Source organism: Erinaceus europaeus, chromosome 10 (genome assembly GCF_950295315.1).
Source record: "Erinaceus europaeus chromosome 10, mEriEur2.1, whole genome shotgun sequence".
NCBI lineage: Eukaryota > Metazoa > Chordata > Mammalia > Eulipotyphla > Erinaceidae > Erinaceus > Erinaceus europaeus.
Genome location: NC_080171.1, coordinates 105,800,778 through 105,872,866, shown reverse-complemented (window position 1 = coordinate 105,872,866; position 72,089 = coordinate 105,800,778). Strand labels below are relative to the sequence as shown.

General features: G+C 40.7%; 1 long non-coding RNA gene and 1 pseudogene across 1 annotated transcript; one reads left to right on the top strand and one right to left on the bottom strand.

Annotated features, from left to right (window-relative positions):
- The first annotated feature begins 1,896 nt into the window (after positions 1 to 1,896).
- LOC132540966 (TSC22 domain family protein 1-like) lies at positions 1,897 to 2,187 on the top strand (annotated as a pseudogene).
- Positions 2,188 to 50,923: 48,736 nt separating this feature from the next.
- On the bottom strand, positions 50,924 to 55,850 carry LOC132540776 (uncharacterized). Its single transcript, XR_009551918.1, has 3 exons — positions 55,787 to 55,850; positions 51,808 to 51,899; positions 50,924 to 51,553 (listed from the first exon to the last, which is right to left on the bottom strand). It is a non-coding gene; the product is annotated as an uncharacterized LOC132540776 (long non-coding RNA).
- Between the last annotated feature and the right edge of the window lie 16,239 nt (positions 55,851 to 72,089).

The following is a 72,089-nucleotide window of genomic DNA, read 5'->3' as shown; positions in this document are numbered from 1 at the left end:
TTTCTCTTTTTCTTTTTCTTTCTTTTTTTTTATTTAAGAATGGAGACATTAACAAAACCATAGAATAAGAGGGGTACAATTCCGCATAATTCCCATAACCCGATCTCCACATCCCACCCCCTCCCCTGATAGCCTTCCCATTCTTTATCCCTCTGGGAGTATGGACCCAGGGTCATTGTGGGTTGCAGAAGGTAGAAGGTCTGGCTTCTGTAATTGCTTCCCCGCTGAACATGGGCGTTGACTGGTTTATCCATACTCCCAGTCTGTCTCTCTCTTTCCCTAGTAGGGTGGGGCTCTGAGGAAGTGGAGCTCCAGTACACATTGACGGGGTTGTCTGTCCAGGGAAGTCTGGTCAGCATCTCGCTGGCATCCGGAACCTGGTGGCTGAAAAGAGACTTAACATACAAAGCCAAACAAACTGTTGAACAATCATGGACCTAAAGACTGGAATAGTGCAGATGAAGTGTTGGGGGTATTCCCTGCATGCTTTTCTGTACTTCTGCTTTCAGGTATATATTTTTCCCCTAGTTTATGGGCATGGGTGAACCTATGCTCTATCTCAGGGGATCTGGACTATATCTAGGTTTGGGGACTTTATTAGGGTGTGGACCACCTGGAATGGAATTAGAGAATAATATGAAAGGAAAGGTCTCACCCGAGTGATGAAGCTGAAGGGTTGTCATTCCACACCTGAAGTCTCTGGTCGCAGTCTGAAGTGAAGCATGCTGGGTGGCACTCATTGTGTTGATTCCTTTCTCTTTTCCTTATTTACTAACTAATGTCAGTAGCTAAGTAAGTGCATGCTGTAGGGGGGAGAAGAAGGCATAACATTGCAAACAGATCGTGTTGTGACATCACATCATTTTAAATCCTTTTTTTTTTCAACTCAAAGACTCTGGTTTGACAGAGATTGGAAAGGAAAGACCTTTTAAGTAATAATAATACCCTTCAAGTCTATGGGTTGTGTGTTTTATCACCTGTAATTAGATAGTTGGACTTCATCTTCCTCCAGGATATATATATATTAAGTACATATGAAAACAGAAAGTATTCTGATTTGAAGATGTACTTCAAAGAACACTCAGAATTGCATACATCCATACAACAACAAATAGAAAGAGATGCAACTAGAAAAGAAGATAGTCAAACAGGGGCTGGGTAGTGGCATGCTCAGAAGAGAACACGCATCACCATGTGCAAGGACTGGGGTTCAAGTCCCCAGACCCCACCTGGGAAGGAGGGTGGGAAGCTTTGCTAATTGCACAGCAATGCTGTAGGTGTCTCTCTTCCTGTCTCTCTATCCCTCTATGTCTCACCCTCTATCAAAAGAAAAAAAAATGAGCCAAGGGTATGCTGGAGTCCACTTGAAGGCACCAAACCCCATCAATAACCCTAATAGAATTAGAAAAGAGGCATGGGGAAGGGCTGGTCAGTACTGAATTATAAAAGCTGGAATTGCAGAACAGAAAACAATTTTGTGGGGCCAGGTGCTGATATACCTGGTTAAGCACACAGACTACAGTGCACAGGGACCCAGGTTCAATCCCCCAGGCCCCACCTGCAGGTAGAAAGCTTCACGAGTGGTAAAGCAGTGCTTCAGATGTCTCTCTGTCTTTCTCCCTCTCTATTTCTCTCTCCTCTCAATTTCTCTCTCCAATAACAAATCAATTAATTGATTGGTTAAAAATCTTTCTTTGCAATTTGAGGCAGATTCTTCCAATACCAAGAGCCCTGTCAGTACACAACAAACTATTCCTCTCAGGTTTGAATGTTGGTTCACTCAAGTGGATCTGGGACAGTTCTGGAGCGTTCTGTACCAGCTGAGAGTAATGCATAAGGGTGACAAGCAGCCTTAGCTCTAGTGCTTCATAAACACCAGAATAAAGTGAAGTAGCTATTGACAACAAAATCGAGCAAGCTATGGCTCTAGTGAAGAGCCATTTGATGTCTGCAGTTAGAGAAAGTGGAGGTCCTTACAGAGCAAATCAAAGGACTCATAGAGAAAAATTCCCAGCTGGAGAGGAAAACAAACTGCTGAAGACACTGGCCAGTCCTAAACAGCTCACTCAATTTCAGGCCCCGCTGCAGACTGGCTCCCCCACCACCACCACCACTGCCACACAGCCACAGGGACCACACAGTCCCCGGGGCCAGCCATCATCCCAGGGCTCAGGACCAACTGTATAGCCTCCCATGCCACTGCAGAACTGGCTGCTGCTGTCTGAACTGAACACACCTATGAAGATGTTCTAGGGGGAATCCGCCTCCACCATCACCCATTCATTGCTCTCTGTGAAAAAGATGTGGGACTGACATATGCTATTCTCTCTCTCTCTCTCTCTCTCTCTTTCCCTCTTTCAGCATTAAACATTTATATGCTTTTGGCTTGAAGAAATTTCCTAGCTGGATGAATTAAATGTTAATTAGAGAATTAGCATGGATGTACTGGGACCTCATACGGTTTGGCAGATGACTTGAGAAGTGGTTTAATTCATGCTGAGGAGCTGTGTGCCTTTCTACCCAATCTCTTCTCCCTGCCCTCACTTCCAAGCTTTCTCTCCTGCTTGCATGTATTACGCCCCATGGAGCCATGAAAAAGTGGCCTGCCACTGAACTTTCCTCTCTTCCCATGAGGAACTTGAAAGGGAGGTGAAAGTAAAAACTGATACGTAGTTTCACCCAAAGTGAGGGGAAAACGTAGTTCATTGTATAAATTGACAACTGTTCCTAAAATCCATAAAACAAACAATAGTCCCGTGCCTCTTTCTGAAACAGTGGATGATACAAAACTATTAAGAGTCACTGAAAGGTGACAGCTGGGACCTAGGCTATCTTACTATGAAGGTTGTTTTGCTTATTGTATATTTGTGTATGTAGTGTAACTATTTTGCACCATAGAGGACTGTAACTACTATTTAGGTTGTATAGCTGAATTTTAGTTGTTTCATTTGACTGTCTGAAAAGGTGTTGGCATGTCTTTTAAAGAGAGATCTACTACAAAAAAAGTTTCAAGAAGAAACCACACCTAAAGACATTTTAAGAATCTGGCACAGTCACTTTGTGTAATAGAAATCTCGCTGCTGAATATCTTGAAGTAAATCCCTGTTTACTGATGTCTTTCAATTGATCTAGTCCAATACTCATCAGTTCTAGCTGATGAAGTGAGTTTCCCAGTAGGAATCTCTGCATATCCCCTGTACAGCAGTTTATGCACTATGTTTCTGTGCATGTCCACCTCTCCACAGCTGTAAGGTGTCACTGTATTTAACCATTGCACTTGTCAACTTTCAATAAAGCATATAAAATATTGATTAAAGAAAAAGAAATTTAAAAGAAAAAAGTTCCGTTTTTCACAAATGAGTATCGTATTAAGTAAGAACTTATCATCTATTTATCATATTGGGGAACATTCTTCCTGTACCTAATGTGCTGAGAATCTTTTTTTTTAATCATAGGAGGGTATTACATTTTTTAAAGTGCTTCTTCTGCATATATTAAGATGATCTTAATATTTGTTTCATTCTGTCAATGTAATACAACACATGGATGATTTGCATATGTTGAACCAAACTATCCTTGTATCCTAAACCACGGCATACAATATATATATATATTTTATTTGTCATTAATAGTGCGCTTCAAGATGGTAAAATTATGGTGTACGGTTTAACACCACACCCACCCCCTAAATTCTGTGTCCCTACCCTTCCACCTCCCAAAGATAACCACTATAGTTCTCATAAAGTCTTAGAAACACTTTATTCACTTCCACTTTTTTGTTTCCTTGTTTTTCCTTTGTTTTTTGCATTATCATGTATTTCAGGGTTTTTTTTTATATTTTTTTCATATGTTTAAATTACAGAATTACATGTCAACAAGAATTTGAATCCACACCATTCCCACCACCAGAGTTCTGAATCTTCACTGCAATCTACCACAGTTCCCCTAAAGTTGTAAAGGTGGGATGACCATATTCTCTACAACTATCTGTCCACATTTATACAAAATTACCCCTTCTTTTCCTGATTCAATCCTCTCTTTCCCTCCAAGCCACTCCTGACATCAAAGCTACCTCCATATGTCCCTCTCCTTTTCCTTCTCTCTCTCTGGGTGCTGATGGAGCTGGAGTGCAGAGTCCCCTTATCTTCATCCTATCACCTCCTGGACCACAGAAAAGTCTTTTTAATGTTTAAGTTGATCTTGATTAACAAACATTTAATAAGTCTTCTTTGTCTTTTAATTCCCTCCCCTATTTGCTTGTTGTTCTTTCCTATTTTATTGTGTTTTTGTTTCTAGTCTACTGCTGTTCACCTCACTGAGTTAAATATTTTCTTTAAGTATTTTATTTATTTTATTTTTGAGAGTGATGCAGAGAGAGAAAGACACAGAGAGAAACACCAGAACACTGCTCAGCTCTGGCTTATGGTGGTGTAGGGGATTGAAACTAGGACTTTGGAGCCTCAGGTATGAGAGTCTCTGCATAACCATTATTCTATCTACCCCCACCTGTCTTTCAGTTTTTTTAGGTACCATGCATGATTGGCACCGTCTGGTAGTTGTCTTTAATCTCTTTACTTAATTTCTCTAAGCATAATCATCTCCAATTCAAGTCATTTTGTCCCAAAGGACTCATATTGTCTTTGTGACTGCTGAGTAGTATTCCATGAAATATACATCACATAACTTTTTTCTTTTTTGATTTTTAAAGTATTTTATCTTAATAAGACAGAGAGATACTGAGACCAAAGTACTGCTCAGCTCTGGCTTATGGTAGGGCTAGAGATTGAACCTGGGACCTCAGAGCCTCAGGCATGAGAGTCTTTTTGTATAAGCATTATGCTGTGTCCCCAGTCCCTTACCCCATAATTTCTTTATCCAGTCATCAGGCAATGGGCATTTGGGCTGCCTCCACTCTTTGGCTATTGTGATTAATGCAACTCTGCACACAGGGGTGCATATGTCCCTTCAAATTAGTATTTGTGTGCCCTTTGGATAAATGTCTAAGAGTGATATTGGTGGATCAAAAAGTATTGTATTTTTGTTTAAGTATTCTCATATACTCTTCCAAAAAGGCTGAACCTGTTTGCATTCTCAACACAATGTAACAGAGTCCTTTTTTCTCCACAGCTCACCAATACGTGTCATTTCCTGCTTTGTTGATGTAGGCCATTCTCATAGGTATGAGATGGAATCTCAATGTAGTTTTAATTAAAATTTCTCTAATGATATGTGAAGTGATGTATTTCTTCATATGTCTGTGAGCCATGTCTATCCCTACATTAGAAAACTTTATATTTAGTCCTTTGATCTGGTTTTCTATTGGACTATATATTTTTTAATTTTGTAAAGCTATACCAGTTCTTTATAAATGTTTGATATCAATCACTTGTGTGATGTGCATATATTGTATCCCATTTACTGGATCTTCTCTTTATCTCCTAGTGAAACTTGATAAGGTTTTTAAAATATTATTCATCTTTTCAAAGAACCAGTTTTTGTTTCATTGGTTTTTATTGGGATTGTTTGTTTTGCCATCACCACACTTTGCCACTTTTTGATTTATTTGATAACCCAACAGTTAAAAGCAGCATGTAGTTTAGTGTCAGAATTTTTTAGATTTTTTTTTTTAGTCTTCCTTTTGTAACTGACATAAAATTATTGGGTTGTTGGAAGAGACATGACATATATTTTTATGTTTTACTATGCAACATTGTATAATGACTTTTCTGGCAACCCAGTAGTTTAATACTGTTGTGATCAGAAAATATACTTGATAGGATTTATACCTTCATAAATTTATGGTATTAGTTTTGTGTTATAACATGTGATCTGTCCTTGAGAAAGTTCCATGTGTACTTTAAGAGAATATGTACACAACTTGGGAGATGGGAGTAGAATGTCCTGTAATTATCAGTTCCATCTGTCCTAATTCATCATATAAAGCTGCTTTTTACTTTGCTGATTTTCTGTCTGGCTGATCTGTCCATTGACATAAATGAGTAATTGAAATTCTATGCTTCTGTTGTGTTTCTGTCAAAGTCTCTTGTGAGATATGTTGATAATTATTTTATTTTTATATATTTTGAAGTTCTTCCATTTGCTGCATGTACATTAATAAATTTTATGTCTTCTTGATAAAATGACAACCTACATGAGTATGTTAAAAGTCTAGTTTGGTTGGAAGTCTTTTCCTTTTATCACTTTGATATATCACACCATTACTTTCTGAGTTGTAGGGTATCACCTGCGAAATTCAATGGTCATTTTATGGGACTTTCCTACATGTACATCGTTGTTTTTTCTCAAGTTGCTTTTAAGATTCTCTCTTTATCTTTAACTTTTGCTATTTTTACTATAAAGAATCTTGACTTGCACCAATTTGGTTTTATTTTCTTTGGAACTCTTTGAGCTTCCTGGATCTTGATGTCAGTTTCCTTCTTTGGGTTAGGGGAACTTCTTGACTCATTTCTTCAAATAAGTGTTTTTATATCTTTCTCTTCCCATTCTGTAACTACTATGATATGACTGCTCTTTCCCATGATATTGTCCTGTAACAATCTTATCTTCTTTTATATATATGAAACATTGACAAAACCATAGGATAAGAGGGGTACAACTCCATAAAATTCCCATTACCAAAACTCCATATACCACTCCCCCCCCCCCCCCCCGATAGCTTTCCTATTCTTTAACTCTCTAGGAGTATGGACCCAAGGTCATTGTGGGATGCAGAAGGTGGAAGGTCTGGCTTCTCTAATTGCTTCCCTGCTGAACATGGGCATTGACATGTTGATCCATACTCCTAGCCTACCTCCCTCTTTCCCCAGTAGTTTAGGGCTCTAAGGAAGCGAGCCTCCAAGACATATTGGTGGGGTTGTCTGTCAAGGGAAGTCTGGTCAGCATCATGCTAGCATCTGGAACCTGTTGGCTGAGAAGAGAGTTAACATACAAAGCCAAACAAATTGTTGAAAAATTATAAACCTAAAGGCTGGAATAGTGCAGATGAAGAGTTGGGGTGTACTTCATTTTGTAGATTAGCTAGTAGACATATTTTAGTTATATTCCAAAGGGCCTATGGCTATACTAGTTTTTTTTTTTTTTTTCCCTGAGCCTGAACTTTGATATGCAGGTAGATCCAAGTTATTGTCTGGGGAGATGATGTCATGGCTGGAAAAGGAACAGAAAGCTGAATAAGGGAAGACTGTAGCTCCCTAATATGGGAAAAGATATAAATATTGTTGACTGTAAACCTTATCAATTTGATTTGGTCTAGGGTCCATATTCAGCTTAGGAACCTATGTGACCTCTGCATTCCTGTAGATCTGAGCTCACATTCTGTGGTCATGAGAAAGAACATTCCAAGTTGCCCCAATATCAATCCATCTTCCTCAGGTGTAGCATAGAGTATGTTGTTCATCTTCCCTTTGGAGGATGGAACATTCTCTACCATTGTTGATCCACATTGAGGGCAAGGTCCTATGTAGGCCCACAAAAGGGTCTGTTTTGGGAGTCGGGCTGTAGCGCAGCGGGTTAAGCGCAGGTAGCGCAAAGCACAAGGACCGGCATAAGGATCCCGGTTCGAACCCCGGCTCCCCACCTGCAGGGGAGTCGCTTCACAGGCGGTGAAGCAGGTCTGCAGGTGTCTATCTTTCTCTCCCCCTCTCTGTCTTCCCCTCCTCTCTCCGTTTCTCTCTGTCCTATCCAAACAACGACGACAACAACAATAATAACTACAACAATAAAACAACAAGGGCAACAAAAGGGAATAAATAAATTAAATAAAATACAAAAAAAAAATTTAAAAAAAAGAGCTAATTTAAAAAAAAAAAAAAAAAGGGTCTGTTTTGTTGTTCCTGATAAAGATGACCGGTAACAATGGAGAGAGGAATTTATTTGAGGTCTAGGCCCATCATGTCTGTTTGTGAATCTCAGGACTCCTTGAATAGGGCCCCAGCTGATGGGGTGGATCTCCATTTTTTATTTCAGATCACTATTATTCCTTTCCACTACCCTATATTCTCTTTTTTTATTTTTCTTTTCTTTTGTTTTATTTTTTATTGGTGATTTAATACTGATTTTAAAAATTACAGGATAACAGTGGTACAACTCCACAGTGTTCCCACCACCAGAGTTCTGGGTAACCAATCCTGCCATTGTAAGCTATAGCAGTTCTCTTAAGATTACAGATATAGGTTAACTATTATTTCTACAACTATCTGTCTATATTTGTATATATTTGCCATTTTTTAAAGGTCCCATCTTCTCTTACTTTCTAAGTAATATATACACCTATTACTACACCCAAATGTTCCTCCCTTTTTTCTTCTCTCCAGGTCCTGATGGAGTTGGAATTCAGAACTCTCTTGTTTTCTCAGAACTGGACATGGTCTCAGTTGACAATCAAATTTGGTGTCTGCCATCTTTGATCACTGGTTTTTAGTCCTGGGAATTGCTTACTCACCTATAAATTCTCCCCCACTAAGAGTATGTGTCAAAATCTTGGTATTTTGTCCTGAGTCAACAGGCAAGTTCTGTGAATTTGATGTCAATATAGGGTCACCCTGCTGCTGTTCCAGTTTCTGTGGGGCAACAGCAATAGAGATTCGAGAAGTCACAGTTGTAAATTGGTGAGTTTTTAGTTAATTTTATTATCTTTATTTATTGGATAGAGACAGCCAGAAATCTAGAGGGGAGGGAGAGGTAGGGAGAGAGAAACAGAAAGACACCTGCAGCACTGCCTCATCTCCCTGTGGGTGGGGACTGGGGGCTCAAACCCAAGTCCTTGCACACTGTAACATGTGTGCTCAACCAGGTGAATCACCACCTGGCCCCATTTTTTTTTAACAGTCATTTTGTTGCTAAAATTCAGAATTGGAAGTGGTCTCAGTTGCCAATCAAATTTGGTGTCTGCCATCTTTGATCACTGGTTTTTAGTCCTGGGAATCACTTACTCACCCCCTTTCTACCCACAAGCCATGTGTCTGTACTCAACAAAGGCTTAGGTGATTTTCTTTTCTACCTTTTTTTTTCTTTTTTCCTTTACTTTTAAACCACTTTTTCTTTAATTCAGATCTGGAAGTGGTAAGCCTCAGATGCCAAACTCCCAGCCTGGCACCAGCTGTCCCTGAGTAAGGACTTTCAATCCTGGTAATTGCTCCTTTACCCTTTTTCTGTCCATGAGTCACATGAGTCAGTGGCTTGGTGAGGTTTTTTAAGAGATCTGAGTGATAGTTTCTTGAGTTTTCAGGTGATTTTCATTATTTTCCCTACTCCCTGGGGAGAGCAAAATGCAGCTGCTACTACTCTGTAGCCACACCTCCAGAAGTCCCCTCCTTTTAACTTTATGTATATCTGTACTGCTTAGATTTGTTGTAATCCCTGTATGCTGTTTGTTGAAATGTGAAGAAAGATTCTTTTCGAAAAAAATTCTGTCGTATATTTTGTATATTTTCTCAGCTCCTTTGCTATTCCTTGGAGAACTAGACAAAATGTAAAGAACGGAAGCTGGAGAGAAGCTCTGGTTTATGAATGATGAAGCTCGTGAATTCTATCAAAATATCCTCTTCTCTTCATTATGCCTAACACAGGGAAAAGGCCCTTTGTTAATTGCTTGATCATCTATTTTATTGAAAACAATGTTTACCTGGCAAAGTTAAATGGCGTAGTCTCTTCCTTTGAGGAGCTTACAAAGGAGACTGATGGTTAACATATAAAATTATACAGCTCATTTATAGGGGTAGTATATGGTGTATATGGCCATTTGGGAAGATGAGCAAATGAGTCAGAAAGCCAAAGAGAACCTCATTGGTTATTTTATAAAACAGAGAGAAGTATCATATTAGAAATGGGATTTTAGCATAAGTGGTGGGGAAATGAAATGGGGGAGTGGAGGGAGGAAAGCCAGCTCTTGTTAAATTTATGGCCAATTAACATTTGCCATACTTCAGACTCCAGTGTTTAGCAAGGGCTTCTCAATATTAAAGGCGGCTCTTTGAACAATAGAGTCCTTTTTCAGCAGTTCACAGCTGTCAGAGATCATTTAACTCCCTATATATTTCCAAAAAGTGATGCCTTTACTGAGCAGCATAAACACTGGGCTGAGGCACACTGAAGCTTAACTCAGATGTGTGGTGTTAGGGCATCCCTCACATCTGTCAGGGTTGGGAAGCAAGGCCTAAGTAAATAATGTCATAAATTGCATTCAGAGAAAGAACTAAAGAGGAGAAATGGAGGAGAGAGGTAGAGAAGGAAAGATGAGGAAGTGCACCAGGGAAAAAGACAAGGAAATAAGGAAAAGAATACAAAGATGAGTGAAAGAAAAAAAATATTAAACTTTTACCACAGAGGTGAAAAAAAATTATTTTAAACTTCAGTTCTCTTCAGATGGTTTGTTTTCCTTCAAATGTAAACGTAGTCATAAAGTAATATGCTAAATCTCATGTGTTAGACCTTGGGAATTCAACCAGAACTCTTGTTATCTCAACATAGTTTATGTTTAATCTCCAATTTGTTTTTCTTCTTTTATAACAGATCCAGGTACCCTATATACCATGCAGTTTTTTTCTGTTTCTGAGAGTACTTTCAATAGACTTACTGTTCCCCAAAACCAATAAAGCCAGTGGTGTGATGTTCCTCCCTTTGGGCTGGAATTCTGTCTTGGAAACATAAATTTAACAGTTATTCAACAGAGATTATGAAACCTAAGATAAAAAGCTCACACTTCTAATTAGACAAGTGTAACACAAATGATTCAATGTTTTCAGTAGATGAAGTAAAATTCCATGTGCATCAGAAATTTTAAATGGAGTCTTTTTTTAAAAGTAACTCTTAGAAATTAAATTTATAAGAGGGTGTTATCTAATTTTATCTTAAGTAAAAAAACGTATCTGTAGTAAAAGCATTAAAAAATTAGCAATCATGTAGTAAAAGCATTAAAAAATTAACAATCATGGGTGGGGGAGATAGCATAATGGTTATGCAAACAGACTCTCATGCCTGAGTCTCCTAAGTCCCAGGTTCAATCCCCACATCACCATAAGCCAGAGCTGAGCAGTGCTCTGCTGTTTCTCTATGTGTGTGTGTCTCTCTCTGAATCTCTCTCAAAAAGAAAAGAAAATTAACCTTAAAAAAAAAGGTTTTTTTTTTTTGTTTTTTTTCCTCCAGGGTTATTGCTGGGCTCGGTGCCTGCACCATGAATCCACCGCTCCTGGAAGCCATTTTTCCCCCTTTTTGTTGCCCGAGTTGTTGCAGCCTCGTTGCGGTTATTATTGCCATTGTTGATGTTGCTTTGTTGTTGGATAGGACAGAGAGAAATGGAGAGAGGAGGGGAAGACAGAGAGAGAGGGGAGAGAAAGATAGACACCTGCAGACCTGCTTCACCGCCCGTGAAGCGACTCCCCTGCAGGTGGGGAGCCAGGGGCTCGAACCGGGATCCTTACGCCGGTCCCTGCACTTTGCGCCACCTGCGCTTAACCCACTGCGCCACCGCCCGACTCCCAAAAGTTTTTTTTTAAATTAGCAATCAAAAAGGTCCAGAAGGAAGTAAAGAGTCTACAAATATTATTACAGAACCTCTTTTCAAAGCCTTAACATAGGATGGAGAAAAATGAATGCTTAATATCAATCATATTTCAATAAATTTAGGAAAATAAACAAGATGTGAATACAAATATAAACAAATATAATTCCATTATAATGTAATCATAAAATTTATGCCATTTAAAATTTTTTATTGGGGAGATGTGGAACTTATTGTTATGATAACAATCCTATAAATCAACATTTGATCAATAAAGTTATAATTATTTTTTGCCACCAAGACTATTTTTATACCTTTGATTTTTTAAAATTTTTTATTTATAAAAAGGAAACATTGACAAAACCATAGGATAAGAGGGGTACAGCTTCACACAGTTCCCACCACCAGAACTCCATATACCAACCCCTCCCCTGATAGCTTTCCTATTCTTTAACCCTCTGGGAGTATGGACCCAAGATCATTGTGGGATGCAGAAGGTTGAAGGTCTGGCTTCTATAATTGCTTCCCCGCTGAACATGGGCATTGACTGGTCTATCCATACTCCCATCCTCTCTCTCTCTCTCTTTCCCAAGTGGAGAAGGGCTCTGGGGAAGCGGAGCTCTAAGGCACATTGGTGGGGTTGTTTGTCCAGGGAAGTCTGGTCGAATCCTGCTAGCATCTGGAACCTGGTGGCTGAAAAGAGAGTTAATATACAAAGCCAAACAACCCGTTGGACAATTATGGACCTAAAGGCTGGAATAGTGCAGGTGAAGCATTGGGGGGTCCTCCATTTTGTAGATAGCTAGTAGGCATATTTTAGTTATATTTCAAAGGGCCTGTAGCTATACTAGTGTTTTTTTGTTGTTTTGTTTTGTTTTTTGCCTGAGCCTGAAATCTGATATGCAGGTGAATCCTAATTATTGTCTGGGGAGATGATGTCATGGCTGGGAAAAGGACCAGAAAGCTGGATCAGGAAAGAGAGTAGCTCTCTAATAAGGGATAGGGGTGTAAATATTACTGTAAACCCCATCAATTTGATGTGATCTGGGGTCGCCACCAAGACTATTGATATAACTTGGTGCCGACACAATAAATCCATCCTCCTGGTGACAGGTTTTTTCTTTATGATAAAGACAGAAAAAATAGGATCGGGGGGTGGGGAAAGAGGGACAGAGAATCAGAGACACCTACAGCCAGCTCCCCACTTTGTGAAGCTTCCTCCCTTGCAGGTGAGGACCATGGCTCAAACTGGGGTCCTTTATCCACTGTCTGCGCCCAATAAATTGATCTTAATATAAAAGTGATTATCAAAAAGTAATACATAGGAATCAGGCAGTGGCACACCTAGTAGAGCATACACATTACCGTGTGTGAGGACCTGAGTTCAAGATTTTAGCCCTCACCTGGGGGTGGGGGAGCTTCTGAAGCAGTGAAGTAGTGCTACAGATGTCTCTCTTTCTCTCTTCCTCTCTGTATCTTTCTCCCTCTCTTTCTCCCTACTCCTGTCTGTCTGTATCAAAAAATAAAAAATAAATAAAGGCCACCAAGACTGGCAGAGTCAAGTACAGACACTGAACCTAACAATAACCTTATGGCAAATAATATGAATAATATTTATTCCTATTGTATATACACCTAAAAAGGGAAAAAAGAAACTTAAGATCAAAGGAAATGAAGAATCTTACATGTTTTTACTATATACTAGGGAAATAATGCTTTTTACAGACCATTTATCACATGGGTACAATTTCTTACCTTGCTGTGATAGATGTCAGCAAACCACACCACCACCAACCTAGACCATCATGCACTGGGTCCCCAAGACACCCCCCCCCAGTGCTCTCCTCCCACCCCATCATGTCTTTACTTTGCTGCAACATATCACATCCAGTCCATGTTTATCTGTGTTCTGCTTTTCTTTTGTTCTTTCTTTCTTTCTCAAGTTCCACTTCTAAGTGAGTTCATGTAGTATTCATCCTTCTCCTTAGAAGTGATCTCATGTAATATGATTCCTGCCTTCAAGTTTCATCAAAGATTAGGCAAAAGAGATTATTTCATTTTAACAGCTGAGTAATATTTTATTGTGCATTACAACCACAACTTTCTTAATCATTCATCTATCATTGGATATCTGGGTTTCTACTGTGTTTGGTTATTGCAAATAATACTGCTATGAACACAGATCTCTTTGGGTGGGTTTTGTCTATATATTTGTTTGTTTTGTTTTGTTCTCTTCAGTTTTATTGATGATTAAATAGTGATTTACAAGATTATATGATAACAGGGATATAGCTCCACACCATTCCCACCACCAAAGTTCTGTGCCCCACCCCCACCCCAAGGATAACGGCCATAGTCCTTCTAAGATCTGACAGATAAGTTCATATGTTTTAATTCTCTATATTCCAGATATGAGTGAAACTATCCAGTAGTAATCTTTAACTTCTTTGCTTACTTCACTAACCGTAATAACTTCCAGTTCCATTCATTTATGTTGCTGAGGACTTATTCTGATGCAGTCTCCGCCCCCAGGTTTTTCTATGCCCCGCTAAATCCTAGAGTGCCCCCTTTCAACCAATCCTGGCCCTACACGTCACCCCTGGTTGTCGCCAACAAAAAGCCCCCTCACCCCTCCCCTCTCTCTCTCTGGGCTCTCGCTCTCCCTCTCTGAGGTCTCGCTCCTGCTCTCCCCCCGTGGTCGGCCATTGCTGGCTGGCTCCACGTGGTCTGAACCAAACCTCCCCCCCCATCCTATAATAAAGATCTGTGTACCCCTTTGCTCTGGACGTCCGCTCTCTTCTCCACGGTGCAGCCCGACACCAGACCGCCTCAACAACACATTTAATTACCAAATAGCACTCCACTGAGTAATGTTCCATAACTTCTTTATCCAGTCATATTTAGATGGACATTTAGGTTACTTCAATATTTTGGCTATTGTGAATAATGTTCTTATGAATATGGGGGTGCATATGTCCTTTCAAATTATTAATTTATGTCTTCTGGATAAGTGCCCAAAAGTGGTATTGCTAGGTTATATAGTGTTTATTTCCATTTTTATTTGTGTAAGCATTCTCCATACTATTTTCCGCTTCTGTTAGTCTGCTTTCCCTTGCCTCAGCTTCTTCATTACAGCTATTTCAGCTTTCAGTTCTCTAATTGCCTCAAGATAATCAGTATTTTCCTTGGGGGTCTCAACTGTTGTTTCCCTAATACTGCCATTCCTTTCCTCCAATGTTGTTTTCATTTCTGTGGTTAATAATTTTATTATTATTTGCATACTTTTCTTATCTATGGTTACTTCTGGCTGATTTGTAGTTTCTTCTGGGCTCTTGTCTTCATTCATTGGAGTAGCAGTTTTATTTGTTTTTGATCTACCCATTTTTTTATTTATGTGTTTCTTTTTTTTTTTTTTTATGCTCTGTTGTTCCTCAGTTGTTGTGTCTTGAGTACAAGTAACACTGTACTAAATACCTTTATGACAATTGCACTCACCAACCTCCGGAATTACAGTAGCAACTGAAGTAAGAATTGAAGTAGTTTAATCGTTATCAGTTAGCCAAACAATTTCTCCAGTCCGTGAAAAAATAGTAACCAAATCCCAGTGAAGAAAGAGAAAAGAAAGAGAGGATAGCAAGAATAGACAGTTATGCAAATCTACTATCCAGTGTATATTCTAGGGGTAACAAGAGGGGAAAGGGAAGTAGAGCAGAGATACACACATAGAGAGTCCACTCTGAGTCAGATGTCTTCCCCAAAATAATTCACAAATTCAGAAAGGCAAAGAAGAAGGAAGGAAGAAGTGTATGACAAGATAAAAAAATTAAAAAAAAAAAAAAGAGACAAGAGAGAGAAAAGAGAAAAGATAAGAAAAAGAGCTGTAATTAAAAAGCAGTGAAAGGAACTTTTTTTTTTATTACCTTATTTTTAATTTAATTTAATTTAATTTTTTTAATTAGCTAGGAGGAGGAGGGAGGGGAGAGTCTGTAGAGGAGGTAGGAGTAATGAGACAAGCTCCTCCCACAATAGATAAGATGCCCATTACCCTAGCAATGAAAGATACCCTAAGAGTTAATTCTGGTCAACCTAAACCTAAAGGGGGGGGGGAGATATATGCCTTTATATAATATTAATAATAAAATAGAGCAGGGTAAAAAAAAAAAAAAAAACCTGTCCCAGATTACTTCAAATCTCATGATCAGAGGCAGCTGATTGTTAAGAAAGAGAAAAAAAAAAAACCTCAGGACTAGACAAGGATAGCTAAAATAGACAGTTATGTAGATCTACTATCCACTGTATATTCTAGGGGTAGCTAAAGGAGGAAGGGATGTTGAGTAGAGATACTCGCAGTGAGAGTCCAACTCTGAGTCAGAATTCTTCCCCAAAATAATTCCCAAATGTGTATCAGTGAATTCAAAAAAGCACACTGTTTGGTGGTGTGGGGGATGGGGCCTGTGGCTTTGGAAGCTGTAGGATTAAGGAAGAAAGGATGGCAACAATGAGAAAAAGAAAAAAAAAGAAAGAGAAAAAAAGATAAGAAAAAGAACAGTCATAAAAGAGCGGTGAAAGGAAAGAGTTTTATTTATTTATTTATTTATTTTTAATTATTTAATTAGCTATGCGGGGTGAGGTGGGGGGGTTGGCTACTTAGAAAGAAAAAAGGCCAGAGGTTTCAGAAGGGTATAGACTTAGAATGAATGATACTCCCTGGTGGGACAGGAATTTTGGTAAAGAAAGGGGCTCAGCAGGGGAGCCTGCTAGGAGCTGGTCCCCAGGGACTGGTTATGGGGGGGGGGGGAGGAGGTGTGTTTAATAATTTAAAAGAAAAAAAAAATTTTTTTTCCCTTTTTTCCTACTCTATATTTTAACCCAAATTAAGTTATAGTCACCTCCTTGGTGTTACTGCTAGGACCCCTTATTGACTGGCCTACTAAAGGCAGAAAATCCTACCATTTCCAGAAGATGTGGTCAGAGCTCAAACCACTAGCAGCTTCTCAGTCCGCCATCTTCCGGGAACCCTCCATACTATTTTCCATAGTGGTTGTACCAGTGTGCTTTCCTAGCAGCAGTGTAACAGTGTTCCTCTTTCTCTGCATCTTCGCCAACACTTATTGTTTCCTGTTCTGTTGATGTAGACCATTCTCAAAGGTGTGAGATAGAATTTCAGTGTGGTTTTAATTTTCATTTCTTTAATAGTGAGTGGAGGATTTCCTCATAGATCACTTTAAAAAATTTTTTATTATTTATTTTCCCTTTTATTGCCCTTGTTGTTTTATTATTGTGGTGGTTATTATTGTTGTTGTAATTGATGTCGTAGTTGTTGGATAGGACAGAAAGAAATGGAGAGAGGAGTGTAAAACACAGAGGGGGAGAGAAAGATAGACACCTGCAGACCTGCTTCACCGCTTGTGAAGCAACCCCCCTGCAGGTGGGGATCCAGGGGCTCGAACCAGGACACTTATGCCAGTTCTTACATTTTGCACCATGTGCGCTTAACCCACTGCATTACCACCTGCCCCCCATATATCACTTTTATAAATAGTTATTTGCCTGCTAGAAAAATTGAAATCCTCTGTTTCTTCTTGTGTCCCTGGCCTTTCTATTTTGTTGTTGTTGTTATTGTTGTTGTTGTTGTTATTGTTGTTGCTTTCTATTATATTTTATGCTGTAATGGTTTGAAACATTGACATAACCTTAATATCCTCACAAGCATCTTCTGAGATTTGTATTTAGAAGAGTTTCCTCACTCACAACTAACTAGTTGCCACTTGCTTCTGTAGCCTTGATTTCTTATTCAGCCCTTGCCCATTACATTTTCAAAAGCAGAAAAACAACTTTATATAAAATTTATTAGAATTGTGAATAAGTTAATTTTCTTTGTATAAGTTACCCAGTCTCTGATGGTTTGTTTTATATCATTCTTACAAACCAATATACTTTTCTGGTCTTTTTTTTTTTTTTTTTTTTGCATTAACAAGATGGAACTACAGTTATTGTGACTGGATCTTTAGTGTTAGTCTTCACATTCTTGGAATTCAAGGCAAGATGGAAACATATATTTGGAAGTGGTCCTGGATATGGTGCAGTGGGTAAAGCATTGGACCCTCAAGCCTGAGGTCCTGAGTTCAACTCCTGACGGCACATGTGTTATGTCTTGTTCTTTCTCTCTCCTCCCATCTTTCTCATTAATAAATAAAATCTTTCTTTAAGAAAGAAACTTATGTGAAAGAGAATATATCATATACTAGTAAAAAAAATATATGTTTAAAGAGAGATTAAAAACATTTTTTTTTTGTCCTTTGGATGGGACAGAGAGAAATTGAGAGAGGAGGGGAAGATAGAGAAGGAGAGAGAAAGACACCTGCAGACCTCCTTCAACGACTGTGAAGCGACCCCCGCCCCCTGCAGGTGCAGAGCCAGGGCTCTAGTGGGAATCCTTGCGCATGTCCTTATGTTTTGTATTATGTACATTTAGCCTGGTGCGCTACTACCTGGCCCCCTAAAAAAAAATTTAAAAGAAAATAAAGTTCAAAATGCCTAACCCTGAAATTTACAAGTAACATCATTCAAGTGTGTGTGTTGAGGGACTGGGAAGCTGTAGACCAGGGGTGGGGGGTGAGGAAGGTTGGAACAACTGTAATATTCCAACACCTTGGTGGCTTAGTCAGCATTAACTTGGGCAAATAATTGGGCGTAGCGGCTAAAGTTACAAGAGAACTGATGGTGAGTTTCTTCTGGCCTAGAGTTTGAGGGACACTAAAGGCACCCATAAGGGCTACATTTATCAGAAGCATGAAGACTGCTCTCCACAGGAAAGGCATGTGTTGCTGTCAGGCACATTCTTGACATTTCATTTGAGATAAAGACCTGATAGCCAAATGTCAGGAACATGCTTATAAATAATAAATTCCTTAGAGTTACTCTCAACACATCTGATCTACTTTGTCATAAGAGCTTGTCATCATCACTTTGAAGCCTGCATAGACATATTGTTTCTACAGCAGGGCTTCTCCCATTAAATAAATAGAGCACAGTTTTCTCTTCTTGCAATAATTTTTAAAACATGCAGTTCTTGGCTGAAGATTTACTCTTGAATTCTGACACCTGGCCCTGTATTTTCAGGATTGGTCAAGCTATAGGAGTACACTATGGGAAAAAGCAGGCCAAGGCCCCTCTGAGACTATAGCTGAAGATTCAATCACTAATTCACTGATTCATTCATGCAATTAAAAAAATGTAAAGCATTGTAGATCAGAATCTGTACTGCGGACCTAATCATGAATCAAATACAGTCACCCAAGGGTCTACGGGGTAAGGGTAAACCTGCTACAACATCAGTAATCACCTGTACAGGATTATAGGTGGTATAATAAAATCAAAGATGGAGTGCTGTGAAGGCAAAAGGAGCAAGCACTTATTTCATCGGAGGGTTTAAGTGGGTGGAGAAAGAGATGATATCTCAGCCGAACAGTTTTTCTGAAGGCAAGAGTAAGTGAGAAGCACATTTTCCTCTAGCATTTAGCAGAGTCGTGGACAGTATCGGCCTGGGCTCTGAAATCCACCTATGTGTGGCTCCTAACTCTGCCCCTCCGCAGCTGTGTGGACTTGGACTAGTCAAATACTCTGCTATATCAGGCACTGTCTCACTTACCTCATCTACAGAGTGGAGACTGTGAAGTGAATTAGATATGCTAGCAGAAGATAAATTTCTGTAGAGAGCTATAAGACAAGAATAAATAAATACACAGAGAATAGTGTCTGGTGATAAGAGTTTAATATTATTAAACTTTAAAGTTATTTAATATTATTAATTGATCTCCAAGTGTTTTTGGGAATTAGTTTGACTGTAAGTTATAAATGTAAGAAAGCATTAATAAAATGCAGTTATCTCTCAAAAGGCTAGAAGTGAACCTTTCCTATGACCCTGCAATTCCTCTCTTGGGGATAAATCCTAAGGGACCAAACATACCCATCCAAAATATTTGTGTACACCTATGTTCATAGCAGCACAATTTGTAATAGCCAAAACCTGGAAGCAACCCAGGTGTCCAACAACAGATGAGTGGCTGAGAAAGTTGTGCTCTACATACACAATGGAATACGAGTGAGCTAGCAAAAATGGTGGTTTCACTTTCTTCACCTCATCTTTGATGGAGCTTGAAAAATCATGTTAAGTAATATAAGTCAGAAAGAGGATGAATATGGGATGATCTCACTCACAGACAGAAGTTGAAAAATACTACCATGGGGGCCAGGTAGTGGTATACTTGGTTGAGCGCACATGTTACTATGTGCAAGAACCCAGGTTTGAGGCTCTGGTCCCCACCTGCAGGGGAAAGCTTTGCGAGTGGTAAAACAGGGATGCAGGTGTCTCTCTTTCTCTTTCCCTCTCTCTTTCCCCCTACTCTCTCAATTTCTAACTATCTATATCCGATAAATAAAGATAATTTTAAAAAATTAAAAAAAAGAAAAATAGTACCATGACACCAAACTGACTTCCCTGGGCAGATGACCTCACCAATGAGTCCTGGAATCCCACCTCCCCAGAGCCTTTCCCCATTAGGGAAAGATAGAAACAGGTTGGGGATATGGATCAACCTGCTAATGTCCATAATCAAAGGAGAAGCAATTACAGAAGTCAGACTTCTCACCTTCTGCATTCCATAGAGATCTTTGCTCCATATGCCCAGAGGGATAAAGAATATAAGGGAGCTTCTATTGGAGGGGATGGGATATAGCATTCTGGTGGTGGGAACTGTACGGATTGTATCCCTTGTATCCCACAATCTTGTAGATCATTATAAAATCACTAATAATAATTTAAAAGTTGAAAAATAAGAAAGCAGAAAGCAGACTTAGGACTGGGTTTGATGTATTGCACCAAAGTAAAAGATTCTGGGGTGGTGGGGAGGGTTCAGGTCCTGGATCATGATGGCAGAGGAGGACCTATTTGGGAGTAGTTGTATTATTAAGTGGAAATCCCCCCCCCAATAGAGAAAACTATATCAATAAATAGGGAGTCAGTGGTAGCGCAGCGGGTTAAGCACAGGTGGCACAAAATGCAAGGACTGGCATAAGGATCCCAGTTTGAGTCCTGCTCCCCATCTGCAGGGAAGTCAATTCACAAGCGGTGAAGCAGGTCTGCAGGTGTCTTTCTCTCTCCCTCTGTATCTTCCCCTCCTCTCTCCATTTCTCTCTGTTCTATCCAACAACAATGACATCAATAACAACAACAATAATAGCTACAACAATAAAACAAGGGCAACAAAAGGGAATAAATAAATATTTTAAAATAATAAATAAACTAAATAAATAAATAAAATGTGGTTCTCCAGTAAAAAGTGATCTTGTTAATAAACTGGTTATCTTGACAAAACTGATCCAGGACCTCATGGTAGATAGACATATAAACACAGGCAAAAAAGAATCTATGTCTAACTTGGAAGCAAACCTGTATTAATATTGTGATTGATTATTTTCAGGAAAGAGAGAGAGACATCGGAGAACTATTCAGCTATGGCATATGTTTGTGGGAATAAAAAGAGAATATGAAAGTCAACATTTCCATAAAGATTTTGGCTTCAGCAGGGACTGATACTACATGGCAGCTGGTCACAGAGCCCAACTCTCTCCAAGGATTAAACCCAGAACTTCTGAGGCCTAGGAATACAAGTCTGCAACATTACCACCGATGCTCTCTCAAAGATCTGCTAGTCTGCTTTCAAGAATGTACTGTTGTAGTGCAGCTTGGAATGTTCCTAACCATGACCACTGAATTCGAGCTCAGACCTATAGGGATGCAGAGGTTACATAGGCTCCTATGCTGACTATGGGCCCATGATCAAATCGATGGGCTTTACAGTTAACAATGTTTATATACTTTACCCTATTAGGGAGCTACTCTCTTCCCTGATCCAGCTTTCTAGTCCTTTTTCCAACCATGATACCATCTCTCCAGACAATAACTTGGGTCCACCTGCATAATAGCTGTCAGGCTCAGGCAAAAACTAGTAAAGTCGTAGGCCCCTTGGAATATACGTAAAACAGACATACTAGCTGTTTTCAAAATAGAGACCCCCAAATCTTCATCTGCAATATTCTTGCTTTTAGGTTCATGATTAGTCAACAATTTGTTCTGATTTTTCTTAAGCATCTTAATGCTTTTTCAGCTACCAGATTCCTAATGCTACCATGATGCAAACCTGACTTTCTGGGCAGATGACCCCCACCAATGTGTCCTGGATCCCTGCCTACCCAGATCCCTGCCCCACTAGGGAAAGAGAAAAGCAGGCTGGGAGTATGGATTGACTTGTCAATGCCCCTGTTCAGCAGGGAAGCAATTACAGAAGCCAGACCTTCCACCTTCTGCTCCCCATAATGAACCTGGGTCCATAATCCCAGAGGGATAAAGGATAGGGAAGCTATCAGGGGAGGGGATTGGATATGGAGTTCTGGTGGTGGGAATTGTGAGGAAAAGTACCCCTCTTATCCCATAGTCTTGTCAATATCTCCATTTTATACATAAATTTAAAAATTAAAAAAAAAAAAGAATGTAGTGTTGCTACTCGAAAGTCTGTGGTACGTGTTGCTGCAAAATCTATGTTTTTTAGGCCATCACCAACCCTCTGATTTCACAGTGTTTGAAAGATTTGGGTGTTAAAGGAACTTGTGATTTAACAAGTCATTGTTCACAAAGAGAAAAAAGTATTTCAATCTTAACATTGTCGGCAGGGTAGCTAGCACCTTATGCTGAACAGATGTGCAGACATCAGAATATGTTGGCATAAAGCCATGGATCCTTAAAATCTGTCTTTAAAACTACTTTCAGGGAGTCGGGTGGTAGCGCAGTGGGTTAAGCGCACGTGGTACAAAGCACAAGGACCGGATTAAGGATCCTGGTTCGAGCCCCAGCTCCCCAACTGCAGGGGAGTCGCTTCATAAGTGGTGAAGCAGGTCTGCAGGTGTCTATCTTTCCCTCTCTGTCTTCCCCTCCTCTCTCCATTTCTCTCTGTCCTATCCAACAACAACAACAACAATAACTACAATAATAAAAAACAACAAAGGCAGCAAAAAGAGAATAAATAAAAAATAAATATTAAAAAACTACTTTCAATAACTATCTGACTGGCAACAAAAATATCCAAACAGTTAAAGGGTAAATCAGAATTCTTTTGGGGGTTGGATTTGCTCTAGGAGTGTCTGATTTGAAATTCAGTTCTGAGCTAGAACACTTATACCCAGTTCTGTGAATCTTGTCTGGAGAATACATAATGGTGGTTATCGAGTCAGGATTCTATTCACAGAACTGAGTGACACAGAGGATGACATGACAGGTAAATAGGCAATTGTCATTTTGCCTGGAGTGTCACTTTCCTGAGCTGGGGAAGGCATAAAACATGTGTGAGCTCAGCTGTGATACTTAACCCCAAGCCACAATACACACTTTCAGTATTAACCACAATTAGTAAAATACTCACATGTCATGTTCTGTCTGCCAGTCATAGAAAAGTCAACAAGAAGCAAAAACAAACCTACTAGCCACTTTTAAATGACTGCATTCATATTTTCAATAGAAAACACTGGGGAGTCTCAATAACCACTAAATCATCTACTGCTCCAGATTCTCTCCCCCTTAAGAAGAAAATATTTCAAACTCTTGGAATTTATATCTTTGTTTAAGTTGTTCCCAATATGAATGTTGAGCAAGTAAGGAGTAGTTTTTGAACTCTCTTAGTGATGGAAATTGTAACATATCCAAAGTAAAACCACATCAAACTTACCCTTTGTAAGACTTACAATACTGAAAAATACATTTTGGGAAAAAAAAAAAAAAAAAGAGTAGGTTGTTACAAGCACTCGGTTCCATCATGCAGACTCAGTCAGCCCACACTGGGAAGGAGGTAAGATTTGAAATAAGCCTTGAAAGACAGTAACTGTGTGTTGGGTATGGAAAATCTAGGCACATGACTTAGGAGTAGATAAATGGGCTGCCGGTCAGAAAAATAAGGACAAGTAGCAAAGATCTAAAGTTGGGAATGAGGTTGGCACTGTGGAATGCAGGGAAATCAAATGAGAGTTGAGGAGGCAGAAAAAAAAAAGAACCAACCCACCACTCTCTGTGCTATGTCTGGGCTTGTACATATACTCAACTGTCTGTCTTCCCCAGAACACCAAGTCCAACTCAACTAACTACTAAATAGTGGGGATTCCAAAGTCAGTGACTGGGCAGTGATTTTCTTTATTACAGTCCTCTATTGTTTATTCTATATCATAAAACAGAAGTAACAGTTGATGCACTTATACCTGCTGTTTTCCAAAGTATATTTTAAATGATTTGCAGTGATGATCAAAAGTACACTGATAGATCATGAATCAGATGGCGTATTGCACCAAAATAAAAGACTCTGAGGTGGAAGGAAGTGCTCAGGTTCTGGAACATAATGGCAGAAGAGGACCTGGGATGGTGGTGGGGGGAGGTAGAGTATTATGTGGAAAACTGAGAAATATAACACATGTACCAACTACTATGTTTTACTATTGACTGTAAGCCACTAGCCCCCCCCAATAAAGAAAAAAAATGAAGCAGAATTTGGGAAGAGAAATAGTAAAGAGAAAATAGGGTATATGTTTTAAATGAAGTGATAAATAAGCTTAGTGCTGATTTATGTCACATGGGGTCAAAAATTTTGTCTTCTGACAACATGAAAAGTCTGGTGGTTTGGGGAAAGTGGTCTTTAGTCCATATATAGTCATCTATAATCTTTAAAGTCATTGGCAGCAGTAAAAACTCTCCACATCCAATTCTTTAACTTTAAGATGTGTCAGGTGTGGTTCCAGAGTCTATCAGGACCATAACATGAGCTAATTAGGGCAGAACAAAAGTCAACTTTCAGATGTGTCAAAATGGCTCCCCCAGAGGAGATTAAAGATAGAACTAACCAATGAATTGAGGTCATCCTTCCAATGAATTTGGAACCTCCTTTGAGAGCAGTCAAATATCTTCTGCAAAAGCCACCATGAGACATGAATTAAGAAGTATTGTTAAGTTCCTAAATGTATTACGGTCATTGTTTTTACGCTCCAACTATAAAGCCTGAATGTTTGAAATCCTTCGCAGTCTTTATGAGATGGTATGTATCTTGTATTTCATTGACCAGCAGCAATAAACTCTATCAGCTGTTTTCATCAACTTCAGTGAACTTATAGCCAGACGCATATTCTGGTACTTTGGCACAGGCACTTTTTGTTTGGATTTTAATTCATTCTAAGAAGTGTTGTAGCCATATGTCCTCAGCCTGATAGAAAAATATGTTTTCCCTAAAACTATAGTTTATACTTTGGCACCTCTACTCTTGATAAAATATTGCCTACAGGAAAAGCCTTACTTATAACTTTGTTGCTATAATAAGAATATAAATGACCATTATGCAAACTTTGCAAGTTCAGTGTGGGGACTTGAAGACAGTGACACAGCTTTAATGACTAACGGACAAGATAACAAGAAAGATAATAACCCTTGTGATGAAGACATAAACGCTAGATAGAATGAACAAAAGTGAACCACCTAAGACTTTTTGAGGTTTGGAAGGTGAAAAATAAAACATCAACCACATTATTGGGTTTTTTTACATATTTTTATTTACTTATTTTAATGAAAGACATATAGAGAGGGGAAAGACCAGAGCACTGCTCAGCTCTGGCTCATGGTTGTGCTGGGGATTGAACCTGAGACCTTGGAGCCTCAGGCATGAAAGTTTCTTTGTATAACCATTATGCTGTCTCCCTAGCTGTAACCATACTATCATCACACTCAAAGTGCCAGTGTAGAAATACCAGACTCTCTTGCAGCTCACATCCCTAACAAAGGGCTGCAGTCAGGCCTCAGCTGCTGTACTATGTATCCTCAGATTCTCCTTCCTTTTCTCCATCTCATGGATCAAGTAGATATCATTGAAGCTGGGAGGAGTGAGAAACTGACTGACAAGAGTGCTGTTCTATCTTTGTGGTTTCCAATTCCGGAAGCTTATGATTCCAACTTGGCTTTGTTCTCACCACTTTCACCCACCCTTCATTCTGGCTTCTCCAATATCAGACACAAAAACCAGTCAGTAACTACAACAGAAGATTGTATAGACTGAAATCTCTCTAGAATACCATTAGTGATGTGTGCCTCCATTTACCAAAACAAAAAACCATTTTTCTCAGTGGAACCAATAGTTCTCATCCTTCTGGTACAGGAATGGTATGATCTTTTTAGTATTTCCATAATTATGTACTTGTTTAACTAGGAAAAATAAAGCACTGAAACATAATTAAGGTTTTTTTTTTCATTTAAATCCCTAGACTATAATTCTATTTCTCTTTTTTAAAGTTTTTATTATCTTTATTTATTGGATAGGGACAGCCAGAAATAGAGAGGGAAAGGAGAGCTAGAGAGAGAGACAGAGAGACACCTGCAGACCTGCTTCACCACATGAAGCTTTCCCCCTGCAGGTGGGGACTGGGAGCTTGAACCCAGATCATTGTGCATGGTAATGTGTGAGCTTAACCAGGTGCATCACCACCTGGCCCTAATAATTCCTTTTCTTCATCCTGCCAAATGTTTTGTAAAGTCTCTGATGATCTACAATAGCATATGAGACAGTTCAAAGTTTGTTTTTAGTTAACTTAGGTTGCTACAGTAAAATACCTCAGACTGGATGGCATACACAATAGATATTTACTTCCTGCAGTGCAGGAGATTGGAAGTCCACCATCAGTATATCAACATGGAACAACTTCTACTGACCAAAGATGAAATAACGTGGGCACCAAAAGGAATAGTGATATGAAAGGAATCAGAATGTCACCCCAGAATAGGCTACTTTTCTTTTCAGTTCATTCTACACACTAATGCCAAATGAATGTTGTGCCCACCCCTCACCCCCTCGAATTTTAATTTTTCTATTCCTTTCACCGGTTACATATGCTTCACTTTGAGGGCTCCAAACTACAGCCCATTACTCCTTGCCCACATGAAGATATTCCCTACCAGCCTAATGTTGCCACTTTGAGGTTTCCTACCTCAGCCACCCTCGTTCCTGAGTTAGACTTTCGCAGGAGCTGCCTCCACACCCTTAAAAAAAATCAATTACATTTCTTCTCCAAATGATTATCTGAATACTACCCACTCACCAACTCCCCTACCACCCCGCTAAAAAAAAAATTGGTTTCTTCTCCAACTTTCCCAGACCTCAGTCAGCTTTCCTAGGAAACAGAAACTGAGTGATTTCATCAAGTTCAATTCCTTTTTCCTTTTATGTTCATTTGACAAAATAAAAGACAGAGGAAGTTGAATGGCATCTCTGAGCTACTTAGACACATTTTACTTTTTTAAGATAGAGACAAAGAGAGAGACCACAACAGTGAGGCTTCCTTCAATATTATTTGGACCAGGACTGAACCTAGGTTACACACATGGCAATGCAGCTCATTATCCAAGTGAGCTATTTCACCAGCTTGTTGAGCTACTTAGAAAGGTCAAAATCGGGGCCGGGTGATGGCACATCTAGTTGAGCACATATATTACAGTGCACAAGGACCTGGGTTCAAGCCCCCAGTTCCCCACCTGTAGGGGGAAAGCTTTGCAACTGGTGAAACAGTGCTGTTGGTGTCTCTGTCTGTATCTCCCCTACCTTCTTGATTCTTGATTTCTGGCTGTCTCTAATAAATAAAGATAATTTTTTTAAATAAATAAAAATCCTTACATACCAGCAATTAACTCAGTGCCCCTTGCACTTCCCATAGGAGGATTCTACCTTGACTATGGGTTTTCCACAAGTTATCTAATCACTGTGAGAAGAAGACCACAAATTGTGGACGCCTGCTCCAGGGGCACATAAAGGAAGAAAAGGTCAGAATTGCTATTTATTTTCAGTTTCAGTGTACATCACTCTACTGATAGGTTAAGACATGCATATGATTTATAAATACATACATATTGTAATTATATATGCATGTATAATACATAGATAGGCATATGTATTTACCTAATAAGCTTGTATCAGAAAGAGAAAAAAATAATAGCATCCACAGTAGGTTGTCAAGTCAACACCATAGCATTAGTACCTCTAAAATACATTTCCTTTTGTTAATCAAGAAACTATTGGACCATTTTGAAGGAAATCTCTCTACTGAGCTCCCTCCCAGACTCTTTGAAAAGTCTATTTTTAGAGCCATTCAGTAAACCCCATGGCTTCAGGCAGTTTCAATCTGTTCAAATTCCTAAAGACACTTAAAGGCAATCGTTTCATTTAAAGAAGTCTTTCTTGAGAGTCCTGGAAAGGATAAGTGAGAGAAGGCTAAAGATCATGACCCTGCCTCACCACCACACCTGGGCAATATTTTGCTATGAAATCACCAGGAGTGAGTTTATTTTGGTAACTTCATGAAGATAAATCGACTTCTAATTGAAAAACAAGCACTTGTATATTGGAAAGGAGAAAAGACAATCAATGCTAGGATAAGTCATTAGAAATCACTGTGATGGACAAGTACCGAAGCCCACATATTTGTTCAGCTATGAATATGTAACTCAGATCAAATATAAACAGTTCAACTCAGCTGTATTCCTTTTAGAAACAGAGATGTAAGAAAACTGTCGAAATGATTTTTTTTTTTCTATTCTTTGTGGAAAGACAAACTTGACTTAAAGCAACTTAGTGGTTAACTCTTTGTAAAAAATAGAACAAAAAGAAAGAAAATACGGGGGTTGGGTTAAGCGCACATGGTGCAAAGCGCAAGGACTGGTGAAAGGATCACTGTTCCAGCCCCCGGCTCCCCACCTGCAGGGGAGTCGCTTCACAAGTGGTGAAGCAGGTCTGCTGGTGTCTTTCTCTCCCCCCTGTCTTCCCTTCCTCTCTCCATTTCTCTCTGTCCTATCCAACGACGATGACAACAATAATAACTACAACAATAAAACAAGGGCAACAAAAGGGAATAAATAAATATATAAAAAAAGAAAAAGGAAAAGGAAATACAATTCACTGATGTGCTGATCATCATTTGCTGTCTTCAGGTTTTTATCCCTGGTAATAGATTGTAAGTCATGTTTGATTTTCCATACACAGTCTATTGAGGAATATCATTATCTGGGTGGTTTTTTTTCCCCTTCCTTTCCCTTCCCTCACATTATCTGTTTTTCCATTGCTTTGATCACGCAGAGAATAAAAAGAATAAGCCCTGTTTTAAAATTCTTAAGCAAGAACTTTCAAAAGCATATCTTATTCTCCCATAAAAGCTTTAAAAACTCATCCTCCAAAACTGATGCCTTGTAATTTGCTAATTTCACAAGTGTAAAGTGCTCACAAGACAAGTCTGATTACAAAATTAACCAAATGCAATTCACTGCCTTCAGTAGTTTATTGCTAGGGTCTAGTTCTATTCCATCAGTGCAGTCAAATCAATTAGAAACAGAAAGACATTTATAAAGCTCTACTCAGGAAAGCGCTGCAGAGAGCTACAGATGTCCCTATACCTGTTGATTATATCCCCAATCCAGCATTATCTTCTGTACAGGAAATGGTTATTTCTCACTAACTTTCTTCCTGTAGTCAGAAATATGCTGAATGATGACTTAATAGGTTGTGCAGCAGCATTTAGTCACCTGGATTTACAGTACAGGAGCATGTGGTCCCAGAGGTTGGGCATTGCCTATGACCTCACAAACATCTGTGAGGTGAGAGGCAGACCAGGGTCTTCAGAATACCTCCCCAGGGAAGGTGAGTCACACTCCTCTTGGTGAGTCATTTGGTTTTCAAGGCCAAAAAATACTCGGCATCCTGTTTTAACATCCAGCAATATTCCTTCATCACAGATAGAAAGTTGCTACAATGACTCAGATATGGTGAACTATTTCCCCCCTCAGAATAAAAATTAAGCAAACTTCAGGTCTAGAAATTTGGGATTTTTTAACATCATATATATATATATATATATATATATATATATATATATATATATATGAAATTATAAAGAATTATATATATAAATTATAATTATAAACTTAAATATATATATAATTTTTTATTTGAGTTGTCTTGCAGATTCTGATAACCTAAATTTTAAAAAAATTAAAATATTCCTAACTAAAACATCTACCTGCCTCTATCAGAGAAGAGGCAACTGCAGAGAAACACACAGTGCCAGCAGCTTGGAAGTCAACTGAGCAAAAGTGCACAGTTACAAAGAGTTTCTACTGGAAATGAGAAGGATGGAGGCAGTTGGAGGAATCATGCTAATCACGGAACATTGTTATTTAAGTTCTTGAGCCATGAAATGAGAAACAGAATTTGGCTGATGAAACCCACACTAATTGAGGGTGAAAAGAGTTTGTTTTCCTTTCTTGCAAATATGTGACCCTTCACTGTCAGTTAATTCAGCTGTTGGGAGCATAGCTGCTTAATAATGCTCAAGGATTCACTAGATTTCACTAGGAATAAAGGTCACAGTGAGAAAGCTTTTACTCATGCCTGAAGGTTGATCTACTATGTCTAGCTGTGTCCTTGTAGACGTTTGATCATGGTGGAACAGGACCTACGCTGAGGGAGAGACTGTCTGGCAGACACCTATTACTGGGGGGATGAGAGGTTGTACCTGTGTGTCTACGACTGTATTGGAAATCATTAACTCAATAAGGTAGAGGGGGAAAAGAAGTGAGATTACTTTTGCTCAATTACTCGAGTTAACTAAGTTCTCTAGTTACTGAGAGTTATTCTAGTTACTCTAGTTAACTGAAAGTTAATTGCTAAGTACATTTGAGGAAAATTAAAAGGAAAGAACAGTTCTGTGTGACCAATGATAAATTATTTAGCCTCTCTGAGCAGCCTCATATTTCAAATGTAGCTTACACTTCTTCTGACCATGTAGTGTTATTGTGATTATTAAGGAGTTATTAAGGAGTTACGGAACACTCCAGAATATGAGATGCACACTAAGTGCTTAATAAATGACAGCTCTAATTAATATGATTACTATTTTTTTAAAACAAATGATAAGTGATGGGTCTTTAGACCTTCTTTCACGGATGCATACTTGACAAGAATCAAGAGGCACGGCATTGGAAAATAAGAAAAAAAAGTGGTTGAGAGCAAGAATAAAAACAATAGTTACACAATAGAATCTGGTGACTTTCAACCTGTTCAAAGATAAAAATGAAGGGGTTGGGCTGGGGAGATAGCATAATGGTTATGCAAAAAGTCTTTCAAGCCTGAGGCTCTGAGGTCCCAGGTTTAATCCCCAGCACCAGCATAAGCCAGAACTGAGCAGTGTTCTGGTCTCTTCCTCTCTCATGGTATCTTTCCCTCTGTATCTACTTTCTCATTAAAATAAATATATTTTTTTTTAATGAAGGGGGCCAGGTGGTGGCGCACCAGTTAAGCACACATAGTGCTAAATAAGAAGACTCACACAAGCACCTGGGTTCAAGGCCCCAGGTCCCTCACTCCCTACCTGCAAAGAGAATGCATCACGAACAGTGAAGCAGGTTTGCAAGTGTCTCTCTTTCTCTCTCCCCCTCTCTACCACCTCTCCTCTCTCAATTTCTCCCTGACCTAACCAATAAAATAGGGGGAAAAAATGGCCACCAGGAGCAGTGGATTCATAGTGCCAGCACCAAGCCCCAGGGATAACCATGGAGGCCAAAAAAAAAAAAAAAAAAAGGAAAACAACAACAGAAAGTGGAAATAAAAATCACTTGAAAAAGTTTTAGGAAAGTTTGTGGATGACAGACCATCAACATTAAGAAGCTGAGCATGATTTGAGCTAAATATGGGCCCCAGATCAATTCAAATCAATGGGGTTTACAGTCAACAATACTGATCCAGTTTTCTGGTTATTTTTCCAGCCATGACATCATCTCCCCAGACAATTTACCTGCATATTAGATGTCAGGCTCAGGGGAAAAAAAAAAAAAAAACTAGTGTAGTCATGGGCTCTTTGGAATATAACTAATAGGACTACTATCTATCTACAAAACGGAGGACCCCCCCCCCACTCTTCATAGGAACTAGGTTCATGATTACTCAAAAATTTGTTTGGCTTTGTATGTTAACTCTCTTTTCAGTCACCAGGTTCCAGATGCCAGCATGATGCCAACCAGACTTCCCTGGACAGACGACCCCACCAATATGTCCTGGAGCTCCGCTTCCCCATAGACCCATAGAAAGAGAGAGGCAGACTGGGAGTATGGACTGACCAGTCAACGCCCACATTCAGGGGGAAGCAATTACAGAAGCCAGACCTTCCACCTTCTGCACCCCATAATGACCCTGGGTCCATACTCCCGGAGAGATAAAGAATAGGAAAGCTATCAGGGGAGTGGACGGGATACGGAATTCTGATGGTGGGAATTGTGTGGAGTTGTACCCCTCTTATCCTATGGTTTTTTTTATCAGTGTTTCCTTTTTATAAATAAAATTTTAAAAGAAGAAGAAGAAGCTGAGCATGATTTAACGTCTACAGATTTGATGGGGGACAGGGAGGGGAGGGTCACCTTGTAGCAGCTTATGGTAGCAAGAAGGCCACTCACTATGCAGCCGTTTTCCCCCCCTGGAGGATAAGGTACAGCCTTGTAGGAAAAGGTGTTTTGCTGCAACTCTTGCTGAATCATTTCTATCTGGGTGAAAACTGAGGTTGTAGGTGGAAAGACCACATGTGTGAGCCTCCAGAGAAAAAGATGTAGTGATAACAGAAATGTGCAGCAACGTGCTTTCTATAGCCTGCATCACTTCTCAGAAATCAACTCCTGTCTGTGCAGAGGTGTTGGGTTGGGTGGAGTGTTAGTGTACTCACTGAATCCATCCAGTGGGATCAGAAGCTAAGTAAACTTCCTCCATAACTATAAAGACCAGCTAAACAAAGGATTATCCCCAAGTGGGGGGTGGAGGGAGATGTCTTTGCTGTCACTCATCGCTCCCTTCAGGGAAAAACCTGGTGAAAGCCAGCCTCAGACGCTTACAAATAGAGCAGCTTTCCCAAATCTGATTATGAGCCCTTTGGGCTTTGAAAATTATGGCAGCTTATGAAAAGTAACCACAGAGTCCTCTGTGGGTGTGGAGTTGGGCCCTGAGGGAAAGTCCTAGGAAGAGAATAAATTCTAGCCAGGACCCTCCAGTTCCGATTGCCAGGAAAAAAAAAAAAAATTTTTCCATCAGCAGTCATTAGCAGCTTTGACATTAAAAAACAAATAGTAAGTTCTTTCTGTTGCTTTTGTTTTGGCTTGTTTTACTCATGTAGATATTTGTGGTTAATGCAAAATAAGATCTCTCCTGTAACTATGAAAGGTTGCGAACACAGTATAAAATTGTACAAAGTGTCTCCCTTCTCAAGAACATTATAAGGCCTGCGTGACCTAATGCAAATTACCCCCAAAGGACAAGAGGCTAAGGCAGGACTGATGCTCATGGCAGCACCGTCCTCTTCCTGCCATGACAGACCTGGCTAGTCAATCATGGCATGATTTCTTCAAAACAAAACAGATCAGGCAATCACCCATCCATCAGAGGTGGCATGGAAATGGAGATGGAGTTGGGAAGATATGTAGGAATCTCTGAATGAACTCAGAACAAAAATATTTAGAAGAGGGTACTTTGGAATGGACACCAAAGAGCTGAGAAAGGACACTGGACTAGGGTAAAGGTCATCAAAGTGCTGCGCACATCAGAATCCCCTGGAGGGCTTGTGCAAACAGATTTCAAGGCTGCCCCACTACTAGAGTTTCTGATGGAGTAGATCCAGGACTTCAAAGAATTTGCATTTCTTACAAGCTTCTGTGTTGCTGGTTTGGAAATCACATTTTGAAAAACCACTGGACTAGGGTTTAAGGACCAAGAGCCCCAGTTCCAGGAACGCTTGAATATTATCTTTCATGGTATAGTTTTGGCAGGTGTGGTTAAATTAAAGGACTTGAGATAAGGAGTTTATCCGCTATTATTCTGTGATTCCTGCTATAGGAGAAACGTTTATTTCTCTCCAGTTTTTATATAGAATGTTTGTTGTTTTAAGTTCCTAAATTTGAAGATGTGTTACAAAGCAAAAAAGTAATATGTAGATTTGTTAGACTAATAGTAGTCCTTCCCTATAAGGTGGCATTTCCAACTTGAAAGGCATAGAAATGTCTTGAATGAGAAGTCCATTTAGTTCTATAACTTTTCGTGTGAACTTTACTGAAAGTTTTTTGTTGACAGTGTGCTCATAGTAGTCATCAGGCATGAAAAACCCTATTTCAGTAGGAGGGGGAGTAAAAGCACTGGGGTCTACCAAAATTTTGTTGCATGTTAGCAATCACCAAAACTATAGTATCTGCCTTGTCAATGAATATTACTCAGTTCTACTTAGCATGGATTTTTTTCCTTTAGCCTTTGGAATCATTTTTCCCAGTTCTACTCCCTGAATCACGTCAACACCATGAAGACACAGTGACTCTCTTTGAGAATATTCCCAGTTTTATAAAATATACACGGACATGTTAAGATTGGTTATGATCACCACGGACATGTTAAGATTGGTTATGATTGGTTATGACTAATAATTTCATCTTCTTCATTGTGATTCTCTTTCTCAAATTGTCTGTAGAAAATATGAACTAATTCAGAAGACAAATCTAAATAAAATGATTGTTAATAAAAAAAAATAACCACCACATATCAATCAATTAACAAATTGTTTTGTCTCTCTCAACATTTAGAATTTGTTTTTACTAAGCCCCCACCACCATCACTCACCACACAATGTACTGAGGTTTTAGTCCATGTGACAGTATTTCTAGCAGGTCCAGATTTCTCCACTGTCTGTGAGTAGAATGTTTCCATTTGGTATGATTTGGTATTATTTTAGGGATCGAGAATGCTTACATCTTTCTCCATGCAAATTAATAATAATGCATTTCCAGACCTTTCACATAATCTAATCTCTTAAGTCACACCAAAAAGGAAGTTCTACTTTCAGTTATCAAGGAAAATCTGTAGCTGCATAAAACCTGTGAACCATGTAATTGCTTCACATCCTGAAAGAAAAATAATAATAAAAGAGTAACACTTACTCATTTTGAGGACATCCTGAAGCTGTTTTCATGTGTCTGTGGAAAGTAATATAACTGGGGCTGATCAAAGCAGGGCTAGAACAGACCACCACAGAAGAAACAGCCTTTGCAGCCTCTTAAAAGTGGATCTGAGTGGCCAGAAGGGTGGCACTGTGAATAAAGTCTTGGGCTTGCAAGCATGAGATTGTGAGTTTAATCCCCAGCAGTGTCTATACAAGAGTGATTCTCCTGTTCTGTCCCTGCCCTTCTCTCTTTCTCAATAACAGTATTTTTTTTTTTTAAGATAAAGACAAAGAGAGTGAAAGAGATCACAGCATCGCAGCTTCCTTCAAATGCAGTGGGAGGCAGAGCTTGAACCTGGGTCTCACACCTGGCAAAGCAATGCACACACTGTCCAGGTGAGCTATTTCACTGGTCCAAAATAAATAAATAAGTAAATAAATAGTGTGAGCATATCTGATCCTTGACAGGGACCAAAACTTCAGCATTCCATGAAGACAGGAATGAGGACATTGTATTTGAAAAGACTGAGCGGAAGAAGCCTCACCTACTTTTACTTTATGACCCTTTGCCTGGCCCCTTATCATTTTACCTTGGACCCCTCCAGCAGATCATTGTGCCTCCTTTACCTGGATATTATATCACCCTCCATTATTCTTCCTTCTTCCTTCTTCCTTCTCTCTCTCTCTCTCTCTCTCTCTCTCTGTGTGTGTGTGTGTGTGTGTGTGTGTGTGTAAGTGTGTGTGTGTGTAAGAACCATCCTTTTCTTTAAGAACCTTTTAATTTTTTTATTAGTGGTTTAATAATGAGCAACAAGATTGTGAAATGAGAGGATATTTCTTAATCAAATATATGCTTCATGTGGCAGCAACCTGAGGTCTGGATCCCCCCACCATGGCATTCTATACCCCCAGACTCTCTTCCTTTCCAATGGGCATCCCTTTCCAAACATCTCCACAGCTCACGCACAGTCCCACATGACAGATTTACTGAATATCTGTTGTGCCAGAAACCTCTACTTAGGGTTGGAGAAGGGATATAAAGAACTTCTAGTTTAACAAGAGAGACAACTAGTAGATAATTATATAAAGTGAGCTAGGAACTCTTATAGTAGAATGAGGAAAGAAGCCTAAATAATAACATATGGTGGTGCTCTCCTTTCTCTGTCTTGCCCTCTCTATATGTCTCTATCTCTCACCTTCTGTCTAGAGGGGGAAAATGGTAACCTGAACTGGTGGATTCATGAATGTACGGGCTCCAGCAGTAAACCTTGTGGGGGTAGGGAAATAAACACACACACACACACACACACACACATATATATATATATTCATATGTTGGTTCAGTATACCAATATTTTACCTTATCCATGCTTTCAATAACCTGTGTACAGTCATGTTCCATGCCCTCAATTTTTTAACGTATTTATAAAATGGAAATATTGACAAGACCATAGGATAAGAGAGGTAAAATTCCACAAAATTCCCACCACCAGAACTCTGTATTCCATTCCCTCCCTTGGAAGCTTTCCTATTTTTTTTATCCCTCTGGGAGAATCGACCCAGGATCATCATAGGGTGCAGAAGGTGGAAGGTCTGACTTCTATAATTGCTTCTCCAATGAATAAAGGCATTGGTAGGTTGATTCATATACTCCCAGCCTATCTCTCTCTCTCCCTACTGGGGCAGGGATCTGGGGAGGCAAGGGCTCCAGGACACATTGATGAGGATGTCTGCCCAGGGAAATCAGGCTGGAGTCAAGATAGCATCTGGAACCTGGTGGCTGAAAAAGCACTAAGAAGTAAAGCAAAACAAATTGTTTAATAATCAGGAACCTAAAGGCAAGAATATTACACATGAAATTAGGGTTCTCCATTTTGGAAAAAGCTAGTAGGTCTGTTTTAGGTATATTCCAAATGGCCCATGACTTTACTAGTTTTTGCCTGAGCCTGACAGCTAGCATGCAAGTGAACCCAAGGTATTGTCTGGGGAGATGGTGTCATAGTTGGAAAAAGGACTAGAAAGCTAGATCAGGGAAGAGAGTAGCTCCCAAATATGGGAAAAGTATATAAATATCATTAACTGTTAACCCATAAATTTGATCTGGGGCCCATATTCAGCACAGGAGGCTATGTAACCTCTGCATCCCTGTAGGTCTGAGCTTACATTCTGTGGTCATGGCTAGGAACATTCCAGGCTGCACTAATTTCAGGACCCATCTTCCTCAGGTAGTAGGTAGAGTATGTTGTCCAACTTCCCTTCAGAGAATGGGACATTCCCTACCATTGTTGATCCACATTGAGGGCAAGGTCCTATAGGGACCCACAAAGGGGTCCATTATGTTGTTCCTGACGGAGATGACCAGTGACAGTGGTAAGAGGGATCTGTTAGAGGTCTAGGCCTATCATGTCTCTGTGGGAATCCCAGGACTCCCTGACTAGGGTCCCAGGTCATGGGTGCCATGCCCCAATTTTAACCATGGATATATCTCAAAATTCTCCAAGAAATAAATAAAAACTGAACCACCAAGCTCAGACCAATAGGGACTTAGAAGTTACACAGGCTCTGGTGCTAAATATAAATATATATGTGCCCTGTAGTGGTGGATGGAAGTAAATAGTTAATTTTAGCCACATAATTTTTTTTTTCAAGAACGGGAGCTACTCTCTGCCCTAATCCAACCTTGTAGCCCTTTTTCTCTACTCTGACACCATTCTCTCAGATGATTTTCTTATGCATTTCAAGCTAGCAACAAAACTCACACAAAACTACCATAGTTGAGTGCCCCCAGTAACATGCCTAAAATGGTTTTTCATCTTTATTCTACTCTAAAACCCCTAATCTCATCTGCTCTAATCCTATTTTTTGGTTCCTGTTCATTAACCATTTTGTCTCAACTTAGGTCATGCCACCTTCCAGACATCAAGTTACAGATGCTACCACGACTGCATCCCAACTTCTCTGGGCAGATGACCTCACTAATGTGTCCTGGACCCTCGTGCCTCCTGAGCTCTGGTCCACTAGGGAAAGAGAGAGACAGGCTGGGAGTATGGATAGACCTGTCAGTGCCCATGTTCAGCAGAGAAGCAATTACAGAAGCCAGAACTCCTGCCTTCTGCTCCCCAAAAAAACAGCCTTGATCCATACTCCCAGTGGGGGAGAAGTGATAGGATGAAGATAAGGGGACTCTGCACTCCAGCTCCATCAGCACCCAGAGAGAGAGAAGGAAAAGAAGAAGGACATATGTAGGTATTTATGTTGTCATGAGTGGCTTGGAGGGGAAGAGTGGATTAAATCTGGGAAAAAAAGGGGGCAATTATGTATAAATGTGGATAGATAGTTGTAGAGATGATGGTTGGCCCATGTCTACAACCTTAAGGGAACTGTGGTGGATTGCAATGGGGAGACTGAAAATTCAGAACTCTGATGGTAGGAATGGTGTGGATTCAAACCCCTATTGATATGTAATTCTGTAATACAAAATAATAATAATAAAATATACAAAAAAAAACCTGAACCACCTTTACAGGGTCTGAGTCCCCAGCAACAGTTTCGGGCATCTGCTTGGGGTCTTGGAACATACCTGCAAGAAGGAGAAAGTACGGTAGTCATAACTTCTCCCCCTGACCACCCTGGAATTCACAGAGCTTAGAAACTAAACATTGATTAGCAATCAACAAGACACTAATTGTTATAGAAGTCAGTGTATAATTGTATTTTTTAAATGTACAATGCTGGAAAGACACAGTCCATTTGACCCAGTGAATGAGGTCTGAGAAGACTGGTTATATTTGTTCCCAGTTATTTTACAAATAATTTCCTGAGGGTAGACATATTTCTCTTTGCCCTGAACTAGTGACATATAGTAGCAACTCAATAAATGCCTACTGCAATAGAGAAGTTGCCAGGTCAATGCAGTTCAAGGTTTTACTCCCACCAGAGTTAATAAAGCCTCTAGTCTTGTGCTTCTAAAGTCACAACCTATAATGTTTGCTTTCACTAACTTTCAGAGAAGCAGTTCTAGAGTTCCCAACATTTAAAAGAAGGCTCAGGGGAGAAAGTTTGTGTGGCTAATGATTCAACTTAGGATGGTTTATCTCAAAGCCAGGGGAGTTTTTGCCGCCTTCCCCCTGTCAGCAGGAAACTGGCTCTGAAGATGTGGGAGATTATAGGAGCTTTCAAAACAAAGCAAGAGAAGTCAAAAAGAATGAAAAGAAAACAAAATCCTTGATCCTCCTCCTGTCAATACTTTTGTAAGAGAGGAGGTTGGAGGAGGGTGAGCAAAGCTTAGAAAAGGGAATAAAGCCAGAGGTTCAGTGGCTCCCTGGGTGCCCTCCTCTCTTTTTATTTTTTTCCCTGTCTTACTTTTAACAACCCAAAATGATAAACAGCAAGTGTGGGGGGAGAGAGAAGATATTTAAAGAGATAAACCATTTCCTCCCTCTCTTCTCCACTCTTGTTTCAGTTCCTGTTTGAATCAGAAACAGGAACTACAGAAGAGCTAAAGATCTTCTTTAGTGGCAAAATGGTTTGGGCTCCACTTAATAAATCAAGATCAGAGTACAAGGTGCTGATGAGCTGGTAGGACAGATAGGCTTTATTTCCAAAGACTAAAAGTAAGGTTGACTAGAGTTTCAGTATTAACCCTTTAGCAAAGCTATCCAAGAGGTGTGAAAGTCTATACACCTTTAAATCATGAAGAGGAATTGGAAGGTCTCACCAGAGCCCAGGGTAGAAACAAACCAACTGGGGGCCTGCTTAGACCTCTGGTCTTCTCTGAGTTGATGGATTACAGAATTGCAGACAAAAACATTCATTCTTGCCCCTGCAACTTTCATAGTAATCTCCTCTCATATACAGAGAACCGCTTCTCCAAAAACTAAGGTCTCCATATAAAGTGTGAATGTCTAGTTAAATTTGAATTTCAGATAAATAGCAAACTATTTTAGTAAAAGTATGGCCAGGATAATGCACATTTGGGTATCTCATATTTCTGTTCACTAATTCTCAAAACCATTTCAATTCTCCAACTCAACAGACCCTAAACACGTAGACTTGTCAGACAAATGTAGGACATCCACTTGGATATGAATTTCAGGTAAGCAATGAATCATTGTTTAATATAAGTATGCTTCTACTATGGGTTTAACTGAATATAGCACTTCAATACAAGGATGGTATCTGGGACATACATAGAGTGAAAAAAATGATTTACAGTCTATCTGAGGTTCAAATTTAAGTGGGAATCTTAGCAAATCTGCAACCTTCACTGCTGCTGTCTAAGCTTCTTGATGTCACTCCAGAAGGACAAGAAGAAAGATGACTTTGGGTCTATAGCTCAGAATAAGAGGAATCTACATATTAGCATTCAATAATGCACACCTAAAAGTTATATAAGGTTATAAAGTAATGTTATTTTAAAAACTTAAAATCCAGGAAGATAGCATAGTGTTTAGACAAGAGACATTTGTGCCTGAATCTCTGAACTCCCAGCTCCAATCCTTGACACCACCATAAGCTAGAACCAAACACTTGTCTAGTAAAAACAACAACAATAATAATTTTTTTTTCTTTTTTTTTTTTCTTTTTTTTTTATTTATTTTTTTTCTTTTCCTCCTCCAGGGTTATTGCTGGGCACGGTGCCTGCACCATGAATCCACCGCTCCTGGAGGCCATTTTTCCCCCCTTTTGTTGCCCTTGTTGTAGCTTCCTTGTGGTTATCATTGTTGCCCTTGTTGACGCAATTCGTTGTTGGATAGGACAGAGAGAAATGGAGAGAGGAGGGGAAGAAAGAGAAGGGGAGAGAAAGATAGACACCTGCAGACCTGCTTCACCGCCTATGAAGCGACTCCCCTGCAGGTGGGGAGCCGGGGGCTCGAACCGGGATCCCTACGCCGGTCCCTGCGCTTTGCGCCACATGCGCTTAACCCACTGCGCCACATGCGCTTAACCCACTGCGCCACCGCCCGACCCCCTACAATAATAATTTAATTCTAAGGAGAAAAATGCTGGAAAGTTATCCAATAAAAACAAAGGCCCACTGAACATATCTGGGGCAAAGCCAAATACAATAAATGATATAAAGGCAAAGTTAAGAACTAGTTCAATAACCTAGTTTTGTTTGACAAAACCACATATGGCAAACTTGGTAAGGAAATTCCCAACAGAAACACCAAGCATGGACCCTCCCTCACTGCTGATGGAGATTATGAGCAAATACCACCACTGTCCACTTGGGAAGGAAGATTTCATGAAATAAATCATCTGACTGAGTATCTTCAGTTGGTTTTTGTTTGTTTTGGTTTTGGTTTTGGTTTTAGTTTAATTGACTTGATTTTATATAAGTGGCAAATCTTTCAATAGCTTGGGTTTGATAGACTCTAACATTTAGATACAGGTATTTTAAAATACTGGGTTCCAACCCTATAAGGCCTGATGTTTCTTTTTAATAACAAAGAACTTATAATTCCAGTCTTAACCTGAAATAAATTTTACAATAGCATAATCAAACTTAATTACATAAGTTTTTTTAAGAAAAAAAAAGCACCTTAGAGAGAAGGAAATGACTTTTTTTTTTTTTTCTATCAGTGGGATAAAACATATAAGTGACTAGCATATGGAGAAAATGATTATTGGTTTTTCTTTAAATCTAATAGTTCTTCCTTTAAGTCTAGTACCTCTTTCTGGGATTTCTTTGTGTGTTTGTTGTTGCTACGTCTGACAATCCTACCTAAGTATCATAATTCCTCCAACAATTTCATGAAGTAAAACTGGAACTTGAGGGAAATGGAATTTCTCTGGACTGGGAAGAAAAGTTCAGAAAGAACAAGTAAATGAAGAATATGAAGAAAGTGAGTGAGTAAGTGAATTATTCTCTGTTCTTTTAACATTTCACTTTTCAAATTCATGGACTTAATGAGGCCAGGAGTCATTTCACCCAATAAGTAAATATCTACTCCTCCATGATTCAACATGAAGCTCATATGTAAATAACTGACTTATATAGAAAAGATTTATATAGAAAAAGATAACAATTGTTAAAGACAGCTAGTCAAAAGAAATAATGTGGCTTCCATAAGTAAATTAACATTTTTTATAGCTACATCAAAAAAAAAAAGTAATACAAAAATCTGGGATATAGTTTACTTGTTAGAGTGAAGGTCTGGCCATGCTCTAGGTCTGGGTTTGAACCTTAGCTCCACATGGGAGTGTCACGGCATCAGAGAAGCGCCAGTCTTGTGGCATCTGTGTGTCTGTCTTTCTATCTGTCTGTCTTATTCTCTCTCTCTCTCTCTCTCTCTATCTTAAATAAGCGGTGTGGGTGGTGTGCCAGGAAGAGAAGCTCCTTCCACCCTGCTGCTCTCTGTCTCTCTCTTTATCTCTCATCCGAAATGAAAAAGAATTTTAAAAAAAAAGTTGACCCAGAAGCGGTAGAATTGAGCATGTGCCAAGTTCTAGTGGAGAAAGAAAAAGTAAATGTAAAAAGAGGCAGGGAAACTCATCAACAATATATCAACAATACATTAGCTCTGGACAGATCCACATGGGAGGGGCAGTTCTGGGAAGGTCTTGCCACAGAGGTTTATCCTGAGCAGGGACCCTGTCTCATCACTGACTCCATCTACTTGAGCAGTGTGACTCGGGGAAGAACCTAGGCTCCTATGAGAAGATGAGGCCTAGTTTTTTCCTCTCCAGCTTCACCTTTCTGCAGCAGCCAGGGCAGCAGCCTGGGATATCCAGTCACTGCAATGTGCCTAACCTACCTGGGGCCAGGAAACAGTTCTGCCTTGGGCAGAATCCCATGTGCTCACATTACCACTGTGACACTCACTGATGCCATCTCTGACTCTTATCCACCCCAGCCAATGGTTGGCCAGACCTTTGTCTTCATTGAGAATGGAATCATGGAGAGTGAGGAGTGAAGGCATGACAAGGAATGAATGAGGAGGGAAGCTGAGACACTGACTAAGGCTGGTCTGGGGAACAGGAGGAAAGAGAACTTGGAGACCATTTGTTCCTATGAACAGGGAGTAATCAAGGGTTAAGTGATTTGCATTACTGTATTTGTGTGCTGGCCTCCAAGGAGGCTGAAGCTACACTTGGGTGGTCTGGTACAGTCCCAGGCAGCAACCTATTAGCAGTATCTTGGCGTGATTTATGCAGCTGTCAAGCTGCCTTCACCGGGACAAGTGAACTGTGGGCTCCAGCCGGCCACCGTGCTCCTTCCAGGAGGATAAGTAAATGGGGTCCAGAAAGAAAGGAAAACAGCTCAAGGTGCCACCCCGATCCTCCAAGCCTTCTAATGACAAGTCCCTCTATAGACAAACAACCAGCTGCCCAGGAGACTGACTGGCTCACAGAGTCTTGCTGTCTCACAGGCCACCAGGCTGGGCCAGGGTAGGGGGCGGGTGGCTGGCTTGGCAGGGAGCCATCCGCCACCACTTACTGACAACTGATGGACAGACAGCCCCAAGTCACCTGCAAGAGTGACTTGGGCAGGGGGAAAAGCTGCCATTTCAGACTCCAGGCTGACAGTCATAGTATCTGGGTATGGACTGCTGTCCTGTGGCCAGGAAAGAAGTGTCTCCCATGATGCCACCGAGGGGGTTTGGTAGTCCTTCCACTGCTCCAGACTCTAAATGCCACACTTCATTTGCCATTCCAAGTGGCAGGTGAGAGGCACACAAGCTTGCCTTGAGCAAGGGAAATGCTGTGGAGACAGAATGCACTCCAGTGTGAGTGGGTGCCTTGGCTAAGCTGGCTAAGCTTCCGCTCTTGACTCTAGCCCCTCCTTAGGCTGGTGACCTTCCAGGGTAGGTCTACTCATCACCATCCCCACACAGAGTGCATGCCTACAATGCCTATGCATATACACAGAATACCTACAGACACAAAAGCACAGACACTCATACATGCACACATATACACCTGTAGCCAGCAGATGCCATGGACACCAAAGGACACCTTGTCTTAGTCAGTGTTTGATTTGACACTGGAATAAGGGAGGGGCAAATACAAAACCTTAGCATTCTGGGGGCCAGACAGCAGAGCACCTGGCTGAGCTCACACATTACAGTGCACAAGGACCTGGGTTCAAGACCCAGGTCCCACACCTGGAGGGGGAAATCTTCACGAGTGGTGAAACAGAGCTGCAGGTGTCTCTGTCTCTTTCCCTCTCTCTATCTTCCCCTCCCCTCTCAATTTCTCTCTGTCTATCCAATAATATATAAATAAGATTAAAAAAAAAAACCTTAGAAGTCTGGCAAGTGTGTGTGTGTGTGTGTGTATGTGTGAGAGAGAGAGAGAGAGAGAGATCATAATGGCAGGACTGCATTTCTTCGTGACAGCAAGGATTTTCTTTAATGAACCCTTTTTCTCTCCACTGCCAACTGGCAAGTGGTCTATAGTGTTTGTGGTACAGGAAGGCAGGTGTTTCATATTGAATGTTATTCCCAGCCAGAACGTTTCAGAGGCCAGGGGCGGCGTGACAGAGACAAATTCCTGATTGCTGTGGACACAGAGAGAGCTCTTCAGCAATGCTCTTCCTTCCTGCCTTTCTCCCTGGAAGCCTCCGCCAGCACTTGGACACTGGAAGACCCATGGCTCCACAGTGAGGGTGCCTGCCGGGGGAATTTCATAGCTGGACTCAAACAGACACAGGTGGCACCAGCAGCTGCCTGTTTTCTGGGCCTCTTGACTTGGCAAGGCTCACAGACTTGGTCATTTAACAGTCCTGTCAGCAGCACAGGCAGGCTGGGACAATGGCACTGTTAATAGGCTTCCTGTTTGTTCAGAAAGGAAGCTGCTCAGGCTTCACTTCAAAATGGTGGCTGGAGGTCAATGTGCCAGCTCGCCCTTCAAGCACCTGATCTGCCTCATCTTTGCCCATTCAGCTGGAAGTTTAAAAGATTGACAGTTTAGTTCAGACCATGGCAACATTTGTATTTCCCATTGCCAAGGGCCTCTCAAGGCCCCTTATGGCCTTCTTTACTTCAGGGCACCATTCTTCTGCTCTGGTCTGGGTATAAAGGGAACAGCTGCCCTGGAAGCTGGGGCAGATGCAGAATTGGCCATCATTCCTTATCTAATTCCCCTCTTGGCCCTCCTACCCACACCCCCACATCCGGTCATTATAAGTAGCATGTGGCTCCATGAACTTGCTTCTGACTTCACATCTAAAGTCTGGAACTTCTGTGCTGCCCCTCAACCCTACCCCCAAAAGACCCAAAATAGCTTTTCTTTGAGAAAAATCTCTCACAACACAAGGAACACTTTGGAGATTTGTTTTCTGGGCAATGTCCCAGGGACCCTGGGCAGCAAAATTACCAATAAATAAAATCCTTTTGTTGTTGTTTAGAAAGGAAAGGCTCGGGATGGAGGCATGAACTGTTTTTATTTTGTCAGGAGCTTTTCTGACATACTCTGTGGGGAAGGCGTGCCTACAAAAACTATTGGATGGGGCACAAAGAAAGTTTTCTGGGGGCCAGGAGGCAGCACACATGGGTAAGCGTTCACATTACGGTGCACAGGGACCTGGGTTCAAGCTCCTGGGCCTCACCTGTGGGGAAACAACTTCACAAATGGTGAAGCAGGGCTGCAAGTGTCTCTCTCTTTCCCTCTCTATCTGTCCATCCTCTCTCAATTTCTCTCTATATATATCCAATAATAAGTAAAATTTTTAAAAAATTTAAAAAGAGAGATTTCTGCTAATATTTTATATAACATGTATGATCTTCTCTAACAAATGTATATAAGGTTGATCTTCTGTTACATAAAGGAAAAATTTGACACCAGGGTTGAATGCTTTCCTCTGCAGGAGCTGAGAAGTCAGTGTATTATCACTGTTGTTCCTACATGGAGTCAGCCCCAGTGTGTCCTGTCTGAGGTCACTGAACTAACTGCAAGTCCACACAAACCAGATCTCACTTATCCTTCCTCCAAAAATCATCCCTAGCATTCCCTCTACCAAAGTCCCAAATTTGAAATGGGCACTAAAGTCCTTCAACAAGATGGGTCCATCTAGTCTGCAGAAGAGATGATTGGTAGGTGTCATTCTGGGCTCGCCAAGAAGCAGACACGACAGGACTAAAAGTGCACAGCTATGATTAGGAAAGAAGGTATGTGGAGAAATTGAAGAGGCTGGGAGAACTGTCACATTACAGTAGTAGTTATCAAAGTGATGGCTACAGGGAGCAAATGTTGGGTAGAAGCATCCTAGCCTGCCGCAGAGTCACACAGATTGGCAACAAGGTCATCAGGGAGTAAGGTCAACCCATTTCAAGGGAAAGGCTGTCAACATTGCATCCTGTGAGAGCTGGAGATAGAGCTTGCCAGGTAGGGCACACACCTGTGTTTCTATGGGCAGTGTAGGCTTGAGCCCCAGCACCAGAGACCCATAGCAGCAGGGGAAGAACTGGTGCTGTGGCATCTCACCCATACCTCTGTGTCTCTCTGAATGAAAAGGCCAGCCTAGAAGTGGGAAGTCATGCATGAGGTCACAGCTCCAATACATAAAAATTTAAAGAATAAATTTAATGAGTTAAGTAAAATATATTTAAAGAATGACATGACTCCGGGATCCGGGTAGTGGCACACCCTGTTACACACACACTGTACTAAAGATCAGGGTTCGAGCTGCCGCTCCCAACCTACAGGGGGAAAGCTTCACAAGCAGTAAAGAAAATCTGCAGGTGTCTATATTTCCCTCTTTCTGTCTCCCCCTCCCCTCTCAATTTCCCTCTGTCCTGTCCAGTAAAATGAAAAAATGGCTGTCAGGAGCAGTGGATTCATAGTGGGGGCACTGAGCCCCAGCAATAAGCCAGAACAGGTCATTCTCTGCATTTCTAACAGTGGTATCAACCATCCTATGGCAAATGTGTGTGGTCTTGCTGAAGTCTAGGTGATCTGGAGAGAGCAGTGGTTGGGGGCTTCAGGCTAACTACACTGCTTGGAACTGAAACTCTGCAAGAAGTATTCCCATAGGCATGCCCATGGCAGTCACTAGATACAAGTCAATAAAAGAGGTGGGCTGCAGGACCAGGAAGTCCCTTGCCCAGTGCATGTCTTATTATATATGAGACCTGGAGTTCAAGTCCCAGCATCATATGGGAGCAATGTGGACTGCACTAGAATAGCTACATGAATGGTAGAGCAGTGCTGTGGTCTTCCTCCTCCTCCTCCTCCTCTTTCTCTCTCTCTCTCTCTCTCTCTTTCTCTCTCTCTCTCTCTCCTGTCTCCTATCTCCCACCCATATAAAATATAGGAAGATATCAGGATAAGGGATTTGTTGCATTGTTCGTAATATAATAAACACGATAGATCTTACCAAGATCATATTCATTCTTGTTAGATCAAAGAGGTATACCAACTATCTAAGGACACTAAATGCAATTTGATGCCATGAATTGAATCTCAGAAGATAAAAAGAATATTGGTGGGGGAAAAAAACATAAAAAATTTCAAATACAATCTACAGTTTACTTAATATAATGTAAATCTAGTTTTCTTTTTTTTAAGTTTACACAACTGTGACTTGGTATAAAAAAGTTAATATAAGGAAAAATTGAGTGAAAGGCATAAAAGACTCTCTATATTCTATATTTGTAACTTTTCTGTAAATCTAGCATTGCTCCAGAGTAAATATTCTATTAAAAAATACAAAATACTTAAGTGTGAAGGTAACCACTAATGACTAAAATGGGGATGTATAGCCTTCAAATCAGTATAAAGTAGAAAAAATATAAAGAAAACTTGAGGGAGTCAGGCAGTAGCACAGCGGGTTAAGCACAGATGGCGCAAAACGCAAGGACCAGCATAAGGATCCTGGTTTGAGCCCGGGGTTCGACTCCTACCTGCCAAGGAGTCACTTCACAGGCGGTGAAGCAGGTCTGCAGGTGTCTTTCTCTCCCCCTGTCTGTCTTCCCCTCCTCTCTCTATTTCTCTGTCCTACCTAAAAAAAAAAAAAAAAAGACGATAAGACAAAGCAACAGACCCTTATGCAAATCTTCACAGAGATGAGGCAATAGTAAAGTTCAAAGAAACCAGTATTGCAGTTTCTATGTGGACCCGGAGATGGGTCTTACCATCCTGACTCCCCTCAAGGCACCCTTTCATGAGTATATTTCCTTCATCTTCCCGGCACTTAAAGCTGTAGCAGGTTGGCACTGTCTGGAAAGCAATGTAGAGTCTTTCATGTTTGAGTCTCAGGTCTTTTTCTTTCTTTCTTTTTCTGTATTTTTATTAGTGATTTAATAATAATTACCAAGGCTATAAGATAACAGGGGTACATTTATTTTTTATGTTTATTTATTTATTTATTTTCCCTTTTGTTGCCCTTGTTTTTTCTTTATTGTTGTTGTTATTGATGTCATTGTTAGATAGGACAGAGAGAAATAGAGAGAGGAAGGGAAGACAGAGAGGGGGAAAGAAAGATAGACACCTGCAGACCTGCTTCACCGCCTGTGAAACGACCCCACCCCTGCAGGTAGGGAGCTGGAGGCTTGAATTGGGATCCTTACACCAGTCCTTGCACTTCGTGCCACATGTGCTTAATCCACTATGCTACGGCCCTACTCCCTACAGGGTTACATTTTATACAGTGCCCACCACCAGAGTTCTGTGTCCCATCCACTCCATTGCGAGGTTCCCTATTCTTTATTCTTCTGGAAGTATGGACCAAAATTCTTCACGTGGTGTGGAAGCTGGGAATTCTGGCATCTGTAATTGCTTCTCTGCTGGACATGGGCACTGGCAAGTGGAACCATACCCACAGCCTTTTTCTTTCTTTCCCTAGTGGGGAAGGGCTCTGAAGAAGTGAGGTTCCAGGACACACTGGTGAGGTTGTTTGCCCAAGGAAGTCAGGATGGCATCATGGTAGCATCTGCAACTTGGTGGTTGAAAGGCAGTAAAATATAAAGCAGGACAAAGTGTTTAATAAACAGGAACCCAAAGGTAAGAATAAAGCAGATGAAACTAAGTATCTTTGTGTGTGAAGAAGCTAGGAAGTCTATTTTAGGTATGTTCCAAGGGGCCCATGGCTTTATTGATTTATAACTAAGCCTGATAGCTAACATGCAGGTGGACTAAAAGTATGATCTGGGAAGATGGTGTCAGAGTGAGAGCAGGCCTAGAAAGCTAGATTAAGCCAGAGAGTATCTCCCAAATATGAAGGAAGTATAAAAATACTATTAACTGAGTCACAGGTCTTAAAGCTCTCAGGGGACCAGGATCATGTTAATGTGGCCAATCCAACTCCAAGGAATGGTGCTCAAAATCCTCAGAGGTGAACCTTCCTTGTAAAACCAAATGAAGCCTCATAAAATAAAGTCCTCTGTGACTCAAAAGTAGCATCATCATTACACACAGAGGCATCTGGCCAGCTTCCCTTTTTCTTAATCAACTCATGTGATACAAAAGGCAATATATTTTTAAAACCACATCATGTCTCTCCAATACAATTATGATCTGAGTCATTTCACCCAGTAATAAACTACTTATGAAGAATACTAGCAGTTGCCTCCCACTTCCGGGAGCTGCTTCAGCACACTGTCCTATCACCTCCCATCTCCTAGCTTCTGATGGGGACACAGGCAGAGCTGAGGTGTAGAAGTCATTTAATATTTAAACTGTGTTTGGAGTGTCTTCCTGTGTGGCCAGACCCTGGTTGTGCCTCCTTTTCTTCTGACTATGCTCCTCTGTAAGCTAGAAAAGAATAGAAATAACACCAGGAATTTTATCATCTTCAGATGATTTTTCTAAAGAAAGAAAAGGGGATTTTGGTTTATTTTCACTTTTTCTGTTCTCCCATGCTCCTTCTACCCTCTGACATTTGCAGCTTCCCAGAAAGTGGTTTCATGTTTCACTAGGCCAAATTCTTTATTACTTATATATTTTACACAGACACGCTACAAGAGTTGAGTTAATCTTTCTTGAATTCCTCTCTCCCTTCCTGCTCTACAGATACTAGTGGAATCTATGAAGATGTTGCAAACTGTAGGTCTCCAAAAAGGGACACTGCCCAGCACACCAGGGTTTAAATTCCATCTGTGTCACAAACCTTCCCACAGTTTGTGCAGCCACCAGTCTTCCTGCTTCTTTTTTTTTTAATTTTTTATTTATTTTCCCTTTGTATTGCCATTATTTTTGTTTGTTTTGTTCTGTTTTATTGTTGTCGTTACTGATGTCGTCGTCGTCGTTAGATAGGACAGAGAGAAATGGAAAGAGGAGGGGAAGACAGAGAGGGGGAGAGACAGACACCTGCAGGCCTGTTTTACTGCATGTGAAGCAACTCCCCTGCAGGTGGGGAGCTGGAGGCTGGAACCAGAATCCTTATGCTGGTCCTTGCGCTTTGCGCCATGTGTGCTTAACCAACTGCGCTTCCACCTGACTCCCAGTCTTCCTGCTTCTAAGCATCATTCTGGGCCAGATTTCCACTGAGTTTCCCATCTCTGTCTCTCAGGACATAACTGGCCAATCCCTCTAGACCCCAGGTAGGAAATGCTTCTTTAATTCTGACTCTGATTCTGATTTTTCCACTTCCTCTTCTTCTACATTTTTTGTTATCACCAGGACTTCACCTTCCTGAGCAGTCTTTTTCAGATAGAGAGAGACAGAAGGAGAGAGGGAAAAGAAGTCACAGCCTAACTTTAGGATGTATTTAACTCCAACGTCCCTCCCCTGATAGTGGGCATTCAGTGAGCCCATGGCCATGGCAGGCATTGTGCTGGGCATGTAGGGGATACAATTGTAATTCAAAGCTAGCCTAATAAGACAAGCTCGTGTTTGGTATAGCATCAAGTCATCCCTCTCCTTCCCTCACTGAATGAGTCAAATCCATTCTCCTCAATATGTCCTTTGGAAAAACAACATTGTCAGAAAAATTTACAGTCATAAAAGAAATGAATTCCTTCCACTGGCCTGTGGTTTGGCAAGTGATGGGAATAGGAACAGAAATACTGTCAATGACGCAACTTGTTTGGTTTTTTATTCCCATCAACAAGTGAAATCTTTTTATCTGTTTAGAAAGGTAAAATATATCATGTGCAACAGGGCAAAAGTGATCGCTATGGAAGTTTCCAACACTTTTCCTCACCCTGCAGAACTAGAGAGATGGGTGTGGAGACCAGAAGACATATCTGATTGATTCAAGAGAGAAAGCCCAATGAGAGGAGAATATGAAGCACTGAACATTATGTGGATAAATGCTAAAAATAATTCTTCCCTGTACATTAACTTCTATAGAAAATAGAGATATGTACAAATATCTTCATTTTGGGGGTCAGGTGGTGGTGCACTTGGTTAAACACATTTATCACCATGCAAGGACCCGGGTTCAAGCCCCTGTCCCCCACCTGCAGGGGGAATGCTTCCTGAGCAGTGATGCAAGTCTGCAGGTGTCTATATTTCTCTCCCGCTCCATCCTCCCTTCCCTCTCAATTTCTCTTTGTCCCACCAAATAAAAGTGAAGATTCAAGAAAAAAAATAGAAAATGGCTGTCAGGAGCCATGAATTCATAGTAATTGTATGGAGCCCCAACAATAGCCCAGTTGGCAAAAAATAAAATAATATAAAAATAAATAAATCTTCACTTACACTTGAACAAGAAATCTAACCTAATACAATCTGAGGTTGCCAGTTTATGGTAAAGTTTAAAAAAAAATTTTTTTTGAGAACCTAGGCTGAGGCCACCTCATGTGGTGCTGACCCTTAACTTCCCAGGGGCTCTCCAGCTCTCAGTCACAGAGGTGGTTTATCCCACTAAGAGTGAGCCAAACCCTCTACTCCTTTCCCTCTTACCCTTGTTTGATCCCTTTGTTTGACTCACATAGTCTGATCCAACGTCCCCGTATGGAAACATGAAAGAATACGTAAGAACCTGGACTTGCTCCTTGCTCTTCTTTCCCTTGCTTAATTCATTCTTCATTTTGGAACAGAACAAAGGTCCATTGTTGCCTGGTGCTACTGGAAAGTTAAAACTCTGCACATTAGACTTTTACATGGAGAGGAGATGCTACTTACTGATTGCACCACACAAGGCCAGCGTACTATTTAACTCAGATCAGAACTTGCGGAGATGAGGGAGGGCAGAGAGAGAGAAGGCCAGGATCACTGACCTTCCCTTTAGAACTTAGTGGGTTGGGGATGGGTGGTGTGTAGCCGATAAAGGACTCACATTACAATGTGCAAGGACCTGAGTTCAAGCTTCCAGTACCCACCTGCAGGGAGAAAGCTTCATGAGTGGTAGAGCAGGGCTGCAGGTGTCTCTCCTTCTCTCTCCCCCCTCCCCTTCCCCTCTCAATTTCTCTGTCTCAAAGAAAGAAAGAAAGAAAGAAAGAAAGAAAGAAAGAAAGAAAGAAAGAGAAAATAAGAAAGAAAGAATTAAATGGGTTATGGATCTTAAGTACGGTTCCCCATTATAACAAGAAGAAAGGCCTCCAGGATAGAGGTAGAGGTTTGAGCTCTGAAACTGTCCTTTTCATTTTCAGAGCTAGTCACCGGAATTGTTTTACCCAGTTTCTCCGTCCATGAGCAACCCCTTTCTCCAGTCCAAACCCAATTCTTTAGGAACTTGATTTCACTTTCTTCCTTTTCACACCATCCATAAGTCATTTTTTCATGAGTCCATTGGTCAGTGGATATCTGGTTTATATGAAAATCATGACCACAGATATGAAAGCATTGGCTTATATCTTAAATTGCTTGTTCACCAACTGTCATCCAAATACCGGATTGAAGTAGGTTAAAGATCTGTTCTATCAATATGCACTTTCCTGAGTAAAACCGGATGATTTTACCAGGTTTGTAGCAAGAGAGAATGACAAAGCCAAGGCACAAAGCTCAGACTGATTTCAAATGCAGTGCCCTTTGGTATACACTGTTCTGTTTCTGGTTTGCTTGATTTTTTTTTTATGAAGGCAAAATTCAAATTTTAATATGAAAGTATTCACTTTAAAGTGTAAAATTCAGTGTCATTTAGTATATGGACAGCCTTATAGAACCAACACATTTACCAAGTTCCTTGAGCACTGTAACATGTGCGCTCAACCAGGTGCGCCACCACCCTTTTTTTTTCTTATGGTCCCATCTTTTTTTCATCTTCAAGTCATATGTACACCTATTACTACATCCAAATTTCCCTCTCTTTTTCCTCTTTTCTCTCTGGGTCCTAATAGAGTTGGAGTTCAGAGTCCTCTGGTCATCTTCCTCCTATCATTTCTCCCCCACTGAGAGTATAGACCAAAATTATTGGGATGCATTGGATCGACCTTCTCATGGTGCATTCCGTGAGTACCCATTCATTGGGGAAACTGACGATCCTTCCTAGCCGACTGAATCCACATGGATCCCAGTCACTTTCAAAGCCAGCAACAAGCAGCTCCTGACAGCTTTCAACCTGACGCTGTTGACTGGCTATGGAAGAAGGGCAAACGCTAGAAGAAGAATTGGGAGGGGGGGTGGGCAGAAGGTGGGAATTCTGGCTTCTGTAATTGCTTCTTTGCTAGACATGGGTGTTGGCAGGTCGATCCACACCCCCAGCCTGTTCCTATCTTTCCCCAGTCACTCTTAAATTTCTAGTCCTCCCATCACTGGACACTCAGATTGCTTCCACCTTTTGCCTATTGTGAATAGCACTGCTGTCAGCATGAATGCTCATGCATTTGTTTGAACCTCAGATTGCATCCTTTTGAGTATCAACTTAGAATTTGATTATATCACTAATTATATATGGTGATTAAATGTGGTAATTCTATGCTTAACTTTTTGAGAAACCACCAAATTATTTGTCATAGTAGCTGTACCATTCTACATTCCCACCAGCAATGATTGAGGGATCCAGTTTCTTCATAGAGTCACCCACAACCACTAATTTGGTTTTTTTGTATTTTAGCTCTCCTAGTAGGTGTGAAGTGGTATCTCAAATGGCTTTGATTTACTTTGATGAATGGTATTGAACATCTTTTCTATGCTTGTTGGGTATGAGTATGTCTTTGAAGAAATGTCTCTGTAAGTTCCTTGCATCCTTTTAAGTTGGATTATTTGTCTTTCTTCTTAGTGAGATGTATGAGTTCATTGTATTCTAATACTAGATCCTCTCAGATACATAATTCCCAGCTATTTCCTCCCATTTTTACATTGTCATTTTTTACACTTGCTTCACATTGAATGTAAAAAGTTTAAAATTTTGAAGTAGTCCAACTCAAATATATTCCCTTTTGTTTTACATGCTTTCACTGCCTTTTATTTCTTTTTTATACCTAAAGTACTTAGATTAGAAATAAATACGTATAAAGAAGTCAATAAATGTTTGTCAAATAGTTACTGTATCAACTTGACTGAAGAGAGCTCTAATTTTCCATCAAAAGCAAGCATTCTAGGTCCCTAAGTTTTATTGTCAGACTATCCTGTAATTTCCCCCAAATCCAATGTTTCTATTAAACTCTTTGTAGAAGTCCTGAGGGCAGGGAGTAGCACATATGGTTAAGCACACACATTGCCATGAGCAATGACTCAGGTTCAAGCCCCTAGTCAACACTCACAATATGTCCTAAGGAATCCAACACACATCCAAAAAGATTTGTGTATACCTATGTTCATAGCAGCACAACTGTAATAGCCAAAACCTGGAAGCAACCCAAGTGTCCAACAACAGAAGAGTGGCTGAGCAAGTTGTGGTATATATACACAGTGGAATACTACTCAACTATTTAAAAATGGTGATTTCACTGTTTTCAACCCTTCTTAGATGTAACTTGAAGAAATCATGTTAAGTGAGGTAAGTCAGAAACAGAAGGATAAATATAGGATGATCTTACTCTCAGGCAGAAGTTGAAAAACAAGATCAGAAGAGAAAACACTAAGCAGAGCCTGGACTGGAATTGGTGTATTGCACCACAGTAAAAGATTCTGGGCTGGGGCGGGGAAGGTTCAGGTCCTGGAACAGGATGACAAAGGACCTAGTGGGGGTTGTACTGTTATGTGGACAACTGAGAAATGTTATGCACGTACAAATTATTGTATTTACTGTCAACTATAAAATTTTAATCTCCCAATAAAGAAAGAAAAAAAGAAAAGAAAGAAGAAAGAAAGAAAGGAAGGAAGGAAGAAAGAAAGAAAGAAAGAAAGAAAGAGAAAGAGAAAGAGAAAGAGAAAGAGAAAGAGGGAAATATAGACCTTTTGGTATGCTTTTCTCAGACATATCTCATGAGGGAAAAGGGTAACCTGAACAGTTGTATTATAATTGCTTATGAATGCTATACCATGAAGACTGGGTTGTGGTGCACCTGGTCAAGTGCATGTTACAGTGCACAAGGACCCAGGTTCAAGCTCCCAGTCCCCACCTGCAGAGAGAAAGCTTTGTGAGGGGTGAAGTAGGACTGCAGGTTTCTCTCTATTTCTCTATCTTCCCCTTCCTTCTTGATTTCTGTCTCTATCCAATACATAAATAAAGATAACAAAAAAATTAAATGAATGCTACACCACTTTTAGCTTATTATTCCCAAGGAAATAATGTCATTTCAATCTTTCTGTAATGGTCTAAGGCTATGCTCTGAAGAAAAGTAATTCATGCCCAAGAGACCACTCTCTAAATAAAACTATGTTGTTTTTTCATCTGTTTTTTTAAAAACATATATATGTGTGTGTGTGTGTGTGTATTCTACATAGATGCATATGCATGTATACTTTCCGGCACAAAAGACCACAAATATTTTTAACTGACAATGAATGAAAAAAAAAAAACTACATTCTCTCCTCAGTTGATTTCCACTAAGTACTCCAGCACCACCTGTTTCTATTTAAGCAAAAAGTTGCCCAATTCTATTCCCCCCACCCCCAAACTGGGTTCAATTTAATTATGGCTTTTGTTTTAGCCCACACCACTTGGTGATTAAGGCAACAACAGAAACCAAAAGAAGCTGGCATAAAGTTTTGTTTCAAGTTATTTGAGACATATCTTCATGCGTTTCTTGTCTCTGTAATACTGTGGCATTAAAAAAACTTTCCCAGGGAAGGGAAACCTGTTATATCCACTGACACAAAAGTTAATATCATGCCTTCTTCCCCTTTAGGAACTTAAAAGGATCCTCAGATGTCTCTAGATACTTTAAATCAAGGTCTGGCTCTTCCTAATTACTTACGAATTACATCAGAACCATCTAAAATTCCATGGCAAAGGCACAATGAAAATGTCCTTACGCATGCAGCTGGTTAATACTCATGGGTTATTCATGAAGCACCGCCATTCCAAATTGGTCTAAAGGAAACAACAGGACAAAGGGCTCAGCAACTAGCTTGACTAACTGGAAACCTGATCGGATAAAGTTAGTGGAGTCATCAGCACTAAGGCCCTCATCAGATCTGATTTCTGATGAGTCTCAGCTGAATCTGAGCAGCAAATACAAAGCAGCTGTGACTGCTGATGGACGCTATAGTGGAGCGTCCCTCACCAGGAGATCCCTTCCTTCCAGAGCCACAAGTCCTGGATAGTAAAGGACACTCACTGATATGCCTTCAAAGCTTCATGAATGTGAGCATGAGCACATGGTGCTTAATGGGTAGGCAGCTCATTTGTAGGTGAGCCACCAAGACTGCAAACAAGGCAATATATGCATATCAAAGGGCAGAGCCCAGCAGAGCCTTGAGGCAGGTTTTCATGAGATAAAAGGTAAAGCTAAGCATCAAAGACAGCTGAGTTTTTTATGTTCTCTTGTAGAAATAAGCTGAGTTATATGTCACTAAAGGAAGGTGAGGGTGAGGTGCATATCTCTGAAGCCACAAAGAAGTGCACAGTTTTGGAACAGTGCTCCAAAATCAACTCTTAAGTGTAGTTCCAATGGATAAATAAAATAGTAATACTAGGGGGTCAGGCGGTACCGCTGCGGATTAAGCGCACATGGCGCCAAGTGCAAGGACCAGTGTAAGGATCCCGGTTCCAGCCTCTGGCTCCCCACCTGCAGGGGGAGTCACTTCACAGGCGGTGAAGCAGGTCTGCAGGTGTCTATCTTTCTCTCCCCCTGTCTTCCCCTCTCTCCATTTCTCTCTGTCCTGTCCAACGACGACATCAATAACTACAACAATAAAACAAGGGCAACAAATGGGGGGGAAAAAGCAAATTAAAATAGTAACACTAGTGGTCCGGAAGGTGGTGCAGTAGATAGAGCATTGGAGAGAGTCAGGAGGTAGCTCAGCGGGTTAAGCACACGTGGCAAAAAGCTCAAGGACTGGCATAAGGATCCTGGTTAGAGCCCCCTGCTCCCCCAACTATCTTTCTCTCCCCTCCTCTGTCTTCCCTCCTCTCTCCATTTCTCTCTGTCCTATCCAACAACAACAACAACAATAATTACTGCAACAATAAAACAACAATGGCAACAAAAAGGGAATAAATAAATGTTAAAAAAGTAAAAAAAAAAAAAAAAAGATAGAGCATTGGATTCTCAAGCATGAGGTCCCGAGTTCAATGCCTGGCAGCACATGTACCAGTCTGGTTCTTTCTCTCTCCTCCTATCTTTCTCATTAATAAATATTCTTTTAAAAAAATAGTAACACTAATGTTCTGCAATCTCATAACTAGAAGTGGGTTATAGATTTATCTTGAAAGGTAAAAGGATTAAAGCTGAGGAGACAGCACAATGGTTATGCAAAAGATTTTCTCGACTGAGGCTCTGAAGTGCCCAGTTCAATCCCCAACAACACTATAAACCAGAGCTGAGTAGTACTCTAGTGTGTGTGTGTGTGTGTGTGTGTGTGTAAGAGGGAGAGAGCTAAGAGTTCTGGATTGAGTGCACATGCTACAATGTGAAAGGACAAGGGTTCAAGTCCCTGATCACTTTCTGCAGGGGGGATCTTCACAAGTAGTGAAGCTATAAGTCAATCTTTTTCTGCAATCAGAGAGGGAAAAGAAGAGACCTACATTTTACAATAAGAATAGGATATTTCAGTAACTACAACAACAAAACAACAAGGACAACAAAAGGGAATAAATAAATAAATATAAAATTAAATTAAAAATTTTTTTTAAATTTTTTTAATTAAAAAAAAAAGAATAGGATATTTGCCCTCTTTGTTTCTGTTGTACTCTCTTGGAAGGGCAAGTCTGAACAATAATTTCACAGTGGTCCTGAGTTCTGAGCAACTCAGCTGCTCCTATGCTTACATCTCTTGTAACAAGCTCTAGGCAGGGCTTCCTTGCCCATGGGGCAATGCACAGTCACGGAAGAGGCAAAGTTCCATCTCTGAACCCACTCTAACCTAGTAGCCGTTGATGCAAGAGTCTGACCATAATGACAGGCTGAGAACCCCCTGAAATCAGAATTAAATCTAGACTTCAAGATGAACCCTGTTTTCACACAGTAAGAACAACATCATTGGAAAACTGAGAGACAAGAAGGAACCAAAATTTGCTGTCTGTTCTTGGAACATTCCAACCACTCTGAGGTCCACCCTGTCACCATCTGTCACTTCTGCAAAACAGCCCTCTGAGCAAGCTGAGCTTTCAGCAATTTGTTCAGAGATTGTGTTTCTGAGATGGCTTTACAACAAAGGTGGCCTTCTCCGCCAGCACTCCCAGAAGAATCACTGTCACCCTGAGATGATGCATCCCAGCAGTTGTGCACAGTCACAGCCCTCACTGCTGGGGGGTGGTCAATGAAAGAATGATGGAAAGCAGAAGGCGGAGGAGAAAGAGCCAGATCAGATTTCTTTTCCACTCCAGCTAGCATGATCAGGTCCCTTGAATATCATGTTAGACACAAACAAGGGCAGAGGAGTCCGAGTGACAAAAAAGACTGAGCTGGCCATGCTACAGACATTTGGGTGTCAGACGCTGATTCTGGAGTTTTCTAATTATTAAAAGTCGCTTCTCTCTACTTCTCAGCACTATGATATATAAATATTCTGATGGATATTTGGTTTAAAAACTAATCATGGAGAGGTCAGGCATTGATGAACCTAGCATACATTACCTACATACATTACCATGCAGGATGACCCTGGTTCAAACCCTGGATCCCCACCTGATGGGGGCCGGGGAAATTTTTCACAAGCAGCAAAGCAGTGCTACCAGTTTCTCTCTTTCTCTTTCCCTCCTTGTCACTCCCTTCCCTCTCAATTTATTTCTATCTCTAGTAACAAAAGAAAGGGGGAGGAAGGGAATGGCTTCCAGGTGGATTAATCGAATTGGCACTAATCCCCAGCTGGCAATCAAACATCAAATAAATAAATAAAATAATGATCATGAAACCTACTTCTAGAGTTTCTGAATCTCTGTGTAGAGAATATGAGTCAGAAATCTACTTTTCTTTATTTATTCCTGTTTTAAATGACAAAGTTTTGATTTTTTTAATTAACAATTAAATTCCCATCTAATTATTTGTTTTAAAAAAAAACAACAGAATTCAAGTGTACAGGGAGGCATTTCTTCACAAAGTTTGCTACATGTCCCCCTTCCAACAGCCAGCTTAACTTACTTGCAAAAGCGAAATCACACATTCCTGAAAAGTAGGTAGGATTTGAACAAAGACAATCATCCTAAATGGGACAGGATGAAAAGTGACAGGTATTAAGCTTTGATTGTATATTAGAAACAATGTCAGTCACTTCACTTACTACTCATTTATTTAATTTGCTTAAGACCCCTCAGGAAAGAAGTGTCTCAGTTTCATAAAAGAGGAAGCTGACGTTTGGAAAAGTTAAGTAACCTACCCATGATTACCAAGCTGAAGTAACAGAGGAAGAAATTAAACACAAATATGACTATTGGGTCCTCAAAGCAAAATGCCTGCACGTAAGAATTACCCAGAGATGCCAGGCGTGGAATGTCAACCCGTCAGCTCCAGTACTCTGCCACCAAGTTGCAGATGTTACCATGATGCCAACCTGACTTTCCTGGGCAGATGACCTCACCAATGTACCCTAGAACCCCACCTCTCCAGACCCCTGCCCTACTAGGGAAAGATAGAAACAGGCTGGGAGTGTTGATCGACGTGCCAAGGCCCATGTCCAGTGGAGAAGCAGTTACAGAAGCCAGACCTTCCACCTTCTGCATCCCATAATGATCCTGGGTCCATGCTCCCAGAGGGATAAAGAACAGGAAAGCTATCAAGGGAGGTGATGGGATACGGAGTTCTAATGGTGAGAATTGTGTGGAATTGTACCCCTCTGGTCCTACGGTCTTGTGGATCATTATTAAATCAATAAATTTAAAAAAAAAAAAGAGAGAGAGAGAGAGAGAGAAAGAAAGAAAGAGGGAAAGAAAGAGAGAAAGGGTATCCAGGGTGTTTAAAATCTGAAATATCAGGACTGGCAAAATCGCTCACTTGGATAGAGTACCATTTTGCCCTTGCTCAGCCCAGGTTCCAGCCCAGCCACCCCCTTCTTATTAGAGAAAGCCTCAGTGCTGTGATCTCTTTCACCATCACTCTCTGCCTCTGACTTTCTCTAAAGATGGCATTCCAGTGCAGGGAAGCCCCCGTTGTGACAAAAATAAGTAAAAATAAAAAATAAACGAAATAGAAATTTCTGTTAACTCCTCGGAGATTCCGATCCAGCCTCTTTGCAGTCGAGCCCTGGAGCATGTCTCCTTGGCAAGTACCCTAAAATGAGTCACATCATGTGAGTTAGGAAAAGATTTTTCTCCCCACACTGCCGTATATAAAGTGCACTTATTCAGGGGCTGGGCCAGTGGTACACCTGGTTAAGCACGTATCATACTAAGCGCAAGGACCTGCACAAGGGTCCGGGTTCCAACCCCCAGCTCCCTACCTGCTGTGGAGAATGTTTCACAAGTGGTGAAGCAGGTCTGCAGGTGTTTCTCTTTCTCTCTCCCTATCTCCCCCTCCTCTCTCAATTTCTCTCTAACCTATCCAATAATAAATAAATAAATAAATAAATAAATAAATAAATAAATAAATAAATAGAAAAACGGCCACCAGGAGCAGTGGATTCATAGTACAGACACTGAGCCCCAGTGATAACCCTAGAGGAAAATTAAGTAAGCAACTATTCATAGATTCCCCCTTCCAGTACGATGGGATAGCTCAAAAGATCAGATTTTCACCAGTTGCCTTTTGAAGACAAGAAGAAATAATGTGTGTTGCTTTTCAGGTATTTTCCTCTCCTCCCCCACCCCTCCCCGCAGTGTTTCTTTTCTTAAAGAAAAACATTAGATTGAGATGAAGGAATTTCCAGAGTGACATTATAGTAGTTGAGGGTGGGCAACATTTTTTGCATTTCTCCCAGTAATAGAAAACAGCAAGTGGTTGTAGAAATAGCCACAGAATTAAAAACAACTGCTGTGTCTCCTACAGAGATTAATCACCGTGATTGGGGGATCCGATTTCTAGACTTCATCATCTCGGTATTCACTAACCATTCACAAAAGTCAGGGTGCTTCAGAATCACGTGAGAGGAAGGTGGGACTAAATGTTCTCCAGCTACCCAAGCTTCACCCTCTAGAAATTCCAAGTTCAGGGGTTTGTGGCAGGACTCAAGAGACTACAATTTGAAGGAGCACCTGGAGTTATTTTAATGCAAATGCCTAGAAACCACAATTCAAAAAAAAAAATTGTGGCGACATAGCAAAGCCACCCTGAATTATATTTGGAAGTAGAAATTGGGTAAACAGAGGGGTGTCAAGCTGTGGCACACTGGCTTAAGTGCACAAAGTACAAAGCTCAAAGACCCGCTCAAGAATCCCAGTTCAAGTCCTCGGCTCCCCATCTGCAGGGGCTTCTCTTCATGCAGGGCAAGGGTTGAATATATAATAGCATACTTTCTAGAGGGAAAGGGAACATATAGTGAGGTTATAATGCCCCTCACATCTCTCAATAATAACGCAAGAAACTGTGGTGAGATCGTTTTTGGACTATGAGAAGCAATCCCATTTCAGTATCAATATCCGTGATTAACTCAGGTTGCGCTCTGAAAACAATTATAGTAACCTTGAAATAGAATAACAGAGAAGTGGATAGTACAATAAGCTTTTGTAATTTGAAGCAGCTGACACCGCAACAAACGAGCATTTAACAACATCACACTGAAAATGAAAGTACGGTAATTTTCTTGATAAAATGTGAGACAAAATAGGCACCGCAGATCCAATGGGTGAAAAGAAATCTTAGTAAATGTTTCAATAACAAACAAGTAATTTAATGGGGAAGCAGGAAGGGCACTGATGAATTTATTTTATTGTCTCATACCATATACTAAAATGTATTTCAGATAGATACATATTTAAAGCTAGACAAGGACCAGGTGGCACACCTGGTTGAACACATATTACCATGAACAAGGACTCAGGTTCAAGTCCCTGATCCTCATTTGCAGTGGGGAAGCTTCTCACGTCTCTCTCTCTCCCACCCTCTCTCTCTCTCTTTCCTTCTGTCTCTCTCTTCCCTCTCAATTTATCTCTGTCTCCATCCAAAATAAATAAATAATTAAATAACTATTTAATAAATAAATTTAGGTAAAGCATAAACTTAAAAAAAAAAGATGTGAGGTTTATCAGATATTCTAGTTGTTTCACCAAAAAATGAGTTCCTTGAAGATGAGGAAATTTTTATGAACAGTGTCTCTGTGCCTGGAATCATGTTGGTGTCCAGAAAAAAAAAAAATATATATATATATATATATATATATATATATATATTTACTTAAAATTTTAAGTTGGTTTTTTTTTCCCTTGTTGTTGTTAGTGGTGGTGGTGTTTTGTTACACTGCTCTGCTCTGGTTTATAGTGGTTCTGGGGATTGAACCTAGGACTTCTGAGCCTCAGGCTTGAATGTATTATAAAGTTTCAAGTCTATCCCAGGCAGTTTAAAGGTTGAATATATTAAGTAATATAAAATATGCAGGGGGCAGGAAGACAGTTGACTTAGCAGAGCACATACTTTAGAGTTCACACCCCTGGTCACCACATGGGAGGACCTTCCCAAGAGGAAACTATAAATGGTGGGGTGATACTGTGGTGTTCCATATTTGAGAGATCTCTGTCTCTATCTTCCTCTCTGCCTCTCAGCTGCTACCTAGAAAGGAGGAAAAAGTCCATCAGGAGCAGTAGAACTGTACAATTACAAGGCTCCAATAAAACCCTAGCAATAGAAAGTTAAGATATTCAGAATTATGTCAAAATTATTAAAAACTACATACATATTTTAAAAAATAAAATTAGAGCAATATAAAAAGGTGGAGCTTTTTTAATTAACAGATTTAGCAGAGCTAAGACTTGAGAATAGTAGAAGCAAGTAAGTTCTTTGAGTTAAGCCCACATGCTGAGTGTAGTTTACATATTTATTTGTTTGTTACCAGAGCACTATCAGCTCTGGCTTCTGGTGGTGACCCAGGGATTGACCCTGGGACTTTAGAGCCTCAGGCATGAAAGTCTCTTTGCATAGCCATTATGCTATCTAACCCGGGCCCTCTTTTTTCTTTTCTTCTCTTTTCTTCTTTTTTTTTTTTTTAGCCAAATATATTTCTATTTCTCATACAGTCTGTAGTCAGGTTTTTTCTCTATTTTTTAAGATCAAGTGTGCACTGCCTTTAGTCTGTGCCTTGTTCCTAAATAAATGTATACTCTTTGCTAGACAATAATAACAATAATAAAGTCAAAATATTAGAGTCAGAAAACAAGTCACTGATATATTTGCAGTGAAATATATGTCAGATTATCATTAATATTTACTCCATAAAAATTACTCACAAAAAGCACATAAATCAATATAATACTGTCCCATATGCTATCGCTTACTGCTGGTAAGACTGTAATCAGTATTACATTTCTGGAAGACAATCTGATGATATGTATCAAATGCATTTTATTTTTTTTTTGAAAGAGTTTATTTATTTGTGAGAAAGATAGGCAGAGAGAGAAAGAACCAGATAGCACTCTGGTATATGAGCTGCCGGGGATTGAACTCAGAACCTCACGGTTGAGAATCCAGTGCTTTATCCACTGCGCCACTTCCCTGACCATTCAAATGCATTTTAAATGTGATTACTGTTCCCTCCTGTCATTCATTCCCCAAAGATTCATCAAAATATAGACAGGTCTGCAAAAGCATAAATGTGATGATATAAGATTGTTCATCTCATGGTTTCTAACAACTAAAAGAAACAGCCAGTGTCATCAAAGAGATATCATGGATAGCCCTACAATGGAACCTTAAGAATACTTTAAAGATGAGGTTGGGCAGTAAGTAGTGCAGCAGGTTAAGCGCACATGGTGCAAAGAGCAAGAACCGGTCTAAGGATCCTAGTTCAAGACTCCCCACCTGCAGGGGGCTCGCTTCACAGGCGGTGAAGCAGATCTGCAGGTGTCTATCTTTCTCTCCCCCTCTCTGTCTTCCCCTCCCCTCTTGATTTCTCTGTCCTATCCAACAACAACATCAATGGCAACAATAACAACAAAAACAAGGGCAACAAAATGGGAAAAAATGGCCTCCAGGAGCAGTGGATTCTTAGTGGAGGCATGGAGCCCCAGCAATAACCCTGGAGGCAAAATAATAATAATAAATAAATAAAAGAATACTTTAAAGAATTGTGCCTAGCTGTTTCTCTTATCTGAGAGGGAAGAAGAAAAAGAAAGGACAGCTATGGGATGATTTCATTCATAATGAAAAAAAAAACATATATATATATATTCAACCCATAGCTCTGACCTTGAGATTACTATTGAGATTACTATAGTGATTACCATTAGGCCAGGGAGGGGACACAGAACTTTGGTGGTGAAGGTGGTGTGGAATTATACCTCTATTAACTTACAGTCTTATAAATCACTAATAAAATTACATATTGAAAAAAAGAATTATGCCTACTTTTTTGCATGAGAATACTGGTTTTTTATTTTTTATTGGGGTATTAATAACACTCAATAGTAAAATACAATGGTTTGTACATGCATAGCATCTCCACATAACAATAAAACCCCCATTAGGTCCTCCTCTGCCATCATGTTCCAGGACCTGAACCCTCCCCACCTCCACCCCAGAGTCCTTTGCTTTGCTGCAATACACCAGACCCAGTCCAAGTTCTGCTTTGTGTTTATCGTTCAAATAATTTTTTTGTAGTTGGATTTGTTTCATTGAAGATGCCTTTAAAATTTAGATGGAAAAGAGTTCCACCAATATTTCCTCTATGTATTTGATGATTTCTGGTCTAACATCCAAGGGATGCTGAAATTCCCTCCTATTACTGTGTTGCAGTTAATATATTGCTGTAGCACTTTCAGTAGATGTTTGATGTATTTAGATGCCCTCTCATTGGCTGCATAGATGTTATAAATTGCTAAGACCTCTTGATTGACAGATCCTCTAAGCATTAAGTAATGTCCATCCCTATCTTTTTTTATTTTATTTACTTTAAGGTCTATCATGAGAATATCTGAGGTCTTTAAGGTCTATCTGAGAATATCTGTTTCTGCCCCTTTTTGTGGTCCATTAGCTTGCATGGTAGTTTTTCATCCTTTCACTTTGAGTGCATGTTTATTTTATTGAGCTAGATGGGATTCCTGCAGACAACATATGGTTGGGTTGTGTTTTCTAATCCATCTTCCTACCATGTGCCTTTTAATATGTGAACTCAGGCCATTGGCATTTATTGATATTATAGAATGAAGATGTTTTAATGCCATATTCTAAAATTTTTGAGTGTTTTGATATATATAGCATGTTTACAATGATGTGACTGTATATAAGAGTCCTTTCAGAACTTTTTTTTCAATGTTTTATTTATTTATTCCCTTTGTTGCCCTTGTTTTGTTATAGTTATTGTTGATATCATCATTATTGGATAGGACAGAGAGAAACAGAGAGAGGAGGGGAAGACAGAGGGAGACCTGCTTCACTTTGTGAAATGACTCCCCCGGAGCCGGGGGCTCAAACCAGGATCCCTCTGCTGGTCCTTGAGCTTTACACCATGTGCACTTAACCCGCTGCACTACTGCCCAACTCCCCTTTCAGAACTTTTTGCAGGGCAGGCTTGGTGATAGTTTATTCCTTCACCTGTTGCTTGTCTAAGAAGGTTTTTATGCCTCCATCTAGTCTGAATGATAGCCTAGCAAGATACAGTAGTCTTGGTTGAAATCCTTTCTCTTTGAGAGCGTGATATATATATCTTGCCATTTTCTTCTGGCCTATAGGGTTTGTGTGGAGAAGTCTGCTGCTAATTGTACTGGTTTTCCTCTGTAGGTGACTCTTTGTTTTTCTCTTACAGCATTCAAAATCCTTTCCCTATCTTTACTCCTTTGCATTCTAAATATGATGTATCTTTGTTGTTGAGGTGGTCTGGTGTCGGGCTGCACCGCGGAGAAGAGAGCGGACGTCCAGAGCAAAGGGGTACACAGATCTTTATTATAGGATGGGGGGGGAGGTTTGGTTCAGACCACGTGGAGCCAGCCAGCAATGGCCGACCACGGGGGAGAGCAGGGAGCGAGACCTCAGAGAGGGAGAGCCGAGAGCCCAGAGAGAGAGAAGGGAGGGGTGAGGGGGCTTTTTATTGGGCGACAACCAGGGGTGACGTGTAGGGCCAGGATTGGTTGAAAGGGGGCACTCTAGGATTTAGCGGAGCATAGAAAAACCTGGGGGCAGAGCCAGGATTGGTTGAAAGGGGGCACTCTAGGATTTAGCGGAGCATAGGAAAACCTGGGGGCGGAGACTGCATCAGAATAAGTCCTCAGCAACATCTCCTCCTATCCCTTTATATCTAAATGGACACAGTAAAGAAAAATGGAATGGAGCAGGCTTAAATGTTTTAGAGGAATGCCATGCTCAGGTGGGAAGATGTAGGACTTTCTGTGGAGGAGGGAAGGCTTAAATGGCTGCCAACCTTGTGAGATTTATGCGTCCTCCTGTGCTCAACCCCTCTTTAGAGAGAGAGACTTACCTGGAGAGACTCATCTCATAGGTGTAAGCGCAGCCTGCTCAACCATCTCTTCACAATATCTCTACATCTTTTCTATCTTTCTACCTAGTAATAGCATAAGATGTACAAAGTCTATAAAAGACTATCATGGGGCAGAAACCTTTTGGGCATAAGCCTACATGACATAACAAAATAGGAAGGGACACGAAGGGGAGAAGTAAAAGCCAGTGTGGTGTGAAGGGAAGGATTGGTGTGTAAAGGAGCATTCCCTGTTTGGGTGGGGAAAGGGGCAAGGGTACATAATGAGGGGGAGGCGGGAGGCATGACCCACCAAACAGAGGGGCTATTTGGCATTGTATAGTCCTCAAGGCAACAGTCTGTAAAGTCTATGAATTACTCAGGATCAGTCTATGAAAAACCAGCAACGTGAAGGGAAGGAAGCTGCTGTAAAATGGTCTAAAGTGTCCGAAGGGTATACCAGCAAGTCTGATAGAAGTCTCAGTCCAAAGTAAGCGACTGGGGGAGAAATGGCAGGGGATGAAATGCTGCATGAGGAAGGTCAGCCTCTGGAATTCTGCTTTTCTGTAGATTGTGAGCTGGAACCGCCAAAACGTGACAGGTCAAAGCAAAAGCAGGAAAGGCAGACAGGCAGTAAAAAGGTTCTGTCCTTGGAGTCTGCGAATCAGATTCCTCAGATCGCGTTGAGTGACATCTAGGGTTTCGGGGGGTGTGCCACGGTAGTCGTGCCATCTAGTGAGTGACGTCAGGGTGTGCAGGGGTTCAGATGGTTTTTCCGGGATTCCTGTAAAGAAACACAAACAATCTGCTTCTCGTGGTTAGCAGGGCATCTGATTTGAATGCTTTATAGAAGAAGAGGTTTGGTGCCTTGACCAACTGAGTATTGGGGGATGTATCTTTCCTATTCATTTATGATTATATTTTATATTATTTGTCATGGTAGTCAGCCGTTTATCTGGAAGGTCCTGGGTGATTCATGGGGAAAAAGACCTTATCTTTTAACAAAGACTCTAAGGTGTAGGGAAGAGGGAACTATCTTATCCCTTTTTTTTTTTTTTTTTTTTGTATCTTGCCTTTTGTTGCCCTAGTTGTTCTTGTTGTAATTATATTGTTGTTATTGCTGATATTGTGGTTGTTGGATAGAACAGAGAGAAATGGAGAGAGGAGGGAAAGACAGAGGGAGATAAAGATACCTGTAGACCTGCTTCACCGCCTGTGAAGTGATTCCCCTGCAGGTGAGGAGCCGGGGGCTCAAACTGGGATCCTCAAGCCAGTTCTTGCTAAATCAGCTGCGCCACCACCCAATTCCCAGGAACTATCTTTTAACATAAACTCTATGGCCATGCCAATAGCAACCTTGAGGGCACATGTGGCTCCCCACATGTCCCCCTGTCTTATATCATGTTTTGATGTTTGGCGGACTTTGTTTTGTGGCAGGGTGGACTGTGCCTGTCTTAGGTTGGGGATCAGCCTTCCGTCTTACCCGTCATTGGAACACCTGGTCATTTTTGCCCAGTAGTACCAGATGCCCTGTCTTAGGTTGACTGGATAGTGCTAGTTTCCTCTTACCCGTCATTGGCTAGCCAGCCCTCTACATGGTGGACGTTCTGATGGAGGGGGGCAAATCCTCCACAGCAACTCAATATTCTGCCATGTCCAGCCTATGATAGTGACTTTGTATAGGTTGCATCTTTATGGCATCAATCTGTTGCTGCAAAAGGCCATGAGCTTGTTAAGAATTATAGGACTGTGGTCCGGGAGGTGATGCAGTGACTAAAGCCTTGGACTCTTAAGCATGAGGTCCTGAGTTCGATCCCTGGCAGCACATGTACCAGAGTGAGTCTGGTTCTTTCTCTCTTTCTCATTAATAAATAAATTTAAAATGTTGAAAAAAAAGAATTATAGGACCTATTGTGAGCAGAAGAAGTAAAACAAGCTAGGGTCTCACAACTAAGGGTATACAGGTAAGGAAGGGGGAATGTATCCATTGATATGAAGAGGTAGGAGCATATCTCAAGTCTAAGGGAAGCAGTCAGTGAATGTGATGTCCAGGGGAACAGCCATTTGTCTTTGGGGGTAGTAAAGGATGTCCGTGGCATGGGTGATGTTATAAAGAGAAACATCTTTAAATTGTTGGCTGACAAAGGCAGGCCTATGGTGGCAAGACAAGATACACCAGTTAAGTTTACAAGAATATGTGAATGTTGCTAATTCACATAGGTTGGATATGGAGGAACTTCTTACAGTTTAATACCTTACCATATGAACAGATGATTCCTCATATGAAGGCTTGATAGCTGTAATCACTTACTTGTGGAAAACAATAAAACTTGTAACAAGTTAGAGGTTTACTATAATTGACTTTGGACTATAAGCAGACTCAGGTTACTTAGAGAGTTAATGCATGTTAGTAACAATGGTTTTAACATTTAGAGTACTTCTGAGCAGATGGGTCATACAAAAAATGTTTGGTCATTCAGCACACTCACTCACAAAACACAACTGGCCATTCATAACATAAGACATTCAGGGAAGGGGTAGGAGAGAGGGCTCTGTGAGCCAACTTTTGTAGGTTCTGCCATGCCATATTATGGATCCTGGGATGTATCCTGCATCTGGTCCTCTTGTGTTATTTCTTGTTCTTCAGGAATAACAGCGCCATCCTGCGGGTATTGTCGGACATGGTGGGCAGGAACCCAGACAGGTTTAGAGAAATTTTGAGGGAAAATGCATGCGAAACCCCTTCCCATGGTCAATAATGGGTCAGGCCCTTTCCAAACTTTATCGAGTGGGTCTCTCCATTTGACCTTAATAGATGGGAGGGTAGATGGTGTTTGCCAGTGAAGAATAATAGGGGATAAGGCTGAGTTATTGTAAATATTAAAGAGATTTAACGTAGTTAAGGCTTTTGCTAGCTGGATATTTGGGGGATATGTTCCTCCTTTATCTTTATTTAGTTGAGCCTTCAGAGTTTGATGGGCCCTCTCGACAATGCCTTGTCCCTGTGGATTGTAGGGAATGCCCGTGGTATGAGTAATATTCCAGAGGGAACAAAAATCTTTAAATTGTTTACTTGTAAACATAGGTGCATTGCCTGTTTTCAAAAATAATGGGACCCCCATAACGGCAAAACAAGAGAGCATATGGCTTACAAGCTTTTTAGCACTTTCTCCTGTCTGAGCTGTAGCCCACATAAATTTAGAAAAGGTATCAATTGAGACAAACACATATTTTTGTTTGCCAAAGTTTGGTATGTGGGTGACATCAATTTGCCAAATAGCATTAGCTTTTAAACCTCGGGGATTAACCCCAAGGGTCTGGATAGCAGGTGTCTTTATGAGACTTGCACAAGAAGAGCATGTAGCGAGGATATGTTTTAACTGTGATACAGGAACATCAGGGAATCGCGCTTGAAGGCCTTTAAGATTAACATGGGTTAGAGAGTGAAAATTAGCAGGATCAGAGACAGAGACTGGGAAAGTTCCTGTGGAGGCAAGGCGGTCAACTGCGGCATTCCCTTCGGACAGGGAACCAGGAAGAGGGCTGTGGGAGCGAAGGTGTTGAATATACAGTGGTTGGGTTCGAGAACAGAGCATAGAGGCGATTTGAATCAAGAGAGGGGAAAGTGGGTTGTCATCAATTTTCACATACGAACGAGCAAGCCATGGAAGTAAGTTAACAGTATACACACTGTCAGAAAAAAGGTTGAAGGATTCTGGTACAGCTTTTAGTGCAAGAAAAACAGCATAAAGTTCTTTGTACTGAGGGGAATTATCAGGAATCTCAGTAAATAGAGGTTTAGGAGATTGTTTGTCTGGGTAATATATAAGGGCAGCAGCTCCCCTTTTTCCGCCATCAGTAAAGATTGTAGGAGCAGAGGGAATGGGATCCCGAGAGAAAAGTTTAGGTGCTAGTAGAAACAGAAGAGGTAAAGAAGCTATCAATTTATTAGAAGGAAAATGGTTATCTATTTGTCCTGGAAACCCCACAAAGCTTATGGCAAAGCGGGAATGATGGCGTATAAGCCATTCTGTATCTGTGAGAGAAAAGGGCAGAATGATTAAATCCGGTTCTTTCCCTAAGACCTGCACAGACCTATTTCTTCCTTGGCGAACCATGAATGCTAACGCATCTATCTCAGTGAGGAGTCTTGGAGCTCCTCCTACTGGCGTGTGAAGCCATTCGAGAACCCCATGGTCTTGCCACAGTGCCCCTACTACTGTGGGGGTGGAGTTGAAGATTAGAAGGTTTACCGGAGAGGAGGGGGAGAATCGAACAAGGTGCATGTCCTGGAGGGCCTGGTTAACCCTTTCCAGTGCCAAGGAGGCCTCAGGAGTTAACTTACGTTTTGAAGAGGGCTGTTTGTGTCCTTTCAACAGGTCAAACAGTGGTTGGAGGCAGCTTGTGGGCAGATAGAGATACTGCCTAAGCCAATTTAAATTTCCTAGAAAACTTTGTAAAGAAGCAAGAGTAAGTTTAGAAGGGAAGGTAACATTAGGTTTTAAGGGACGAATTTGCGTTAGAGAAATCTCTGAACCTAGGAAGGATATTGGAGGGATTAGCTGTATCTTCTCAGGGGCTACATTAAGGCCGCTTTTCTTTAATGCAGGAATGAGAAAATCACGTAAGGCATAGAGATCTGTATCTGATTTTCCCCATATTAAAATATCATCTGTATAATGAAAAATATTAAGGCCCTTATGAATATATGGGACAAGGGCAGATTTAACAGCCTCCTGACAAATCGTAGGACTATTGGCCATACCCTGGGGCAGCACCACCCATTCAAATCTATCAGCGGGGCTGGCATTATTAATAGACGGAACAGAGAAGGCAAAACGTTTACAATCTCGCGGATGCAAGGGGATAGAGAAAAAACAATCTTGTATATCAATAGCTATGATTGGAATTCCCGTGGGAATTGCAGAAGCAAGAGGCAAACCCCTTTGGGGGGAGCCCCAGACCTGCATGGTTTTATTTACTGCACGGAGATCTTGAAGGAGGCGCCATTTTCCCGAACGGTTTTTAATCACAAAGACAGGAGTATTCCATGGGCTTCGAGAATGACGAATGTGTCCCAAGGACAACTGCTCTCGGACGAGCTCTTTTAAAATTTTTAGCTTATCCCTAGGTAAAGGCCACTGTTCCACCCAGACAGGCTCATTAGAAAGCCAGCTTAAGCGGGGTGTTTGGCTATGAACAGTGGCATTTAGTATTGGGGGTGCTGAATAGACCTGGTATCGCGGGAATGAGTTTTACGCTCTGCAGAGGCGTCTGTGGATATCCTAACATTAAGACATTCCAGAAGATCCCTGCCCAGTAAGTTGGTGCTAATATTAGCTACCAAAGGGTGGAAGTGTCCAGTAGAACCTTCTGGGTCTTCCCACATAAGCGAGTCTCGTGTGTAAAATGCTCTCGTCATCCCTCCTATTCCATGTAAACTGGGTCCAGGGATGAGTTCCCAATCTTGGGGAATCTCTTCTTGCCTTAAAATCGTCTTTGCTGCCCCCGTGTCAATCAAAAATTTAAAAGGAATGTTGCCTATCTTTACTGTCATAGAAGGGTGACCTTGTTCTAAAACAGGAGTGGTCCACAAAATCTCAGGCCCCGAATTTGTACTATTCAG